General features: G+C 37.3%; 11 protein-coding genes and 1 pseudogene across 13 annotated transcripts in view; 7 read left to right on the forward strand and 5 right to left on the reverse strand.

The window, feature by feature from the left end:
* Positions 1 to 1386: 1386 nt before the first annotated feature.
* Positions 1387 to 6569, forward strand: LOC140766522 (ent-kaur-16-ene synthase, chloroplastic). The gene is made up of 14 exons (XM_073105911.1): positions 1387 to 1599; positions 1824 to 1885; positions 1956 to 2241; positions 2764 to 2944; positions 3465 to 3682; positions 3786 to 3906; positions 3983 to 4080; positions 4185 to 4402; positions 4514 to 4626; positions 4711 to 4806; positions 4884 to 5099; positions 5211 to 5352; positions 5433 to 5678; positions 6071 to 6569. Exons 1-14 carry the CDS (start codon positions 1476 to 1478, stop codon positions 6368 to 6370), a joined length of 2421 nt encoding a protein of 806 aa, XP_072962012.1. The 5' UTR covers positions 1387 to 1475; the 3' UTR covers positions 6371 to 6569.
* Positions 6570 to 7178: 609 nt separating this feature from the next.
* LOC140766616 (putative ALA-interacting subunit 4) lies at positions 7179 to 11424 on the forward strand. The gene is made up of 8 exons (XM_073106087.1): positions 7179 to 7609; positions 7958 to 8016; positions 8101 to 8175; positions 8275 to 8391; positions 8592 to 8662; positions 8976 to 9276; positions 9629 to 9918; positions 11093 to 11424. Exons 1-8 carry the CDS (start codon positions 7519 to 7521, stop codon positions 11187 to 11189), a joined length of 1101 nt encoding a protein of 366 aa, XP_072962188.1. The 5' UTR covers positions 7179 to 7518; the 3' UTR covers positions 11190 to 11424.
* Positions 11425 to 12803: 1379 nt separating this feature from the next.
* Positions 12804 to 14649, reverse strand: LOC140766615 (uncharacterized; annotated as a pseudogene).
* Positions 14650 to 14976: 327 nt separating this feature from the next.
* Positions 14977 to 16854, reverse strand: LOC140766617 (uncharacterized). Its single transcript, XM_073106089.1, has 3 exons — positions 16537 to 16854; positions 15546 to 16370; positions 14977 to 15338 (listed from the first exon to the last, which is right to left on the reverse strand). Exons 1-3 carry the CDS (start codon positions 16616 to 16618, stop codon positions 15307 to 15309), a joined length of 939 nt encoding a protein of 312 aa, XP_072962190.1. The 5' UTR covers positions 16619 to 16854; the 3' UTR covers positions 14977 to 15306.
* Positions 16855 to 26016: 9162 nt separating this feature from the next.
* LOC140767625 (protein ABERRANT PANICLE ORGANIZATION 1) lies at positions 26017 to 27602 on the forward strand. Its single transcript, XM_073107615.1, has one exon. It carries the CDS (start codon positions 26097 to 26099, stop codon positions 27306 to 27308), a length of 1212 nt encoding a protein of 403 aa, XP_072963716.1. The 5' UTR covers positions 26017 to 26096; the 3' UTR covers positions 27309 to 27602.
* A 135-nt stretch (positions 27603 to 27737) lies between these two features.
* LOC140767624 (probable allantoate deiminase) lies at positions 27738 to 32134 on the reverse strand. 2 transcript variants are annotated; one of them, XM_073107613.1, is made up of 12 exons: positions 31985 to 32134; positions 31783 to 31880; positions 31070 to 31173; positions 30908 to 30992; positions 30697 to 30813; positions 29441 to 29550; positions 29252 to 29357; positions 29053 to 29139; positions 28558 to 28797; positions 28346 to 28471; positions 28094 to 28264; positions 27738 to 28008 (listed from the first exon to the last, which is right to left on the reverse strand). In XM_073107613.1, the coding sequence occupies exons 1-12, from the start codon at positions 32085 to 32087 to the stop codon at positions 27850 to 27852; spliced, it is 1506 nt and encodes a 501-aa protein (XP_072963714.1). In that variant the 5' UTR covers positions 32088 to 32134; the 3' UTR covers positions 27738 to 27849. The 2 variants fall into 2 exon arrangements, with proteins under 2 accessions (XP_072963714.1, XP_072963715.1); XM_073107614.1 differs by having other exon boundaries at positions 27738 to 28004; positions 28090 to 28264.
* Positions 32135 to 38638: 6504 nt separating this feature from the next.
* LOC140767264 (polygalacturonase QRT3-like) lies at positions 38639 to 40746 on the forward strand. The gene is made up of 3 exons (XM_073107114.1): positions 38639 to 39077; positions 39154 to 39399; positions 39517 to 40746. Exons 1-3 carry the CDS (start codon positions 38895 to 38897, stop codon positions 40513 to 40515), a joined length of 1428 nt encoding a protein of 475 aa, XP_072963215.1. The 5' UTR covers positions 38639 to 38894; the 3' UTR covers positions 40516 to 40746.
* A 1337-nt stretch (positions 40747 to 42083) lies between these two features.
* On the forward strand, positions 42084 to 44164 carry LOC140767668 (polygalacturonase QRT3). Its single transcript, XM_073107661.1, has 3 exons — positions 42084 to 42155; positions 42257 to 42514; positions 43082 to 44164. Exons 1-3 carry the CDS (start codon positions 42084 to 42086, stop codon positions 44162 to 44164), a joined length of 1413 nt encoding a protein of 470 aa, XP_072963762.1.
* Positions 44165 to 44806: 642 nt separating this feature from the next.
* Positions 44807 to 48117, forward strand: LOC140767629 (small ribosomal subunit protein uS17-like). The gene is made up of 6 exons (XM_073107623.1): positions 44807 to 44921; positions 45470 to 45510; positions 45595 to 45695; positions 46672 to 46816; positions 46906 to 46995; positions 47170 to 48117. The coding sequence occupies exons 1-6, from the start codon at positions 44910 to 44912 to the stop codon at positions 47261 to 47263; spliced, it is 483 nt and encodes a 160-aa protein (XP_072963724.1). The 5' UTR covers positions 44807 to 44909; the 3' UTR covers positions 47264 to 48117.
* A 4768-nt stretch (positions 48118 to 52885) lies between these two features.
* On the reverse strand, positions 52886 to 60561 carry LOC140766833 (cytochrome P450 97B2, chloroplastic). Of its 2 annotated transcripts, XM_073106493.1 has the most exons (15): positions 60294 to 60561; positions 60066 to 60191; positions 59759 to 59939; positions 58692 to 58799; positions 58487 to 58571; positions 57337 to 57572; positions 56364 to 56537; positions 56000 to 56047; positions 55845 to 55904; positions 55624 to 55710; positions 55423 to 55511; positions 54460 to 54551; positions 53816 to 53877; positions 53330 to 53479; positions 52886 to 53243 (listed from the first exon to the last, which is right to left on the reverse strand). In XM_073106493.1, exons 1-15 carry the CDS (start codon positions 60422 to 60424, stop codon positions 53028 to 53030), a joined length of 1845 nt encoding a protein of 614 aa, XP_072962594.1. In that variant the 5' UTR covers positions 60425 to 60561; the 3' UTR covers positions 52886 to 53027. The 2 variants fall into 2 exon arrangements, with proteins under 2 accessions (XP_072962594.1, XP_072962595.1); XM_073106494.1 differs by lacking the exon at positions 60066 to 60191 and having other exon boundaries at positions 60294 to 60559.
* A 708-nt stretch (positions 60562 to 61269) lies between these two features.
* LOC140766834 (urease accessory protein D) lies at positions 61270 to 64571 on the forward strand. The gene is made up of 8 exons (XM_073106495.1): positions 61270 to 61435; positions 61537 to 61602; positions 61685 to 61759; positions 62163 to 62207; positions 62816 to 63049; positions 63537 to 63619; positions 63807 to 63972; positions 64080 to 64571. The coding sequence occupies exons 1-8, from the start codon at positions 61328 to 61330 to the stop codon at positions 64203 to 64205; spliced, it is 903 nt and encodes a 300-aa protein (XP_072962596.1). The 5' UTR covers positions 61270 to 61327; the 3' UTR covers positions 64206 to 64571.
* Positions 64572 to 64988: 417 nt separating this feature from the next.
* LOC140767318 (UDP-N-acetylglucosamine diphosphorylase 2) overlaps positions 64989 to 67610 on the reverse strand; it is a 7191-nt gene continuing 4569 nt past the window's right edge. The window contains exons 12-15 of the mRNA XM_073107178.1: positions 67398 to 67465; positions 65842 to 65956; positions 65578 to 65734; positions 64989 to 65400 (exon numbers count right to left, since the gene is read on the reverse strand). Of these exons, the coding sequence (XP_072963279.1) occupies positions 65303 to 65400; positions 65578 to 65734; positions 65842 to 65956; positions 67398 to 67465 (438 nt within the window). The 3' untranslated portion in view covers positions 64989 to 65302. The remainder of the gene's footprint in view (positions 65401 to 65577; positions 65735 to 65841; positions 65957 to 67397; positions 67466 to 67610) is intronic.

Raw genomic sequence — 67610 nt, forward strand, 5'->3', positions numbered from 1 at the left:
AAGTTAACCTAAGGTGTTAATTAAAAATTATAGAGAAAAAAGAGGAGTCGAATTATAAAATGCTTAAAAAAGGATGTAAACTATAAAATAGAAAACATATAGATTATGATTTGTAAAAAGCCCTAAAAATAAATTTGATGCCTCTATGATCTTTATAACTTATATTTTATTTGCTATATATGCAAAAATGATTGTTCTTGCTAGTCATTTTTAATTGGTCACAAGGACATTAGTTTTATAGAAGAGTATGTTGGACATGTTTGGCTAATAGAAATTAGGATAGAGCTTTTGCATACTAGTGGAAGAAAGGGAAAGATAGAAAATAAAAGGTGTTAGGTACGTAAGAGAGATTTTACTCTCTTCGGAAAAATTACATAAAATAAATCCACTTGTGATAAGATTTTTTGTGTGCATCACTAATACACGTGGCATATTTTATATAATGTTCCACTAAAATATACATAAATATATATTTGGTTGTAAAATTAATTTATAAAATATTTAATTTATTAATAAATATCTCTTATCCACCGTCATACAATCGATAAATTTCTTTTAAAAAATATATATATATATCTAGGCAGTAATATGCATAAAATCCCAAAAGAACAAAGAGAGAGAGAGAGAGAGAAGCCCACCTTTAGTTTGGGCCGTGGAACACTCCAAAGTGGCCCATATGTAGTATAAACAGCATAATTTCACTAAATCTTTTACTATTTTTGGTAAATTATCTTGATGGTAAGAGTTGTTAAAGATGGTTGCATGAATAATGTTCTGTGATCAATGTAGGGGCTGGGCTTAGCTAAATGTGTTCCTAAATTTTCAGAAAATGACCCCTTTTTTGGACTAATTACGTGTTTTACATATACTTAGTGAGCTCAGGGTGTTTTCAGAGATTTAATAAAAACTAGATTATAAAAAAATATATATGCAGGGGTTGGATTGAAAAATAATTCGAAGCAGTGAGAAAAATCCTGAATCTTATGTTGAATTTGGATACTTGCGGCTTTAAGTCTTTAACTGTTACATTGTTAGACTGGGAGTCTTAATCTTTTTTTTTAAAAATAAACTTAATTAGATATAAAAAAATAAAAAATATTTAATTAAAGTATTACAAGAGAGTAAAAAGGGATTTATAGGTGTTATATAATTTGAATAATTTATATAAATTTAAATAATGTATATTATTTATGACCTAAACCGTGTTTATATTATTTTAATTTGCACGAAATTAAAATTAAATCATATAATTATTATATTATATTTCTTAATGAAAAATTGGACGACAACTATCCGGAGGGGCATTTTTAAGATTTTATAAAGTTATAGGGGTTGATGTGCAATAAACATATTAATTAAGGGGCTTCGGGAGTCGGGAGCCGGGAGTCGACGGTCGACACTCTCAGTCTCTCCCTCGGAAGTCGTCTCGATTCCTCTTTCTCCTTGCATTTTATTTTCTCAGAGCTAAAGCGAGTATGATCTCCGTTTCACTACTACCATCATCTGGTTCCGATTGTGGCACGCGATTTTTAAATCCAGGAATTTATAGAACCCAGACCAGGAATCCCATTGAATCGCGCCCTCCTCGAGTTTCGGCAGGTAATGATGTTTCTTTCTTTCTTTCTTTCTATTTTTTGTGGCTTCTTGAATCGTTTGGCATCTACTTTTAGATGTTGAGAAGTGGATTATTGATTAAGAATCTGATTCGGTACAATTGATCCTGCTGAGTGAAAGTTTCTGGTATTTTCTTGTAAATTTATCTTATTTCTCTATTCAAGTAGACTATATGTGGATTGATTTCCAAATTTCATCCTCTTTTTTAGCAGCATATTCGGATGTCGGGTTGAGAGGAGGTAGAATTGAGAACCTATGTGTCATGGTACAGGTCTGGTCCTTGTTCTTGTTAAATTGCATAATGATGCATTTATCGAATTAAATGTCTTGCTACACTGTAGGATGCTAAGGAATCGAAAGAAAGAATAAGAGAGCAACTGCTGGAGGTTGAGCTTTCAGTTTCTGCATATGACACAGCATGGGTAGCCATGGTCCCCTCCCCAGGATCTCCTGGGCTTCCATGCTTCCCACAATGTGTAAATTGGATACTAGATAATCAACATTCTGATGGCTCATGGGGACTTGTTCATCTCCATCGCTCCCTCATTAAAGATGCTCTGTCTTCCACATTGGCGTGTGTGCTTGCGCTCAAGCGGTGGAATGTTGGTGAAGAGCATATCAGAAGGGGTATCAGATGAGCATTTCCTTATCACATTATGCTTTGCTTTTCGAGGTGATCATCGGGCAGGCCGGGCCGAGTTTGAACCGGGCTAGAATATTCTAGCCCGTTACCGCCAACTAGCCCATTAGATATTGGGCTAAAATATAGAAAATATTATATCCTATTTAGTTGAGTTTAATAGGCTTACATAAAGACATTTTAGTTATTTTTCATGAGAACATAGTTATATATATATATATATATATATATATATATATATATATATATATAGTTTACTAAGTATCCAATGTGGGATTAAAAAAATTATAGTAATATGCATACATTATGGGTCGAACCATAGATGGGAGTAATGAGTCGGGTTTTTGGGCCAGGCCGGACCGACCGGGCAAAGGCTTAGTCCATGTCGCCCACTATCATCTCGGGCTTAGACGAATTTAGACAGGATTTGGACGGGTCGGGTCTAATGATTATCTCTACTTCTTGGTTCAAAAACTTTTTTTTAATTTTAATTTTCTGGTTTTTGGCAGGCCTTCACTTTATCAGATCTAATTTCTCATGCATTATGGACGTGCAGTTGCATTCTCCAATTGGCTTTGATATCATATTCCCTGGTATGCTTGGATTTGCCATAGACATGGGTTTAGACCTTACTGTTAGCCACATAGCCATGGAAGGTGTTCTTTCTCTGAAAGATTTGGAATTGAAAAAGTGAGTTCACTGGACATTTGTAGTTGAAGATTATGTTCATGTTTGGATGCTGGCAGGTTTATATGATTTTGATGTACCATCCACTTTTGGATGTTCCATAGCTATCTATCTATATGACCACAGGTGTGCACAAGCATTGATGTATGTTGTACACACACACATTGTATGTGTTGTATTTGTTTTTATACATGTAGTCTTAACTGTGCTTCTCACTGGTAGTATCCTAGCTTTTAGTCCAGTAATCTCTTGTCAGAACAGAAGATCTGCTCCATTTTTAGGCAGCAAGATATCATTAAAGGGAAGGTGCCAGAGCAATTCAAAGTTCTCTTTAGTTTTATTAAAGAGACAAAGAAACTTACTTTTACATTGTATGTCTAGAAGTATTTCACACATGTCCATGCATGCGCATATCCATATTTTTGTTGAAGGAATACCATGTTTTCTTCTCCTATGGTTGTAGATTTCCTATTCTCATCCCATATAATTGCTAACATGGAATGATTTCTGTACTTCTGTTTAGAAGGTCCCTAAACACTTCTGAGGGAGGAAAAGCATATATTGCATATGTAGCAGAAGGATTAGGAAAATCACAGGATTGGAATGATGTTATGAGATATCAGAGGAAAAATGGTTCTTTATTCAATTCGCCATCTACAACAGCTGCTGCTTTTATCCATCTTCATGATGCTAAAGCTTTTGAATACTTGCGTGCTCTTCTACAGAAGTGTGGCAGTTCAGGTGGATCCCACTGCATTGTCTTTCAAAAATTTATAAATGCTATACAAATCCTAAAGAGAATAATGTAGAAATGCTATAAAAATCCTAAGCAGAAGTTTCACAGTTCCTACAGCATATCCTATAGAGATGCATTGCCATCTTTCCATGGTTGATACTCTTGAAAAGCTGGGGATTGCTCAACATTTTACTTATGAGATAAAGAGAATATTAGATGGGATCTACAGGTATTATGCTAGAAATAAGTTTTAAACTTACATTGTATATGCCGTATCAATAAAGTTGACTTCAACATACCTACAGATGCTGGTTGCAGGATGATGAGGAAATTAACTCTGACATGACAACATTTGCCATGGCTTTTCGACATTTACGTATGAATGAATATGATGTTTCATCAGGTACTTTATTACGTTAAGCTATGGTTTAGAGTTGTAGTTAGCATTTAGCAAGATATCTACTTACTTTAGTATTAACAGTATTAACAACGTGTTGCATGGTGCAGATGTGTTTTCTCATCTTGGTGAAGCAGAAAATTTCTTTAGTTCAGTTCAAGGACATCTGAAAGATATGAACAGTGTTGTAGAATTATATAAAGCTTCAGAAATCAAAATCTCGCCAAATGAACAGGTTCTAGACAAATTGCACTCTTGGTCAAGTAGCTTATTGAGAACAGAACTATCCAGCAGTTCAAAGCATGGGTCCCCAGTTACTTTCCAAAAGGTATTTACTACTCTGAGTCATGTAAGAGCCAATCTATTTGCAGAGGTCAAACTAAGGAGTTTAGGAAACCGATTGAATTTCTGTGGATAGGTGACTGATTTGTATTTTCAGGTGGATTATGCTCTTAGATTTCCCTTTTACGCCAATTTGGAACGTCTCGAGCACAAGAGAAACATTGAGAATTTTAATGTTGAGAAAATTCATACCCTCAAAACATCATATACGTAAGAATTATCTTTCTAGAGAACAATATACCATATTATTTTAGAACCTTCACTTGACACTGATTTCTGCAACACAAATGACAGATTTTGTTGCATCAATGATGATCTTCTGGAATTGGCTGTTGAAGATTTTAATCTTTCTCAGTCTATCTACAGAAAAGAGCTCAAGCTTCTTGAGAGGTATGTGTCTCCTATACCCTCGTATTATATTACCTCAGGTATAGTGCTTTCCTTGGCTGACTCTTTGATGGTAACAGTTGGGTCAAAGAAAACAAGCTGGATCAGCTAGAATTCGCTCGGCAGAAGCTAACATTCTGCTATCTCTCTGCTGCTGCTACTTTATTCTCTCCTGAAATATCTGATGCTCGTATTGCATGGGCCAAAAATGGTGTGCTGACAACTGTGGTTGATGACTTCTTTGACGTAGGAGGGTCCAGAGAAGAATTAGAGAACCTGATTGCATTAGTGGAGAAGTAGGTTCTTCTCTTTATGTTTATGTACAACCGTTTTCCAAAAAATGGACTATCTAATCTTGCCAGTTATTTTCCTGAATCTTGCTCTTCTTCTCCTCATATGTCTGACAGGTGGGATGGGAATCATGGGAAACAGTTCTACTCTGAGCAAGTAAAGATTATATTTTCTGCTCTGTACTGTACTGTCAATGAGCTTGGAGCTAGAGCATCTGAACTTCAGAACCGTTGTGTCACCAACCATTTAGTCGGAATAGTGAGGAACTACATTTTATTTTAAGTAAAACATGACAATCTATTAGATAAAAAATTGACTTGCAATAATTTAATTGACAGTGGCTTACTTTGCTGAGGTCCATGATGAATGAGGTGGAGTGGTTGAGAAACAAATCAGTGCCCTCACTGGAGCAATACATGACAAATGGATATATATCATTTGCATTGGGACCCATCATCCTTCCAGCACTCTACTTTGTCGGACCAAAGCTTTCAGAAGAAGTCATCAGAGACTCAGATTACAATAATATGTTCAAGCTAGTGAGCACTTGTGGCCGACTTCTGAATGATATTCAAGGTTTTGAGGTAAGAGGGTTTGTTTAATGCTCATCTTTACCTAATAACTGTGAACTAATCAACTAAAAATGCTGTGTGGGCACATCTCTCGTCACAAGTTTATAGATGTGGGGAGTTGGCTCTCTGCTGGCTGTAGCAATTATTTTTATCCCTTTGCAGACTAGTTTGTCTTAGTCACCTTGACTTGGGAATCCTTATCTTGTCAGTTTTATCTGAGGAAGTTATTTGGAAACATTGGTTAAGTTTGGAAGCCCTGCTAAGGTTTGAATTGAGTCTACTATGTAGATACTTTTTTACAGATGTACTCTAATAATTTAGCTAATACTGTGCTTAGAAAGATGATTCTTAATCCCACAAAATAGTTGTTTTCTTCAGTTGGAGACTAATTGCTATAATGACAGAGAGAAGGCAACCAGGGGAAACTGAACAGCGTCTCACTTTATGTACTAAATAGTGGCGGTTCGACTTCAGTAGAAGAGGCTAAGAAGGCAATACAGAGCACTATCAACTCCAGTAGGATAGACTTACTGAGGCTGGTCCTGAGAGAGGGAAGTGTGGTTCCTAGACCTTGCAAGGACTTGTTCTGGAAGATGTGCAGAATTCTTCATGTTTTTTACATGAAAACTGATGGATTCACATCGCCCAAGGAAATGATCGGTGCTGTAAACGCAGTTATCCATGAACAGCTTAAAGTTAACTAACCATCGATTCACTGATACTTCCTGAAAGAAGGTTTTCTTTTTCATGTAGTTTATGGTGCGACCTCTATACTACTCTACATCATGATGCCTGCATGTTCTAAGTCCAATTGATGACTAATAGTGGGTACACATGTTCATATCTGTTGATTGCATAATATTAAGCCTGATAATTTGATATGAAGCAGACATTTACACTGTACTAAAATCTCTTATTTGCCTGCTTACCTTTCTCCAAAGTTGATATTGGTGTATATATATATATATATATATATCCCGTAAAACCCCCTTTATTTTATATACATATTTTTTGAATATAACCAACTGTTAAGATTTTATCAGTTAACAATTAAAATATAGAAATACATTATTCTTAATTGCATGCATTCCTTCGAGTTTAGGATATCGATATCTTTTTGTCTGCTAAGTTATTAAACCTATATCTGTTTAAAAGTAATCTGAAGGGTATTCATGTAAAAGTAATATGCTTTTGAAAGGGATAATATATATATAATATATATATATATATATATATGCAAATTTGAAAATTTAAAGGTTATACACAAATAAAAAATATTTTGGGGGATATATTAAAAAAAATCAATGAAATATGTTTAGTTTGTGAACATAAGTTACACGATTGAAATTTGAATTCAACTATATATATAGAACGTCAAATTTATACGGTTCTAGTTAACGTGACAGGTTCGAACATTGCGGCTAAATTTAGTGTCGAAATCTCTAGTAATATAATTTCCTCAATATAATTCTATTTTTCTCCAACGGAAAAGAATTTAATAAGAGTCAAGATTCCCACCAACGCGGGTAAAGCGATGACGGCTCCGTTCGATCCTTTACTTGACACTACCCACTACCCTTCGTTGCCTCCTCTTGCGTTTCACGAAACAAGCGTTTTTTGTTTCGGTTTTATCGATCTCTTCGGTCGATTTGGTGGCTCTCCTCCTCCTATTATCTTCTCTTTCAATCGAATTATCCCCGCCGGCAAAGCGGAGGCGCTTTAGATTTTAGAAAGACGGAAGCTTTCCTTGTTTTTAGAATGATTAGGAGAAAACCCATCTCGATTTAGGTACTAACTTGCTTTAAGATTCCCCTTCTTTTGCTGTACCTGGAGCTGTTCTTGGTGTGGGGTGATGAATTGTATCGTGGATTCTGACATCGGATCGAGCTCCAGTTCCGGGGATGCGGCGGTTGCTCTGACGAGGAAACCGAGGAGACCCAAATGTAACCTCTCTTCAAAATCGCATTTTGTGGTAATTTCTGGGTTAATTTCGAGGGAACGGTTGGATTCTCTTTAAGTTTTACTATTTGTATGCCTCTTTATAGTTATGCCTTTTGTCTTTTTCCTTCTCTTGTTAGGGATTGTAGTTGTAAATTTTAATGTTATAACATTTCACTTACTTCGGTCTCAATTTTTCTTTTTAAGCTTCTCCGAACGATACTTGGTTTAGCCCATTAAAAATCTTCTTCCTTAGGATGGATAAAAGTCCTTGTGCAGCTAGTTTCTTTCTGTTTGGAAGATATTAGTTGTTTTTTTATAGACACTTAAAGTTGTTATCGTTGGGTGCACAGATTCGAAATTTACACAGCAGGAACTCCCAGCTTGTAAGCCGATACTTAATCCCCAATGGGTAAGTTTCAATTGCGATGATTGGCTTGTCGATTTGAGAACATTTTGATGGAATATGCGACAACCATCACACCATCTTTTGTAGGTCATCTCGGTATTCACACTCATCGGCATTGTCTTTGTCCCTATTGGCGTCGCTTCGTTACTAGCTTCTAACGGAGTATGACAAAACTAATTTTGTTGTTTAATCTCCTGATGGCTATATGCCTATATCTTCTTTTATTTCCTTTTCTGCTACTGAATAGTCTTCCTTTGATAGGTAGTTGAAATTGTTGATCAGTATGAGACTGCATGTGTGCCAAGGAACATGACTAATGATAAAGTTGCCTACATCCAAAATGCAGATATTGATAAAACCTGCACAAGACTAATAAAGGTAATGAGTTATATAATGAGAAAATTAGTTGTGGTAGTTTTGAAAACTTTGAACAAGAGTGAGAAGCAATAATCATGAGTTTTATAAGTTTGTGATTAAGTGTGTAAAAGTGTAGACTGTAAACTAGAAGGTTTTCTAATAAAGTAGGAAGTATTAATTAAATGATTGGATGACAACATGAAATACTTTTCTCCTTGCAGGTTCCAAGGGATATGCACCAGCCCATTTATGTGTATTACCAACTTGATAACTTCTACCAGAACCATAGGAGGTAATTTCGATCCACTTTTAAGCTAGCAAAACTAATATCCATTTTAAATATGTATAGCTGGTATTGTAAGTAAGTGTTACTTACATTTGTTTTCTTCTTTGACATGAACTTTTCCTCCACGTGTTCGGTGAATAACTACTATCATTTTTAGCAATTTAATACATTATACTGAATGATAAACAACCCATCAAGTTGATAGTCGTAATTTCTCTCTTTCTTAGCTACTTTTCTGCTTTGAACAATGAGAGGTGTTTATAACTTGCCTTACAGCATATAGTATTCCTGCTCAACTGGTGATGCTTTTGATATTCAGGTATGTCAAGAGCCGAAATGATGCACAGCTGAGAAATTCTAAGGAGGCAAATGAGACAAGATATTGTGATCCTGAAAGGACTACGGAAGATGGTTCTCCAATTGTTCCTTGTGGGCTGATAGCATGGAGTTTTTTCAATGATACATATAGATTTACTCGTGGTGATCAGAAGTTGACTGTGAACAAGAAAGGCATTTCTTGGAAGAGTGACAGGGACCACAAGTTTGGGAAGAATGTCTATCCTAAGAACTTCCAGAATGGAACACTGATCGGTGGTGGAAAACTTAATGCAGACATACCTGTAAGTAGTTTTTCTTTTACATTAACTTGATTGGACTACCATTATTTTATTGGTGGATCATTGGAAAATCAATACCATATGCGCTAAATGGGATGGTAGATGTTATGAGTGTGAAGTCAGTGGGCATCATCTATCAAAATTATTAAGAAATGTGGATCTCCCAGTTTTATCTGGTTTGAATTATTTCCTTTGGCCTGATGGAGACTGATTATTGACAATTTACCGAGTCAAGATTGACTCAGTCCTTTTGAACTCCCTTTTGGATTTGGATGGCATCTTATATAATTAACAGTAGCTTATGACTGAACTGGATGTTGAATTGTTGATCTAGTTCAGTTTTCTATATGAACAGTTGAACGAACAAGAGGACCTTATTGTTTGGATGCGCATTGCAGCTCTTCCAATATTTAGAAAGTTGTATGGGAAGATTGAATTAGATCTCAAAGAGAATGATACCATATTGGTGACCTTGAAGAACAATTATAACACATACATTTTCAATGGCAAGAAGAAGTTAGTGCTTTCCACCACAAGCTGGCTCGGTGGAAAGAATGACTTTCTTGGCTTGGCATACCTCACTGTTGGTGGATTATGCTTCTTTCTGGCTGTTGCATTTACATTGGTGTACATGATAAAATCAAGGTGAGTTATCAGGTGACCAAAATTTTCCTTTTGATATTCACTACGTTCTCGTCAGTTCTCTGATTTGTACGTGATCCCTTTTTTTAAAATCTTTCTAAAGGATATAATTGGTTTCTATACTTGCAAAATGTCAACAATTTTCATACCAAAGGCATTATATCATGTCACTGACACAAACTTCAAAACAAATGTTGCTTTTATATAGAGAGTGAATATTCACTCCCATATAGTGAGGCAATGCCAATTCTCATTTCACTATGAAACATGAAAGTGAAGTTTGAGCAACTTTGTGTCTGCTATACCGGTTTGTCAAGATGCTAGGTTATATATGATTTTACTATTTTTATGATAGAAATTATATAAATTCCGATAAATGATATCATCAACAAGCTAATTGATAATAGTATATTGAACAAGCCCCTGCAAACATTCAAGCATATTACCTTATATTTTAAATCTAGTAGATAGATGGAATCATGGAATTTATAGATAAATTTATTGCGTCAAGAAGTTTGCATACAAACTATTAGACCGGCATAATGTACTCAATTTCCTTTGAAGAAAGAATTGGCCTGGAAATAGGACACAGAAATCATGGTTTACTTAGTCAGACCCTAATGATGGCAACTCACTTTTTATTTTCTACAGGAAACACAGATGGCCTTCCAGTCTTGCAGATCTTTGTTCTCATAATTGCATACTAGGAGTAATATTTCGTCATTCTATGTTAGTTAGAAGCATGAATATGCCAGTCAAATGGGGTTTAGTGTGGATGTCTGCTGTGCCTATTGCTGCTGCATGCTTCAGTGTGCTGTAACATGGAAGACTCCTTAGAGGGTCTCTGCTGTGTGGCAGAGTTTTGGCACGCACAACAATATCCTGAAATACTAAATGATATGGAAGAGAACATCTGTGTTTCTCCTTATTGTGATCTCATCTTACTCCTAAATGATGCAGCACATAGCATCCACACCCATTAAAGATCTTATTTTGATCGTTACGTGTTCAATTGAACTAATTAATGGTATTCTAACTATATGAACTTAACCTGGTTAAATCACTTGAATATGCAACAATTGGTGCATATTAATCCAAGTTTAATACTTCTACAAGAAGATGCTGATTTTCTGCAGCATAATAAGTTAATAACTTTCTTATGTACCGATTTATGCAGGAAGCTAGGAGATCCTTCAGATTTATCCTGGAACAGAGATTCTTCAGGCGCTGATTATGAATTGTTTCGAGACTTCACATCATCAATTGATAGCTAACCTTTTATCCGTGATATGTATCTTAATACTTGAAAATTCAGAAATCTGCCAGATTGCGATGTAATATAATACTTCAAGAAGGGCTTTTATTGTAAATGGAAGCAAGCTTTATCTCTATGTATGTATGATTTAGCTATAGAATTTAACCAAGTCTTGTCATTCTTTGACTGCCTAATGTAATATACCATGTGCTAGTGTTTTACTGAAGTAATGAATCATCTTGTCAAAATTAAGATTTGCTGGATTATCTAGTGTATGTGAGAAATAAGATGAAGCTAGTATGTCCATTTGTATAGGCCTAAATTTTCAGAATGCCAGTAGGATTATCAATGACCTCAGGAAGCAGAGGATACTGACCAATTGGGTGCTGCTGAGAGTAAATTCCATGGTAAAAAATTGTATAAAAGTTGTCATATCAGCAGTTTATATAAAGTCAAGTATTTACATGGCTAAAGATTTTCCCCAAGTTTGATATCAATGTGTCAACCCTCAACAACTTAATTCAACTTTTTATGCATAGCCATCAAAAATATTTTCGCACTCCGTGTATGATTTGGTCTCGCCAAATACTAAAAGAGAATAGGGTAATTGTAGTAAATTCAGACAGATTTATATGGAAAAACCTTCTCAATGTGAGAAAATTATGGAGCTGTAGTAAAATCACTAAGCAAGATTGATAAACTAATCTAAAGAATATACTCATATATACATAAGTAGCTAGTACGAACTCACACGAGATACTCTCTTTTACTGCATTTTATTGTTGCATATATTGGCTCCCGATATGCATAAACATAATCATCAAGTCTGACTCGCTCAAATCCGGTCCGAACCTGTCCGATTTTAACTGGGCTAAGTTCGACTCAACCTGAGCCCGAGATAGTAATGGGTAACATGGGCTAAGCCTTTGCTTGCCTGGCTCAGCCAGAAAGTTAGATCCACTACTCTCATCCACTACTCTCATTTATGACTCAACTCATAATGCCTCATGCATGCATTTTCCTATAATTTTTTTAGTTTCACATTGAATATTTAGTAACCTATATATCAATATATAATTATATTCCTATGAAAGATAACCAAAATATCTTCATATAAGCCTATTAAACTCGATCCAATAAAATATATTATTTTTTATATTTGACTCATTATGTTAGAGTGATTATATCCAACCCAAGCCCAATATTTAATGGGCTAGTGGACGCTAATATTCAGTCTAAACTGAACCCGAGTGATTAATAGATTGAGCCATGAACAACAACTATTTAAGTACGAATGGCCCAAAAAGGCCAGCCCGGCACGCCCAGTTATCACCTAGAAATGCCTCTTATAGAGCAACTCACCAGCACTCTATGATGCCATATGCACTATTACGTATCCAACGCAGACTCCCAACATGCCCATCACAGGTCATCATCTCAATGTGCACACCAAGAGTCATCGTTTGTCAACTGAAAGACTAATTCTCTATCTTTATATTCGCCTTAGTTAAATTTAAGTACACTCCTAATCCCATTAAAAAATCTTTTATAATCTTCTAACTTAAACTTGTAGAAAAAAAACTCTCACCATCTCCAATGCCTCTACAGCAATAAGGACTTTGAAGTTGAGCACTAGACAAGCAATATTGGCAAGCATAATTAATGTATTTCCCACCTTGCATGATCAGATAAATATAGGACACACTGCCGTTGGACAACTCACTCCACCATGCCATCCTCTTGCTCCTCCTCATCATCACTTAGATCGAGATCAGCAAGCAACTCCTCCAAAGGCACGGATGGGAGATCATCCCCACCGGCCGTGGAAGCCATCTCAGACGGCTGGTAATCCTTGTCCCGATACAAGGATATGTTAAACCTCAACTCGGGATTCTCCTCCAGGTCCCTGAGGAACTCCTCGTACTCAACGCTCCTCTTCTCCTCATCTGCCCTTCCCTTGTTAGTCGTATTATCCACATCCATGTTCAAGCTCTTTAGCTTCCAAGGACGAGGTTTCGCAAGCGACCTGCGCCGCTTCTCCTCATAGCTCTTCTTGACAAGTATAGCGTCCGGCAAGATGAGACCTTTATACTTGTCCATCTCCAGATCATTGCTATTAGCCCCATAGAGATCATACCCGAGTGCATAGTCCCCAGGATTCAAGAGGTGGCCTAGGTGGGTCTTGACCGTAAATATGTTGTCGTTTTTCCCGAAGTCAGATACACGGGCGACCTGGGCATCGGCCAGCCGGTACCTGGACCCTGCCACGGTGACTTCAGCGGCCCCCGGCTCAATGTCGAGCACTATATACTCGATGAGCTGTCTGCTAGACAGCAAAGCCTGGAAAGATGTTCGCCAGTATTGGTTTGCATCTAGAAAGGCGGCGCGGAGGGTGAAGGGGTCAAGGAGGGCAACGGAGCTGGACACCTTGACGCAGAGAACAAGGGGGCCAAGGTTACCGAGGGAATTCGCAACCTTGGGCGGAAGACAGATGAGGTCCTCGCGGCAAATCGGGCAGATTTCGACGGAAAAGGTGTACTTGTAATTATAAAGACTGCTCTTTGGGTCATGAGAGACGAGCTGCTTATCTGATCGGGATCGAACGGGCGCGACGCCGGAGAGGAATTCCACAAGGTGGGCGGCGTGGGATCGGGAGGTGAAGAAGAAGTCGAGGCCGCGCTCCGAGGCGGCGATGCGGAGCGCTCGAGCGGCCACGCCATGGCGAAGGATGAGCTGCTCGAGGTAGAGGAAGGTCCGGCGGTGGGTCACGTGCTGCCTGAGCTGGACGGCGGCGGTCCACTGGTCGGGGTTGGTCTTTGTGCGCGAGCAGGAGTCGCAGAGGTGGTCATGGACGGTGAATTCGACGACGTGGGGCTGTTCGAGGATGGCGCCATTAAGGACTTCTTGCTGGATGCGAAGGCGGATGCGGATGCGCTTGGAGTGGGGCTCGGTGAAGGCGAACTCAGCGTGGACGAGGCGGACGAGGCGGGATAGTGGGCGGCGGAGGCGGCGGAGGAGGAAGGCGAGAAGGGTGGGCGACTCCAAGGAGGCGGATACCCACGTGCTTGGGGGGTTGAGGTAGGAGGAGCAGTCCGGGCAGTACACGACGGCAGCTTGCCGAGGTAGGCCGGCGGTGATGTCGACGCGTAATCGAAGGCAGCGGACGCACATATTCGCCGGGTTGGACGGCATCGAGACGCCGCATATGCAGCAGAGCACCGTCGCGGGAGTCTGCGTCTGCAGGAACATCCCCGAGGCGGCGAGATCCATCGACGACATCGCCGGCGCTAGGATTATTAAGTTGTATGCTAGAAGGGTTAGCGTTAGGTTTTAACTCTTAAGGGAAAGAAAGAAAGGAGACGTCATATAAACCCGCTAACCCGATCCGAAAGAGACTCAACCAGTTGACTTGACTAATTGGACTCGGACTTTGGACTTTGGACTATGGGTAGTTGCTCATGGGCTAGTCCAGGCCCAATAAAGAATAGCCCAAGCCCTGCCCATGTTCATCCATATACTATTCAGGCTTTATATGGTTTTCAGAACACAGTTATTGATGCTAAGGAATTAAAAGCTATTCTTCTCACTTATAGCAGCAGCAAAGTCTTCAGAGACAATTTATTTATGAAGCAACTTTTTATAAAGAGTTTCTCCAACATATATATATATATATATATATATATATATATATATATATATATGTAGGACTTCTTCTCATGACATAAAAGGAGGATTTTCTTTATTTGTTTGATGCCATCAATCTTTCACCTTTAACCCTGTTTTCAAGTACAATATATGGGGACTAGCAATCTCACAGCTTATTCAAAAGAATCAACAAGGTAAATATAAAAATAAAAAAAAGAAAACAAAGAAATGCTATGCTTACAGATCTTGCTATATATATATATATATATATCTTTAGTAAAGAAGAAATCATGAAGAGAGTTGTTGACTACACTGCTCTGTCACACCAAAAAGAACTTTAAATCACCTGAACAGCAGCTAGGTACAAAATTAAAAGTTGTAGCTCTATTCAGCACTGCAAACTGAAATGCTATGTTGCAAAATGGATACATCCACCAGTTTTATTTTGGTCACCAGAGTTCTCTTTGTCTGTAACTATGTCCATAATTTTCTTATAGAAGATTGAAACGGCAACCATCAAAGCCTGCAAAGAAACAGATTAGCAGGACAGAGGTCAAGAACAAAATAACTAGAGAAAGATGGAGCAGGAGGCATCATAAGCCTTGGAAGTGGAATTATGTTTTAGAATGTTTTATTGGTGTTAGTGGAGTGACCTAATTACTTTTAAAAATTATAAACACTTTTATGTGTCTCTGTGCATGAGATTGTTGCCAATGATCGCTATACTTACTTGGGTCCTTGGTGATGAGCATCGCCGTACCGCCGAAATCGCAGGTCCCTCCGGCCACCTTAGTCCTTTGCCAGTAGCTATTGAAGGCAAAAGATGCATGGGCAATCAACGTATCAGGTTGGTAGCATGAGCCATTGGGCAGGATTGAGTCACAGTCTGCACCTGACCCACATGCATAGTCCATAGCCTCTTGGATGATTGGGTCAGGAACTGTAGGCTTTGCCACACACCACAATGCTGGCAATGTGCCGGTCGACGGTGATGGAGGTGCCAATGGTGGCGGGTACACTATCGGGGGTAGGAAAATTGGTGGACCGGGAACATAAAACGGAGGGCTAGGAACGAAACTTGACGGGCTAGGTATGTAACTTGGCGGGCTAGGGTTGATGATCGGTGGATTAGGGATACTCGTCGAGGGTGGATTAGGTATATTCGTCGACGGTGGATTAGGGATACTCGTCGATGGTGGATTAGGGTTAACGATTGGCGTACTCGGGGTGGTTTCCGGCGGATTGGGAGTGAGAAATGGTGGTGAATTATATGTTGAAGTTGGTGGCGGTGGTGGTGGTGAAGATTGGCTTGGAATTATAGGAGTTGGTGTTATAGTGCTAGGAGGGTATGGTGTAATTGGGGGATAGTTACAGAAGGGGGGATTGTTTATAGGTGATGTAGAAGGGCCCGTTACATCTCCATATGGGGGTAGTAAGAAGGGTGATCCAACACTGTAGTCAGGATCAGACGGTGAGGATAATTCGTCGTGCTGTGCGGATTCCAAGGATGCGAATAATGTGAGTTTTTTGTGCTGATGTAAGCCTCTGCTAGCTTCTGCGAGGCGAACTCCGAACTTAATTTGTTAGTCTTGAAATTTTTAAGAATAAATTTGATTAGATATGAAAAAGATAAAAATATGTTTAGTTAGTGAATCCGATGAAAAGAAAACCAACCATTGGGATACCAGGCAAGAGGAAATAAAATGTAATGAAAGACTTACCACATTGAGTGAAGAAGTTGAGAGCAATGGAGATAGAGAGTAGGAGATGGAGTAGTCCCCAGTAGTTCTTCTTTAGCTCCATCTGGAGGAGGCTCCTTCTCTCGGCTATTGATGCCACTGAGGAGTATGAGGCACTGGGGAGAGGTTGTTATAGCCATGGAAAGATTAAACAAAGTGTGAACAACCATCTAAAGATCTAAAGATAGGCAACAAGAACTCAATAAGGGTGGCAATAAAGTGGGAGGAAAGAGCATTGGTGATGATTCTTGTCTAACACTTTTCTCAACTTTGAGAGAGATGGTAGGCAAGAAGACATACGTTGGCCCTTTACAAGTTGCTCAGAATTGGAAATGTTAATGAGGATGAGAGGTTTTTGGATCAGGTTAGGATTCACTTTCTCCTTGTTTAGTTTTGGAATATGTGCTTGCTTGGTGACAGAGAAATGGGAGTAAAAAAAAAGAGAGGGTATGCATAGTGTGGGCTTTTGATTGCTTGTGTTCTACTCTAAAAGCCTTTGCATATCCTAGCATTGAGTTTTGATATGGTTAGTGAGGAGATAGTGCCCTAAAAGATTCATGGCTTGAGCCCTAGGAAATCTTTTATATATTCTTGCAAATATATACATATATTAACATTAACATTAATATATAGTTGTATTCTAACCCTTCCTTTTTCTATGATTTGCACATAGCACACTGATTTTGCTTAAGACTAATCGGCCTCTAATAAAATCCTTTAGGCATACTAAGTTTACTTTGAAAGTACCTAAAATGCTTTTGTCTTCTCTCTTCCTCTTTCCTTATTTTATAAATATATCATTGCCTAAAGTATACAAAATTCAAAGTTTTCAATCAAATATTTATCTTACAGTTAAATAAATCATAGTTTAAATTTAGAGTGCTTCTTCTGTACATTAGAGGTAATTTTTTTTATTAATCAGCTAGATGAAGATCTAACTGTTAAGATCATTGAGGGTATAATAGGAATTAAAAAAAATAATCAATTCAAAAGGTAATTATTTATTTTTAAAATATATTATCTTTCACATTATTTTTTTATAATTTTATTATCTTAATAATTTATTTAGTAAAAGACATATATATTCTTAATTGAAAATAATGTATATATATTAGAATAAGGGTATTGATGTCTTTTTATAATTAGCTTAATGAAAGTTTAATTAAATTTTATCTCTTCAACTATTTTTTAATTATTTACATATATCTCTTATTAGTTTAAGATTGATTTAAACTAAAATTTAATGAACCAAATTTAAATATATTAAATAATATCTCCTATAATTATGGTATAATTATATATATCATAATTATATCTAAGAGAGAGAAATATTAAGGAAAGAAAAGAACGTGAAATCTAGAAATTAGGCAAATGTAATCTAATCTTATCATTGATTTCTAGTGTGGAGGGAAAGATTGGGCAATTTACTTAGTGTGATTTTGGAGTCAGTACCGGATATAAAAGCTAGCTACTATGGCCGTTAAATTTATATTATAAATTTTAGTGGGGTATTAAAATATTTGCCTTAAAAGCAATTAGTGAAACTAAAAATATGGTACAATAAGTAAATTATAAGAAAAAAGAAGGGGTGAAATCAACAAACAGCATCACTAAAAATGATTAGCTTAATCTGATCATAACTTAAGGGGGGAGAGAGAGAGAGAGATTGTGCTTAAAGATGTGGACACTTGTCAACTAATCTCCCTCACCTTTTGTTCTCTGGGCTCCATTGAGGTCCACAAGGGAGACAGAGTTAGAACATTCACTACAAGAACACTGTCCATGAACTAGTGTCAACTGGGGCAGATACAGAGAGTGACCCCATTGTCAAATAAAGTCCAAATACAAGTGAATGCTATGAAGACTGCATCATGTTCTTATTGTGTAGAATTCTCTACATATTACCTAGGGAATGTGGTTGTCACAACATAATAGATATAATCATAATAATTATGTATGCATTTTTCTTCTTCTTCTTCTTTTTTCTTTTTTTTTTCTCTTGAAGTCTAATCTGCCGGCTGTCTGAGGATGTCGGCAAAGAAAACGTTAAACCCTAGCTAGCCATGATATGTGGTTATTTAGGAGAAATCAGGGAGATGTCAATCTCATCCAATATCCTTGTCTGTAGCTCAATGTAAGAAAAAGTCATTGACTTAATATTCCTTTCAGACTGGATCTATTTTTCTGAGATTTGTGTCAGATTTAATATATATCTGCATGAATCACCTTCATTCATTTGGCATTATGTTGAAATATAAAATAATAATAATTATCGGCCTATGTCGACCGAAGTGTTTAGAGTAATCGGTGAATTAGTATGGTATTAGAGCATAAGATCTATTATTTATTTAATTTAAATCCACTTACTTAGGTCTATTAAAATGCCTCCAGCTCAAAAGCCTATTAGTTTTGACCCTTGAAACATGGCTCTGGAATCTAAATATATAATAATCATAACTTAATTTATCACTCGTCTGTACTTAGATCAGGATGTATATGAACTACAGCTCATGGCTAGGATGCAAAGTAGATTGCTTGAGAAGGTTTAAGTCTTATTTGCACTCCACTAACCTAAAATATAAGAAATGGAGAAAAATATAATTTACCCGTGTGGTTTGCCTGATTTTAATCTAACATCCTGTATTTCAAACTTAAGTATTTAATGTGGTTCAAGAAGTTACAATTATTAATTAACTAATTATTTAAAAATTTTAATTATTCTCATAGAAATATAGTCAGAGTTGTAAGTAGTTTGATTATTTTGTTATTTATTCCTAGAGAGAAATATTGGTGCAGTTGAAACTCCATTAGTTTTGAACAAGGTTCCTAAACTTGAGATTAGGTGTCACCTAAAAAGATATTAAAATTTTTTAATTATATAAAATTTTAGATATTTTTTTAAAATATAAAAAAATATTCTTTGTGAAATGTAAAGGGGTAGGAGGAGAATATATGTGAGAAATAAAGAGTAAAAACTAACAATCTAAAAAGAATCCATTTTGATCAGTTTCAAGATTTCGATCGAGTTTCAACTGCTCGGTAATCACTGATGTACCCTAAATTCAATCTATTCAGATACGATCTAAATCTTTTTTTTTTTTTAAAAAAAAATCTATCTCAATCAATTTTGACTAATAGATGGATCGACTGAGACAATCGATACGACCAAAATTAGCCAATAAATCGATCACCTAACTGATTTCATATTAAGATTGGGATTAGCTATGGGCCCATCTATCTTCGGATCGGCCAAAACTGTGATCCATAATTTTGGATGAAAATTTTAAAAATTGTAATTTGGTCTAGAACATAGGGAAGTTGAATGCTCAAATTTGAAGTACAAAATATAATCTAAAATCAAGCTAGGCCAGAGGGGTAAATTATAATTTGCCCAGTGAAAAAAAAGAAGAAAAAATCTTACACCAAGCACAGACCTAGAAATTTGCCTTGCTTAATTTGTGTAGCCCTATCGAAATATAGACAGAATTAGTTCCAAAATCAGATTCAGCCTATTAAAATTATACTTTATAATCAAATCAAGACCCAGAATCTCGTCCACATATATGCACCTAGAAAATTTATTTGTAAAGCTTCATGTAGATGTTTTTGCCGTGCCATAAATGTTGCCTTCTAGTGATCTAGAGAAGACTACAGCTTGAGCAAGTTGTAATAGGATCCATAGATTAAGATGGAGAAATATATAAAAGAAAAACAAAACAAAATAGGTCATCTTGATGGCCAACTTGCAGGTTGAATGAAATGTATATATAATTAATTATTCTTGTCATTTACTATTATGTGAAAGATAAGCTTGAGCTACCTGAGGCCTTACGTTCACTAGACGCCAATTAGCAACCGCGTGAGATGTTGGACTTCCATTATCCATGCAATATTACTATAAAAATATTCTTCTTTTCCTTTCCTGCATGAATTAATTAAACCCTAGAACACTCCATACAAAGATCCAAACTTCTTTTGGTCCCCTTGCTAGACTGTTAGGTGCTACTGGAATTCGAACTTGATAATATTCAAACAAAATAAGCTCTTTTCAATCATCTGAGTACAATCTTGTTAGAGATATTTCAACGATAAGAACAATTAATTAATTGACGAAAGGCTTAGAATTGACTATTTTATCATGGCTAGATTTCTAGATATAATAATTTTACCACTTCTCAAATTAATGTCATGACTCATATACGAACACTTAAAACAAAGCCACAAAAGGAGTGAGGACAAACCTCAAAGACTTAGTGGGGGTCTAAATACCTAATTTCAAAGTCATGGAATTAGAAAAAAGAAGCAATATCACATGCATTTTGCCTATAAAGCCAAACCACATCTTGGCTCATCTTACACAACACAACATAACACATCAGTCTCCTACTTCTACATTGCAAGCATGGGCAAGTTTACGGTGGCTACTCTCCTTTTGCTTGTTAACATAGCCTCATTTGTTCCTTCTTCCCTTGCATGTCCCACCTGTACTCCTACCAAACCACCACCTTCACCACCACCACCAAAGCCTTGCCCACCTCCACCTCCACCACCACCTAAGTCAGTGCCGTGCCCCCCGCCGCCTGCGCCGTCTGGTACTTGCCCGATCGACACCCTGAAGCTCGACGCATGCGTTGACGTGCTCGGGGGGCTTGTGCACGTCGTGATAGGCAGCCAGCCGAAGTCGGCGTGCTGCCCGGTGCTCGAGGGACTCGCCGACTTGGATGCAGCTCTGTGCCTTTGCACTACCATCAGGGCAAAGCTACTGAACATTAATGTGATACTTCCTATTGCTCTTGAGGTTCTCGTGGACTGTGGCAAGCATGTACCTTCAGATTACAAGTGCCCTGCCTACTAAAGTTAAGCTCATGCATCATCCTTAGAACAAGTGTTTTGAAAACCTTAATTTTGAAGCTCAATCTATAGTAGTCAGTCAGTCTTATATGGTGTTGTGAAAGTGAAAACTTGTAATAAAATGCCTGCCATGCAGGGAGGGTAAAGTTTGCATGTAGCTCATTAGCTTTTTCCTACTCTTTTCCTTGATATGGATAACTCGATCCAGAGTAAATTGTACGAGTGGGGGTGTTACTATCATTGTTGCATATGTTTGTGTTCAACTTCATACTAGCCTATGTCTTAATAAAAGTGGTTCTGATCATGTCTTTCTTTATTCTTCCTCTCTCGTCACGATATCCATGTGTTTTTTCTCCATCTCTCAGTTGTACTATCGTTCTGTCTGATGTTAAACTACCCTCCTTAGCGATACACTATGATCCATCTTCATTGATTCTGACGTTGTATAAGCTTAGCAATATAGTTTGGAACGCAGCTTGCTTAGCATCATAAATGTTCTTAATTAGAAAATGGTTTCGCATATTTACTATTTCTTTGTGAATTAGTATATACAGCCGTCTTGAAGAAAAATCTACAAATATTCCTACTTTGCAAGGAAAAGAGAAACTCTGCATGTTAATTATGTCTCACTTGTTAGAGCACACAATTTGTCCTCACTTAAGGAAATTCTTCTCACCTCCACATGAGGTAGGACCGACCACTTGTGCTAGCTAGTGGATGGACTTAGCTAAAAGGATCCATGTATAGTTAATCCAGCTAGACACATTTATTGATCCAGGTTTTCGTTCACCAAACAGTGGATACCAATTAATCAAACAGCCTAAGATGCACGGCATGCATCAGACGAAAGGCATGCATATAAACAATTCTGTGAAGGGGAGCAATTAGTATAAAGCAAATGGCATATTAACTATAACGCAAGAACAAATAGACCTTGGACTTCACATTAAGAATGAAAAGAACCTTGCATGCTGTGGTGAACCAAATCGAAAAAAAGGCTTCCAGGTCGATCGGTTTATGGCACTCCTGCATGCTTTAATTCTCTATCAAAGAGTTGTGGACTTCGAATTGGCTATTATAATTTAACTGCAGTGATACTCATTCAGTTATATATTATTAGTTCCAATTTCAAGTGTAAATAAAAAAAGAGAAGCCTCAAAATTGTACTGCAATTGCAGGTAAAGTGAAAATATCTAGCATCACGTACGATAGGTGTGTCTCAAGAGAATATCGTGATGTAATATAGATTTATTAAGATAGTTTTGTCTTGCAGCTTTTCTGTTCGACTTCTTAGCAACGCCATATAACTGTGATTAACATATTACTCAGAGAATCAAGTGCAGATAAACGCTAAACAAAAATTATAAGCATAATTAAAGATAAATAAGCAGACTCAGTGTGCACATAAATCACACAGAATATATAGTCAAAATTTGAAGATAATAGACACCATTAAAGTAAAGGGAGAAGCTTGATGCAGTCAGAAATCACATCAAATCAGATCTTCTCTGAGATTAGCGCCTGATAAAGCTGTGCCATGCTGAGACCTAAAAATCTCTATTTCTGCAAATATGTCACGTGTACTGGTACTCTCAAATGAGTGGACTATCATATTTGATACTTAATTACATGCTTAATATATTTTAAAAGAAATTTAAGACTTAAAATAAATTGTTTTAATTGTTTAAGTACGGCTAGATACACTTTGGATACGTTTGGGGCAATCGATCTCCCTTCTGTTTCGTTCTCTCTCGATTAGCTAGCTTTCTCGACGGCTACAACGTCCCAGCTCTCTCGACCTCTCGCATCAGTCTTGTGCTCTCAAGATTAGTCTTCCTCTCTCAAGGTCGTCTTCTTCTTCTTCTCCTTTTCTTCTCTCCTCGCATGGAATATATTTCCCTTTTCTTTTATCTGATTTTGTTTTGCTTTCTTCTCTATACGGTTGAATTGCACCAGCTCCTCTCCCTCCATGGATTTTTCTTCTCTAAATTGCAGCAGTCCCTTCTCTGTTTAATTTTCTTCTATTGAATTGGTCTAGTTTATGTTAAATTGTTGTTAGAATGCTTATATATATAGTAGAATGTTATTAAATGCCTATCTTAAATAGAACCATTCTATTGATCAATTAGAATGCTTAACTAGTAGAATCCTTAGTAGTATTGCATCGGTTCATGTTTATGTTAAAGCAGCTTATAACCATGCGCATACAAATATATCTCAAATGCACTTAGTCTCATATACACATAGGGACAGAAATCAACTATATTACTTGATTCTTTTGTGGCAATAACAGTTGAATGGCATAATTTTTTTAAAAGTAAAATGCTATCATGGGTATATATATATATATATATATATATATATAGCTACTGAATTAATGAGTTCTAATACTTAGTAGTACGGTGGCAAATGACAATGCCCAACTTTAAAAATATATAAGCGAATTAGAAAATATAAGAGAATGAGGGAAATACTAGGTTTGAGTGCGATTATTACCATAGATGCATAAGTAATCTTATTATAGAGTGAAAAGGAGAATATGCCTAGGTCAGTACTTTTGCCAAAGCTCAACATACTTCTTCTAGTATGTTTTTTGACACCATTTCTTCTAGCATACGCTTTGGATAAAAAATGAGGACATATACACAAGGAAACAACTATTGAGAAATCATTTAATATATTTTTTATAATCAAATCTATATTATATTAATCTTATACTTTTGCAATTAGCAATTAAATATCAAGTTATTTTCCTCATTAGTATAATATATTGAAAATCATGCTCCAACAAAAATGACAAACATTGAAAGATTATTATTAGAAGTCCATGTAGAAAAAATAAGATTAGTATTGTGTTCGATAGGTAGACGAATGTACAAAAAAGACTTCTTATTAACTTTTTTACAGTGATGTATTTCATCGTATTTTTTTAAGATTCGTCGTATCTCTGTATCCGTATTGAATTTTATTTTTATCCCATAATTGTATATATGCTTCATTTGTGGTATGCAAGTAGGGATATTGAATCAAAAGTTACCTCCAAGACTAACAACGAGTAGATGATAGTATTTTTCTACTTGTACAATAAAATTACAAATAACTACTTCTTAATTCTTATCTCTTATCCTAATATCACAACCAAGCATTGTATTCTTATCTAGCATAATTACCACATTCAACTAATAAAAGAATTACAATAGCATCATTCATCTTGTGATAAATCTTTACTTTATTCAGCTAGATTTTTAGTTTTCCAAATCCCGCGACCAAACAGGAGCATTTTGTTTTAAGGAAAAAAAGAAGAAGATAAAGTAATAATTATATGAATAATTAACAGTTATCCCTTATCCCAGCTTAAGAGTGGGTACTAAGGCCAATCACTGTAGTCCAGTGGTTAAGTATACTAGATGATAAATTTTTTTACTTACTGTGATCCATTTGTTGAATAGGCTAACACGCAGCATAACTTATAATTAGTCATAAAAGATGGAATTATGAACAGTAGGTTGGCCAATGGGCCACGGTTGAGAGCTATATATATAGAGAGAGAGAGAGAGAGAGAGGGGAATGATAGAAGCATTGAGAGTTGGGGTGTGTGTGGGGTTTGGGTTTAATTAATTAATTGGCATCACCTGACACAAATGAAACGCATCGTATCATGAGCCTAAACATAGACCAACCGTAAAAGAAAGCGGCAGACGAGAGCTTTCAACTTTGAAGCAGAGGGAGTCTCCAAACTTGGCAAATATAGCAACAAAGAGGTGGAGGAGGCAGAGAGGGGATTAAAAAGTGACTCCCAGATAGGATAGGATATATAGTAGGGATATATAGTAGGGATATAGCAAAGCAAAGCAAGCAAGCAAACAAACTGGAAGATCTAAGAACAACAAACCCTCTTCTTTCTCTCTCCATATCTATCTCTCTCTCTTTTATCTCTCTCGTCTCTCGTGCCATCTCTCTCTCTCTCTCCCCTTTGTTCACGCCAAAGTAGCAGTGCCACATCAAACAAGTACCTTCCACAGGATTGGACGTATGAAACCAGTCACTGTCCTCAGTCCTGAACTATACATATATATATTTTTATATTGGAATTAATTAATTGAAACACTTATTCTCTATATCTAGCTATAGATATGTTATTATATATCGTCTGCTCAGTGCCTGACAGCAAACTTTGGTAGTGTGGCATATATCACTTTGCATGCCTCTCTCTCTCTCTCTCTATCTCTCTCTCTTAGTTTAGGCTTTTAGCTACAATCTCTTGCTTGGTTGTCAGAAATTTCCTACACCTTTAATTTGCATGTGAGATTTTGTTGAGGCTTTTGAGTTACGGCTACCTACCTTACGTCGTGTTATAGTATACTACTTTCTACCGACTATACTGCATTTAATAATATATATATATATATATATATATATTAAGAATATACAGAGAGAGAGTGAGGGGAGAATTTTGTAACGACACTACAGTCTACAGAGGACCTTATTAAGTATTAACTTTTAGGTAGGGTAGTAATGAAATTTGAACGAAAAGTAGGGTGTAAACTATTAAATTCCCACATATATATATATATATATAATATCTTCTCTCTCTATATATATATATGGGCCATTAGTTCCACTCACAGTCCTACTTCCATCTGAAGCTCTTCAATGTAACAACCACAAGAAGTTAGAAACTAGGAGATGAAATGATGAACCAAAACCAAAACCTAGTATCCACCACTACCACTACCAATACCACTATGGACAGCCGCATATGGCGCCACCTCCCTCAGCCTCTCGTCGACCGCGTCCTCGCCTTCCTCCCTCCCCCCGCTTTCTTCCGCTTCCGCTCCGTCTGCCGCCGTTGGTACTCCCTCCTCTTTTCCGACAGCTTTCTTGAATCCCACCTCCGCCTCTCCCCTCCCTTCTCCTGGTTCGCCTTCTTCCTCCTCCCTTCCTCCTCCTCCTCTCCTACTTCGCCGCTCTTCGCCTTCCTCTTAGACCCTGCCACTCTCTCATGGTACCGCCTCCCTCTCTCCTCCCTCATCCCACCATCCTTCTCCCCCGCCGCCTCATCCTCCGGCCTCCTCTGCTTCCTCTCCACCCCCGCCGGCCCCAAGACCCTCCTTGTCACCAACCCCATCTCAAACCTCACCGCAGTCCTCCCCCCGACCCAGACCCCGCGCCTCTACCCCACCGTTGGCTTCGCCGCCACCGACTCCTCCATCTCCGCTGTCGTCGCCGGGGACAACATGATCTCCCCCTTCGCCGTCAAGAACCTCACCTCCGAGACCTTCCACGCCGACGCCGCGGCCGGGTACTACTCCCCCTACACCACCCAAACCCCGCTCCCTCGCCTCTGCAACCTCGACCCGAGCCGCATGGTCTTCTCCCACGGCAGCTTCTACTGCATGAGCTCCTCCCCGTTCGCCGTCTTGGTGTACGACGCGGCGGGGAACTATTGGTCCAAGGTCCAGCCTCCGATGCGGCGGTTCCTGCGGTCGCCGAGCCTTGTGGCGTTGGGGACGCGGGTCGCGCTGGTGGCGGCGGTGGAGAAGAGCCGGCTGAGCGTGCCGCGCAGCGTGCGGGTGTGGAGCCTGCAGCAGCCGCCTCGCGGCGCCGGCGAGGGGGGCCGCACGTGGGCGGAGGTGGACCGCATGCCGCCCGACGTCCACGAGGCGTTCTGCCTAGTGGAGGCCGGAGGGGGCTTCGAGTGCGTCGCCCACGGCGCCGTCGTCGCGTTCACGACCAGAGCGGCGGCGCAGCACGTGCTCCTATTCGATTCGGAGAAAAAGGAGTGGAAGTGGGCTCCATCGTGCCCGTTTCTGTCCGACGTGGCGAGCGGGGGAATTATGCGTGGCTTCGCATACTCGCCTCGGCTGGCGACGCCGGCCATTGGATTGCTGTCGTCTTCGTAAGGACTAATAGTAATAGTAATAATAATAGTAGTTGTAATAGTAATAGTTAACAAGGAGGGGGAAGTGGGGTGGGGTGATCCGAGTCGGGTAGTTGGTGGTGTTGGGCTTTTAGAGAGCATGAGTCACTCGCTGGTGGTGTATGTATGTGGATGGACGGATGGATGGATGGATGGATGGACGGATGGATGGATGGATGGATGGACGGATGGATGTAGTGTTTGGTTTCTGCATGTCTTTATATATGTTATGATATGGAAGGGGAGGTCGGGGTTTGGGTACTCTTTTTATGGATAGGGAATAGGAAGAATCTTACAGTCACATGCAAAGGAGTAGAAAAAGTTTCTGCCAGCTTAGTACTCCTTGACTAAACTCTGACAGTGGCTGAGCCAGAACCTTCTGACTATGAGACTCCAATCCAATCCAATCCAATCCAATCCAATCCCAACCAAACCACCTTAGCTTTATTAACAATCATTTATCATATATAGAAGATGAGTTTTCTTAACCAAATTTACATCCATCCAAGTGAAACCATCTCTGTCTAAGATTCTACAGGGGAATCAACAAGCTGTTGCTGATCTACATGTTGATCAAGAAAGTGCAGAAGAGCAAGACCAGCAGCCCAGACATCATCATCTAACACAAATTCCTCCGGGGAATGGCTAATGCCGCCGCGACAACGAACAAACAACATACCTACCTGCTAAGATATATCGCCAAAAATTAAGGTCTTAGTAAAAGATTAATTCAACCATCTGTTACAGATGAGGGATGATATAACTCGCCTTCGTTAACTGTGCCATTGCCATTGCATCATGTCCTGCGCCGCTCATTAAGATCGGCATGTCACCTGCGTCGTAGTAGTCATCCGCCTGTAGCTTCCTCAGAGCTGAATGTGCCGCGTCTTTCAACTGCGACGTTAACTCTGAGTCACAATGTCTCCCCTCTGCATTATGCTGAAATTATAATCGGACTTTAGTTAAGCCATGCCAGCATCAAGCAGATCTTTGGATACTAGAGTCAAGGTAGCTGCAAACCTTAAGTTCAATGGTGCAATTAACCATACGGTTATCACATTTTTCGTATATTTGCTTAGAAAGCTCAGACACTATTACTCCTCTTGCTGCATCATCGACTGCTCGTATATCGACGGTGAAGTTTACCTGTAAATGAACTCCAAATGTCGATTTATTGTCTTTTGTGCAAAATCTAATAACTATAGAAGAGAAGAGTAGGATGGTGTTCTTGCCTGGCCTGGTATTACATTGCTTGCGCTTGGCCAGCAAGATAATTCTCCAACCGTGCAGACTAATCCTGCAAAAGATTCCTTAGTGAAGCGTCCGCACTGCTGATCATATGCCAGGAACTTATCAGGATGTTTGCAAAGACTCTCCAGAGTTACAATAAGTTCGGCAGAAGCAGCCATTGGATCCTGACGCAATAACATCGGAACAGTGCCTGCATGCCCTTGCGAACCACTTACAGTAACCTAGAGAACAATCGCAGACAACGTTCGAGATTAGCTAACTCTAATAAGGAAGATTGCATTCACAATTGATGTTATAATTGTACACAGATAGATGTTGTCAACTGTATTCATACCAACACATGCATATTTGACTTTGTTTACTGAATATCAGCAGATCTCACATCATCTGCTGAATAGAGAAATTTTCTATGCCTAGTTATTTCTTAAATGTTCCACGCCGCATGCTGTTAAAATATGAAAAATACTACTGCACACCTTCAATCGCGTCTGTCCAGCAATTCCTTTCACAACACCAAGAGGATAATCAAGTGTCTCCAGTACAGGACCTTGTTCAATATGCACCTAAGGCATTCAAATTAGACGGTATAATAAATGTTGCAGCCATTTAAAGTCCCCTACAATTAGCTGATATACATGATAAAAAAATCAAATCCTTTTATAAAGACTATAATACCTCAGTGTAACCCCAGACAGATTCTGGATCATACTTCACTTTTGCAAGACTGTCAACAGTACCTTCGATGGAATTCTTCTTAAGGACATCTTGCACTGTAAGACCACTGAATAAGTTGCATGCAATAACAAACACATCAATAAGATAGTGATCCAAAATAAGGTCGCCAATTTTATGTGTTGAATTGACCTCTTATCAGATACTTGCAACGCCGATGGAGGTAGGATACCAGCTATTGCTGCACTTCCTAGAAATGTAGTCTGAAACCTAACACCTTCCTCGTCGCTGAATGCAATAACCTGAACTTGCAGAAAAGTTTCGGACAAAGAGTTAATGCATATAACTGTAATCTAATAACAATATACAAGTAAACAGGGTTATTGAGGTTCAGGGTTTCAACATATGATCTGCAAAAGATACCAATATACTGAAAAATAAGGCTACAAAATATTCAGCGTAAACTTAGTCCCTTTTAAGAAACTTGGAAAGCAGCCAGCTGAATTTATCCTATTAACACCCTTCTGGAGGAGGGTCTCGAGACATTCTCTTATACCAAGCAACAAAACTATCAGGGCGAACAGTCAGACCTGAAACCAAATCACTTCACCTACACTCTCACATGGACATGGTATTCATCTTTGTACAAAGAAGAAATAGCTCAAAAAGGAATAGTCGGAAATCTACGACATGGAAATCAAGAAGACAGAAACAGAAAGAACAAGTTCATGCAAGGCATCACTTAATTCTTAAGATCAACACAGCCAGCAAATAAAAGAAGCTAGTCTTGACTACTGAAGGAAATTGAAACAAGCTAGAAAGGCTTGAACACCCAACAGAACACAGCAGAAAAGACAAGGCTTCTTCCTGAACCTAACGAATCGTTAAGGACATTATAATTATTTTAAAATCATACCCACAAGAGTACTTGGAGAAGATTTGATGCAACTGTCCAATGGGAGCAGACTCTGTCACACATATATCTATCATAATGACAGCCACCTTCATAAACTTGAGAGTAATACAAATTTCCTTACCTACAATATCTTCTGTAGAATCTCAGATTTTAACATACAATTCTAGAGAGAAGATAGCAGCTGTAAAGATTTTTGTTTCTCACCGCATCAAAAAAATAAATTTGTAAATTTATTGGTGAGTAACATATAAATATACCCCAAGAGCTGGGATAATAAACTTTTTAACAGAAAGAGTATTACAAGCTTACCAGAAAATAAAAGAAAACAGTTGTTTGACAATCAGAAAGTTCAAACAACTGAAGTTTAAGAAACAGTTAAAAATTCATTAAACTCAAAAAGTTTTCCAGTGAAGTTGACTAAGAAACACCGACATAGAATCATTAGAATTACAGTACAGTATCTAGCTATCCACAGGCCAGGCTCACATAATCTAGTTATGAAGACAAGAAGGAAACCAAGAAGATCTCTAACCTCTACTGGCCTATATAATTTCCCCAGTTTCCCATTGGTCTTCAAAACCTTCAAGGCAGAGATTGCACATATTATACCCAGAGATCCATCATACATTCCAGCATCAACAACAGTATCCTGCTTGAACCACAGAATTCGTTCATTAATCACCACTGCTTTCATAACGTCTATTAGAATAACCTTATAGACAAGATGAAGGTTGAGTCATCACCATATGAGATCCAATCAATAAGGCCGGCGCAGATGCATTAACTCCTTCAGCCCTACCATGTATGTTGCCCATTTGGTCCACCCATCTGTGTCACAGACAAGCATATAAATAAGAAAAACTTCAAAGATGCAAAACAATAACATAATTGGAAGCGGAAAGTACGTTCTCAATCCAGCATCCCGCATCCAGCTAATGATCAGATGTGTGGCTCTAATGGCCGCCCGACTTAAGAATGTCCTTTCCAGATAGCCATCTCGATCGGATACCTAATCAGAAATTTGTTTTCGGTTACTCGAGGCATTTGTAAAACCAGTTTTTCAACTCCAAATTAATTAGCCATGTTAATTGCAATGAAAATGGTACTTCCAATAAATATAAATGTAAACAGTCTCCATGAGTCCTACAAGAAGTGAATCTTAACAGAAGTACATCTAAATATTTATTTTCGAATAAAATAGTACACAGCAATCAGCATACTGAATAACCTAGTAGTGGTCAACGAGCAAGCATTAAAAAATTCGGGCCCATTGACATCTTCAACATCTCATTACTCCCCTACTCTTAACATTTCAAGCAAGCTTTTCATGCAAACCAACGAGAAGTTCAAAAGGGAGAACCATCATTCCAGTCTCCCTAAACAGAACTAAAGTTATCCGACGTCTGCAAATTCTTCCCAATACCAACATCAAATCCACGACCAAATCATCCAATAATTTAATCGGCAAACCCAAAAACAACAAAATCTATCATGAAAACCTAACTTTTCAAACTATGATCCATATTTACAAACCAGTAGTTTGTACTTACAAAAGAAAAGGACAAAAAAAAAAGAGAGGCAAAAACAAATGAACCAAAAAGCAAATGGATATGCTCACCTTCCCCAGTTCGTTGATTCTGAACACTGCCTCGTCCTTTAGAATCTCCCTGAACAGTTCATTTCCTCCATCATCCACGCTTCCCACCTCCAATCCTTCTGTTCGTCCAAATTTACGGTAAAATCAATATAAAAATTCGAGGGAAAAAAAAACACCCAAAATATTAGAAGAAAAGAATCTGAACAACAAAGAACCACAGTACCCAAGCTTCCAATCGGCGAAAGGAGGACGAGAGCTAACAGCACGAAGACCTCATGGCCATGGAGAAGGCAAAATGGCGACGCCTTTGCGGAACGGAAAGCCATGGCCTCTGCTTTCCTCTGGCTCTGTCACGAGGCAGCCGCTTATATAAAGGCCCACACAAGTCCATCTCCTCCGTACTCCGCCGGACTACGTTAAACAACCATCAGCGATCCATCATCACGACGCATCAGCCGTTGCATTTATCTTCACCGTTCCTTTTTCTCTCTCCTTATCCTGCGCCCGGGTTGCAACTTACGGTCTCCCGTATTAAACTTGTCTTCCTCCATAACCATTCTAGGCGCTTCCACTATAAACCAACAGTTCAAATTCCGATCATTCCACGCGTACGGCTAGTTTTCTCTACGCAGAGTAGTATATATGCGGACGTTTGCTGCTATAGTGGATCACATAGATATGGAATCTTACAAGGATTCTATAATCAAAATGTTTGGTATAAGATCAAAGATAAGTGGTGGCATCGTACATCATAATCTGTGGTTGATATGCATGGAATCATGCACAAAAGAATATATATATATATTCACATGGAATCTAGGTGGGCATGCATAATTATTCACACCCAAATGGTTCCCCACCGGGGAAAATGCCAACCTCTTGTCTTATTAGATTTTGGTGATTTGGGTGAGTGTGGGGTGAAAGTTTGGGTGTAGTTTTTGGTGGGTTTGGTTTCTCTGATGTGGAAGTGGGTGTTTGAGTGGATACCATATGAATGAATAATTTATGCACTTCCAAGTTGGTGGAATAGCTTCTGGTGGCCATGTTGTTAATTGTTCTGGAAAGTGGGAAGGAAAGAGAATTTAGAATGATTTCAATGGATTTTGGATTTTTTTTTTAAAAAAAAAAATTAGATGATTTGAATGGATTTTGAAATTTTATTTGAAATTAAAATGTTTGGAATGTTCCCATGAGAAGGGTTCAATTGATTTGTTCTATGTGATTTTGATTTAAGTGGATTTAGCATTCAATTGATCATTTATTTTACACGTTTTTTTTAAAGCACCCTAGATTTCTTCAATATTATTTTAATAAAAAATTCATATAAAATATAGGATGTTAAATGAAAACTTAGATATAGCATAAATGTGCTTATGCAATATTATTGGAATTGACATAAATATAGGGTGTTAAATGAAAACATAACCAAATCTAAAAGACATTTACATTTAGAACCCTGTATTTCTGCAATACTATTTAATATCATAAAAAGAACAAAAGCAGAACGTAGAGAGTGATGCTGTTTCATAAACAACTCACATAAGCTGCTTGCTTGTTAGTAATGTGTGCCCTAGAACTTAGAGACTATATCTTTCATTGCATTGCTATCTAGAATATTGGATAGGAAATAGTGAGGGTTGTAAGGGTTAGTTGATCCTCCAACTAAAATGCTTAATAATAATATGTTGGGATAATTTTCTTTTCACCTTCTAAACTATCATACTTTTTTATAATATTTTTTAAATATTTTTTTGGTACATAATAACCTCCTGAATTATTAATAAGTACCTTACTTAACCCCTTCTTCAGGGGTCCTTATGTACCAAAAATAAAAATTTAAGAGTCATTACCTAGGAAAAAAAACTTTAGGTAGTCATTAGTAGAAAATGGCCATAATTTAAGGGGGTAAAAGAAAAATTATCCCTAACATCTATAGGTAATGTATCTTGATGAAAACATCCCATGTGGAGAGTTGGTAATGTGACACATCAACTGTAGAACCTGAGAGCGATAGACTTTTTGGCCTGTTGGAAAATTTCAAATAGCACCCTGCATTTCCAGCGGTTTTATAATTAAAGCCTCGTCTTTGAGTGATTTATTAATAATATTCCCTAATTTTTTCTATAATTTTCATTTGCTACGAAGTAACAAATAAATTTCACCAGAATCAAAGATATATACACATTGATACCCTAGATTTCTTTATAGCATATTAATCAAAAATTCATATAAATATAGGATGTTAAATGAAAACTTGCAAGGAACTAATAAAGGAGAAGAAGAAGAATGAACGAATGAACGAATCAAGAAGAAGAAGAAGAAGAAGATGAATGAATGAATGAATCAAGAATGAGTCACAATTCACAAGGGAGGAAGAGCAGAGAGGTTTTCTTTATAACTTATAGTTCGTATTGGAGTGGAATGTGAATTTGCGGTCTAACTGTAATTGTTTCTAGATTTGGTGAAGTTTTCTTTTAACACCCTATATTATGTGAATATTCTGTTCAAATAATATTGCATAAAATAGGGTGATAAATGTAAGTGTCTTTAGTTTTGGTGAAGCTCTTTTTATTTAATACTCTGTATTTATATAAATTTGTAGTTCGAATAATATTGCAGAAATACAGGGTTCTAAATGTAAATATCTTTAGTTTTGGTGAAATTTTTATTTACACCCTCTGTTAGTGCCAATTTGCTGATCAAATAATATTGCATAAATACAGGGTGATAAATGTAAATGTCTTTAGTTTTGGTGAAGTTTTTATTTAACACCCTGTATTTATGTGAATTTATACAAATAATATTACAGAAATATACGGTTCTGAATGTAAATGTCTTTAGATTTGGTGAAATTTTCGTTTAACAACCTCTAATTATATGAATTTGAGGTCCAAATATTCGCGTAAACATAGGGTGATAAAAGTAAATGTCTTTAGATTTGGTAAAATTTTCATTTAACATCCTGTATTTATGTGAATTTAAAGTTTAAATAATATTGCAGAAATTTAGGGTTCTAAATGTAAATGTCTTTAGATTTGGTGAAATTTTCGTTTAATACCCTCTATTAGTGCAAATTTGCTGATCAAATAATATTGCATAAATACAGGGTAATAAATGTAAATATCTTTAGTTTTGATGAAGTTTTTATTGAACACCCTGTATTATGTGAATTTATAGTCTAAATAATATTACAGAAAGATAGGGTTCTGAATGTAAATGTCTTTAGATTTGGTGAAATTTTCATTTAACACCCTGTCTTATGTGAATTTATAGTTTATATAATATTGCAGAAATATAGGGTTCTAAATGTAAATATCTTTAGTTTTTGGTGAAATTTTTATTGAACCCCCCTCTGTTAGTGCCAATTTGCTGATCAAATAATACTTCATAAATACAGGGTGATAAATGTAAATGCATCCTGTATTTATGTGAATTTATAGTCCAAATAATATTACAGAATATAGGGTTCTGAATGTAAATGTCTTTAGATTTGGTGAAATTTTCGTTTAACACCCTCTAATTGTGTGAATTTGCTGATCAAATAATAGTGCATAAATACAGGGTGATAAATGTAAATATCTTTAGTTTTGGTGAAGTTTTTATTTAACACCCTGTATTTATGTGAATTTATAGTCTAAATTATATTACAGAAATACAGGATGATAAATGTAAATGCCTTTAGATTTAGTGAAATTTTTAGTTTAACACCCTGTATTTATGTGAATTTATAGTCCAAATAATATTACAGAATACAGGGGTCTAAATGTAAATGTCTTTAGATTTGTTGAAATTTTTATTTTATACCCTCTATTTATATGAATTTCGGAACAAATAATATCGCATAAATACAGAGTGATAAATGTAAATGTCCTTAGTTTTTCGTGAAGTTTTTATTTAACACCCTGTATTTATGTGAATTTATAATTTAAACAATACTGCAGTAATACAGGATTCTAAATGTAAATATCTTTAGATTTGGTTATGTTTTCATTTAACACCCTATATTTATGTAAATTTGTGGTCCAAATTATATTGCATAAGCACATTTATGCTATATGTAAGTGTGCCTTTATTCATTTATTCGTTCATTCTTCTTCTTCTTCTTCTTCTTCTTCTTCTTCTTCTTCTTGATTCATTCATTCGTTCATTCTTCTTCTTCTTCTTGATTCATTTATTCGTTCATTCTTCTTCTTCTTCTTCTTCTTCTTCTTCTTCTTCTTCTTATATCTCTCTTTCTGGAAATTCTCTAATATATGGATGATTAGTGGTAGCTCGTATAATTCAACTTGCAAGAAATGCATTTGGTTTGCCATTCCAGTTGAATAGATGGAACCCATGTCAGAAATGATACTCAAATGCATTAATGTTGTTATAGATGGTTCAAAAACTTATTGTCAATAGAAGAGTTGATTGTGTTTTTCTTTTTTTCTGCCTTTCATGTGGGTTTGGGTAAAGTTTGATGAATTTTTGAAGAGGAAATATATAAGTAAGTTTTCACTCTTATAAGCAGGTCTAGATGGAGTCACTTGAATGGCATAAGGCAGCTTTAGTTTTCCATTTTCATATGACACTGCTAGAAAAATAGTACAGGAGGATTTGGGTCGAAATTCTTTTCTTTTTTCTTTTGATTGATTGGATTGAAAGTTTTCTGAGAGTAGCTGATGTGGGCTATTAGATTGTCCATTAGAAGAATCAGTTTTGATTATATAATTTCCTGGTTTATTACTTTCTTTTGATCTCTCTTGTGTTCTCTTGTTTATTCTCACAGTTTTACACTCTGATGTCTATGGATTGTATCAATCTGCTACTTGTGGAACTACTCGGTCTTTTATATTGTTGTACTTGGACATAACTTTCACTTCATTTATTTTTGTTCCTCTTGACTAATTTTAAATAAAAACTTCACGAAATCTATAGACATATATTTAACACCCTATGATTTTCATTGAAATTTAAGAAATTTGCGGTTAATATCTTGTATTTATCTAATATTATTTGAACGACAAATTCACATGCATATATAGAAAGCGTTAAATAAAATTTCTATTAAAAAAGTAAAAATTATTTTGGGTCAAACTGGGCTCGAGCTTACTCGAATAAGTTGGGCTTAGGGTTGAGGCCGACCCAAACACAACGGACCCAAGCAATACTTGGCTTGGGCTAAGATTAGTGGTCCACTTAGGAACAAAACTTCTTGCTTCACATTGTAGGTAGTATCATTAGTGTGTATAATTATACATTTCATGCTTCTTAATTTGCTCAATTCACTTGTTCTTAGCTGCGGTTAGCGCAAAGTTAATGAAAAGTGTTAGAATTAAAGTTAGTATATTTTTATTGCATAAGATCCATCTTGTTGATGTCAACCAATTCAAATGGAACAAAGGTAACTAAAAAGTAGAAGGAAACATTTTGGGATGCCTTTCTTTTAGGATGAGAACAAAGCATAGACAACTCTAGATGTTGCCTTCCAAAGTTTCCTTATTCTCTCCCCTAAGAAAGATAATAGATTCTTTACATCCTTATCCTTCCCACCTTAATCTAACTATCTACTCATGCCCATTAATGTTGCCATTCCTTCACTTAAGCATCTCCATCATTAGTCTCTCTCTCTCTCTCTTACTAGCTAATTCTTTCCTTTCATGCATGCCTCTCATGAACTGCTTCTCAAGTAGCATCCCTTTCAGCTTGTAAAACATCATTACAGTTAGGTATAAAAGGGGACAACAAGGCAATTAAGCAAAATATTAAGACAAAGATTGGTGACTAGTTTGGATTAACTTTAGATTTATGAATGCAACACCCACCAAACTATTGTCAGAAAAAAGATATAACTCATTGAACATTCTTGCGTCTAAAGCCTTCCTTTATGACTACTTCTTGTCCTCCTTTCAGACATCTGACACGAGGTGGCCATAAAGAGATACATTCTTATATATGAATTTGTGGAAAATAGGGTAGGAATCTGATGCTTTTCTCTAAATGGCACAGGAAATTAAGGTAGAAATTATGTCATGGCTAAGAAAATTTAATACACACGTTCTACTCCTTCTAGTTGAATTGGGTCGGAGCAGTTGGAACTATACAAGTTAACCCAAGACCTCCTTCCACACACCTTCCCCTATCACCTTCACTGTCCACCAACTATCTAATAGTTTCAACCTTTCTTTTTTATTTACATTAATATTAATTAGGATTTCAATATATGAATAGAATAGTTCTACACGAGGGCATGCAGATCTAATTTGGTTAATGGAATGAACCTAAACATCTCTATAGTTTATTCTTTGTTCATTTGTCATCAACTTCAAGGCCTAATCTATCAGAGCAAAACCATTTGATGTTATATGTTAAGGTCCCCTATAGCTGTGTCCTAATCAAATTCTAACCGTTATAAAAAGGACTAAAAAGGTAGTTTGGAGTGGTTTGATTAGACAAAGTTGAGCAGCTCAAAAGAAGAAAAGAAAAGCCTCCAAGTAAAGTGAGGAGAAAAAAGGATGGCAAAGAACAAAAGAAAGGTGGGAGAAATTGCCACAAACCAAAGCAACTCTCTCTCTCTCTCTCTCTCTCTATATATACAATAACACCATTAATACTCCTCACATGCTTCGGCTCTTTGGAAATAGTAGAAAAACAGAAGAGAGAGAGAGAGAATAGTAAGAGTAATTAGTCAAGAAAAAAGAAAAAGAGAATAGTAAGAGTAACGGTGGAAAGATTAAGTAATTTTGTAATAGAAATATACAGTAAATATGAGAGGGTAAGTATGATAAGAAATAAGAGATATTACTCTAATATGCGAGGTCTAACACACTCAATCCCCTATGTCCTTGCTCTCTTATTAAATTCCACAACCCAAGCCATCATCCACTCCTCATGCAACGGTCAAGATATGAACTTGGTCAATAACAAAAGATAAAAACAAAGCAACTCCCATTACCCAATACCATCATAACTCCTACCCATGCACTCCACTTCAACATCACATACCGTACACAAATAAATACATCACCTCGTCCCTCTATTTGCTTTAAATCATCCTCCATGCGTCTTCTTTACTGTTTTCAATAGATACATCTGAAGAGAGAGAGAGAGAGAAGAGAGAGAGAGAGAGAGAGGGGTTGTCATAAGTCAGAAGAATGGTGGTGATCATGAGAAGCTTAGTGCTTGTTGGGGTTTTGGGCTTCTTGGGTCTTCTCAGTTTGGGACATGGAGTTGATGGGTCGACGGAGACGGGCGCCGCCGCCGGTGCCGCTCTCCGGCGGAGGTTGCATGATGTCAAGGCCTCTCTAGCCGCCGGGAAAGCTCCTTCTTTTAGCAAGGTGTGGAGTTATTTCTCTCTTATCTCCAGCTTTTGTTTTGTCTTGAACAATTTTGAGATCTGGATGGGCGGCGTAGGTTTCGGCGGCGAGTGCGACTTCACGCCTGTACAGCGTGATGGATTACGGCGCTGATCCGACGGGGAATGCCGACTCCACTGAGGCCATCATGAAAGCCATTGCCGACGCTTTCAGATCACCGTCGAATCGTACTCTAACGGCTGGGATTGCAGATCTCGGTGGTGCGGAAGTCCACCTTGATGGTGGGACCTACTTGGTCTCTTCTCCTATAACTTTGCCTGCCGATGGAGGTGGCAACTTTATGGTATTTGCCATGAAATTACTATTTACCCCCCTTTTTTTTATTAATTTTATCGTGTATATATATATATATTTTTTCTTCTTTTATGTTGATAAAAAATATATATAAATTTTGAACTAGATTCACGGTGGCTCACTACGAGCGTCGGATGACTTTCCGACGGACCGATATGTGATCGAATTGTGGGCCCCATCATCATCCAGCTCCTACGTCTACGAATACGTCACGCTAAGGGGGCTCATGGTGGATTCCAACTTCCGAGGCGGCGGCATCGCCGTCGTCGACTCGCTCCGGACGACGATCGACGATTGTTACGTCGTCCACTTCGCGTCGGACGGCATCTGGGTCCGCGGGGGGCACGAGACGTTCATCAGAAGTTCCTTCCTGGGACAGCACATGACCGCCGGGAACGACCCCGGAGAGAAGAATTTCTCCGGCACTGGGATCAGCTTGTCAGGAAACGATAACGCCGTCACCGACGTGGTCATCTTCTCGGCGGCGGTCGGGATCTTGGTCTCGGGTCAGGCCAACATCCTGACCGGGGTGCATTGCTACAACAAGGCTTCCGGGTGGGGCGGGACCGGGATCTACTTGAAATCGCCCGGTCTGACTCAGACCCGAATCGTTAATTCCTATTTGGACTACACCGGAATCGTCTCGGAGGACCCGGTCCAGCTCCACGTGTCGGGCTCGTTCTTCTTGGGCGATGCGAATATTGTGTTCAAATCGGTGAAGGGCGTGATCAACGGTGTGGATGTCGTGGATAACATGTTCAGCGGCCGCGGCAACGGCGTGGATATCGTCAGTTTGGACGAGTCCGGCGCGAAGTTTAAAGACATCGACCAGGTGATCGTTGAGAGGAACGTTGTGAAGGGGATGACGCTGAGATCGACGGCCGCGAAGGCGTCCGTGGAGGGGAACGCCAGCGTCTGGACCGTCGATTTCTCGCCCGTGCTGCTCTTCCCGGACCGGATCGGGCACGTGCAGTATACGCTGTGTGCTGACGCAGCGTTCCCCAACCACGCCCTGAGGAACACGTCAGGCAATAAGGTGGTGGTCGAGTCCGACGTGCCGGTGATGGCCAGCGTACACGTGGCCGTAGACCAGAGCATGAGCTAGATGGGCTTTTTCTTTTTATTCTTCCTTTTTTTTTTGTTTTAATTTCTAACGAAATACAAATAGAAAAAAAGAAAGAAACCATTTATAAAGACAAGATTGCTGAATCTAGTTAATCTAAACTTAATTATTTTTTTTCCTGTTATTTTCTCTCATGTATTGACTAACAATTGGATTAAATGCGTTGTTTTGCGCCTAATGTATTAACTCAGTAACATATTTTCTTAAATGAAACTTGAAAGATACCATGTAAATGAGTTAAATTAAAATATCTTTAATACTTTAAAAGTCTTTTCAGATAACTGAATAAAATCTCTGAGTTTGAGTACTTTTGGTACTCAAACTATTTTATTTTGAAAAGTAATAAAATATTACTTATTTGGTCAGTAATTCTAAGTATATAAGAGTCAAATAATAAACATTAATACAGTATCATAATAAGAATAAAAGCAGAATGTAGGGTGATGCTGTTCAACAAATAATGTTAGGATTAAAAAGGCAGGCCACCAATTAAGGTGAGTCCAAGTCTAAGACTTTAAATCAGCTTGTACTATTAGTAGGAATTATGGTTTCCAACAACTCACCTGTGAATTTTCTAAGCTGCTTGTTTGCTAGTAATTTGTGCCCTACAAGTTAGATATTATAATTTTCATTGCATTGTTATCTAGGGTATTGGATAGTATTATTGGATAGGAATTAGTGAGGGTGGTAGAGTTAGTTGATCCTCCAACTAAAATGCTTAACAATAACATCTATCATGGTAGGTAATCTATCTTCATGAAAACATCTCATGTGGAGAGTTGGTAATGTGACACATCAACTGTAGAACCTGAGATCTCCCAGATCTATTTAACAGCTTAAACAGTATCAGGCTTACTTACTTCCTACCAACCTCTCTTTGAGAGCAATAGAGTTTGATATCAACATAAAATCATAGCCTGGATTTCCAGCGATTTTATAATTAACGTCTCGTCTTTGAGTGATTTATAATATACCCTAATCGATACTATTACTTTGACTAACTATTTGAATTATAGACTATAACATATTCAACTCAACAAGTGAAAGTTCCAAATTTACTACAACACCTTTGACAAGATCATCGTCGAAGAAGATTTGATTTTGCAATAGTATTTTTAGGCAAAAGGTATTTGATCAGTAGGCCCGGCCCACGATATTAGCCATGATCACTTGGTACCTTGTCAACCTATTTGGGCCTCATATATGTATATATATATACATAGCTATCATTACCTTGTAAGTTGTAAGAATCACTCATCTCAAATATCCCATTTGAGGATGTAAACTTTGAAATTGTTTGATAAGATGGGAGCCATCTAATTAACCAGCCCAAGTCTTAATTAGAACCTCTCTCTCTCTCTCTTTCTCTCTCTCCAAAAATTAGCAACCTCTATATATATCTTACATCTACATATATAATATAAATCATGCACCCTACCATCCATTCCAACTTCTCCATTTCTTGCTCAAATTTATGGGTTCCATTAATCTCTTATCTCTTCTTCTTCTTCTTCTTCTTCTTCTAGCTTTGTGGTGTGTAGAAGATTCATATGGCTATCAGAAAGGATCAAGAGAGAGCCTCAATCGTTTCAGTGCAGAGCAACAATATGAAAGATTCACCCGTGGGCTAAAAGAAAAGGCTACCAAGGCAAGTAAATATTAACACCTTGGTGGATTTATGAAACTAAGCTGATATTATCATGTTGATTTCCTTCGTTTGCAGAATGATACCTTTCTCACGGAGGTGAAAAGGAGTGGTAGAGTGTTTTATCCAATAGGGTATGGTGCAGATCCAACTGGGGTTGCAGATAGCAGTGATGCAATCCTAAGTGCATTGCAGGATGCCTTCCAAGTGCAAAACACTCGGCATTTGTTGCCAGGGATCAATGATTTGGGTGGTGTGGTGATAGATTTGCAAGGTGGTGATTATAAAATCACCAAGCCAATCCGATTCCCTTCAAGTGGCGGTGGTAATCTTGTGGTAATTTAGTCTATACTTCTCAATTTATTAATGACTTTTAGAGTTAGTCTCTTATGTCTAACAAATTGAAATAATTATATAATATTGGTAGAAGAAGAAGAAGAAGAAGAAGAAGAAGAAGAGGGAGAGAGATGTACATACACGCACCTAATTAGTTATTAATACCTACAATTAATCTCTCTCTTAAACTTTGTGCATACTGGAAAGAGGAAACGAAATGAGGTCTCTTTGACCTGTTCAACCACCTTTCTCTCTCTCTCTCTCTCTCTAAATCTGAGAGGTATAAATTAATGGTGCCAGTAATCTCTTTCTCTCTCTCTTTCTTCACATGCCGAGAGAGAGAGAGAGAGAGAGAGAGAGAGAGAGAGAGAGAGAGAGAGAGAGAGAGAGATTAATGATGTCATTAGTTAACCAAATATAAGCTAAAATGAGAAGGATATATGCTCTACATTTGTTAATTAACTTAGCTTAATTACAACGGCATAGTTTAATTTATACGCGCATGCATGGAAATTGACGTACGTACTAGCAATTCCACGTAAAATAATAAAATAATTGTTGTTTTAGATCGAAGGAGGAACCCTAAGAGCTTCAGATACCTTCCCAAAGGACGGCTACCTCATCGAGCTTCACCATTCCTCCTCCGCCCGCCTCGATCCCGCCGCCACGCTCGCCGGAAGGCGCCTCGCCGCCACCCTCGGTGTCTACTACGAAGACATCACCTTCCGCGACATCCTCTTCGACGCCAGCTTCCGCGGCGGCGGCCTCCTCGTCGTCGCCTCCGTCCGCACCCGCGTCGACCACTGCTTCTTTAACCACTTCGTCACCGACGGCATCCTCGTCGAGGGCGGCCATGAGACCTTCATCTCTAGCTCCTTCCTAGGCCAGCACATGACCATCGGAGGCGATCCCAGGGAGCGCTATTTCTCCGGCACCGCGATAAATTTAGCGAGCAACGACAACGCGGTTACAGATGTCGCCGTCTTCTCCGCCGCTGTCGGCTTGCTCCTACGTGGCCAGGCTAACATTTTAACCGGAGTGCACTGCTATAATAAGGCTACGTTTTGGGGTGGAGTCGGAATCCTAGTCAAGTTACCTGGCTTAAGCCAGACTAGATTAGACAATTGCTACATGGACTTCACTGCTATTGTATTAGAAGATCCGGTGCAAGTTACCATCACAAATGGCTTCTTCTTAGGCGACGCCAACGTCGTCTTGCGATCGGTAAAAGGCGAGATCTCCGGCTTGACCATCGTCGATAACATGTTCAGCGGCGGCTCCGGCGGGACGCCGATCGTCAAGCTGGACGAGTCGAAGGCGAAGTTCGGAAGGTTCGACCAAGTGGTGATCGACCGCAACGTGGTGACCAACATGGCGTTGAAGTCAACGGTCGGAAGGTTGACAGTAGTCGGCAATGGGACGAGGTGGTCGGCCGACTTCGGGCCGCTGTTGGTGTTCCCTGATCTGATTAGCCACGTGGAGTACTCGTTGCTGGTGAGGAATAGGACAGGCGTCGGGCTTCCGGCGCACGCCGTCACCGGAGTGGGGAACAACACGGTGGTGGTGGAGGCGAATGAGGCGGTGGATGGGGTGGTGTCAGTGGTGGTGGACCAATATTTCGCGCCAGGAGAGAAGAAGATTTATGGCTAGAGATGCATGTGGTCACCTTTTTGGTGTTGTTTGTTTGTTAGATAAGAGTTGCAATTTGCAAGCAATACTAGCAATACTTAGATGAAGGGTTTTTTTTTTTTTTTCTTAATGTTGTTTTAATTTAAGAGTGCAAGCAATAATTGGACCAGCATTAATCCTGTCTTTTAATCCATCAGAAACACTGTATATTGATTTAAATTAATTATAGATATAAAATAATTTTAATACTCTAGTCTAAATTTTTTATAGTCCAAATGAGAAGTAATAGAATATTTCTATTCTTCAATGTTAAGTTAAAACAATCTAATAAAAGTAAAATGCAGTAAAAAGTTAAATGTTTTTTTAATAAATTTTATTAGTTATTATTATGTTATTTATATGCCATTTTGTTTTAATACAAGAAGACTTATTTAAGAAAGTATTTTTTCTGATATTTCTCTAAACAAAACATAATTCCATCAAAAATAAAATAATACATTTTAATTTCATTAAAAAACTATGGATGCAGTAGTTTATTAATTTGCTTTACTTGAACTCAAATATTAAATATTTAAAAGCTGAAACCTTTGGAACACTTTATTTGGGCCTAAATATATTTGTTGGGCCACATCCTTAGCCCAGCTTAGTAAAAGCCCAAGGTCTAAGACCCTCCAATCTAGTATGGAACTAGGGTTTCACTGGTTGCTATCATTTTAGCCAGCCGTCTCTCGTCTTCCTCTGGTCCTCTCCCACCTTTCGGTCGATCATGGCGGAACAGGTAATCCCTACTCTTTCCTTCTATTATCGATCAGAAAGTTGGTATCAATCCGCATTTGACTACAATGGCAGTAGCTTTTGAATACAACTATGCTTGATAGAGGACGTGGATATTTTGGCTTTGCTAAGTAGTAGATGAGCTCTATAATGTCAAAGCTCAAATGGGTTTTTCTGGTATTTGTTGATCGGTGGTAAAGTTTAGATCTTTGGGGTAATTTGTAACTCTGTAAGCAGTGCTGAAAGATTTTATTGCGGTCTAGATTATATTATCAGAAAGTTTTTTACCTGGGAATAAAAGAGAATACATTGGCTGTCTTATCTCTCTAATAGGATATTTATATGTCATAACCAAACGTTCTCCTTTATGTCCTTGTGGTGTGAGCTTTTTGACTATCTATGTAATGTGAAACCATTAGATAGATAGATTTGTTTAACGGTGGTATGAAAAGAATTGTTGTTTTCTTTTCTGGTCAGTATTTGATAAGCATATAGCTTGTTGATATAGTTTAGAAGGAAGATAAAGTCTTTGATCCTTGTATTTTTCTGCAGACAGAGAAGGCGTTCCTCAAGCAGCCAAAGGTTTTCCTTTGGTAAGAATTTTTTTACCATTGGTTGTACTTTCTATATGTCAATTTATGTAAATATTGTTTGCATAATAGATGTGTTTGTTTTAGTTCAAAGAAATCTGGTAAGGGAAAGCGACCTGGGAAGGGTGGGAACCGCTTTTGGAAGAGCGTTGGTCTGGGGTTCAAGACTCCCAGGGAAGCTATTGAAGGTACAAACCCCTTATTTTTACTGTTTGGAATCTTAACTTGAGCCTTGTTTCTTTCTATGGAACTCACATCAAATTCAAAACTCGAAACTCGAAATTATGTTTATTAAGCATCTGATTTTTGTTGGTGTATAGCGGATTTTTATGTTCCATGGTTGTCTTTTACAAGCAATAACACCATGCAGGCACTGTTTCTTAATAATTACTTGTTGGGCTGTGTTTTGGGGGTGTTCATGTGGAAGTTAAATTATTGCTGATGGATGGTCTGATTGACAGCACAATTATATAGGAGATGTGAGCCAAACAATAGTGATTTATGAAGTTTAACAGTTGCCTATTGTGGTTGTTTCTTCATGCCCTTTTGTAGTCCTCAATTCTTTGTAATATTTAGATAGTAGAACTGAATTTTTTTTTTATCAAGTAGCTATCCTTAGTAGCGATAGGTATTGGTCGCAACTAGTTGTGTGCTGCACATCTGTCTTGCTAGTAAGAAGCATGTGCTTTACTACTTTTCTTCCTATTTATTTTGTGTATCTCTTTTACTTGATGTGTCTAATGTTGTTGTCACAGAAATTGTTGAATTTGTTGTACATAATCGAATGACCAGTTAGGAGTGTGAGAGAAAAGTAAATAGGCTTTGAACAATCTAACCAAGCCTCTAGTCATCATGACCCTGTTATAGTTATTTGATCAGATATTAAAAGGAAGAATCAGCTTATGATTTTCGAAATCTACTTGTCGAATTTGTAAGGAAAATTCTGAAAGTAATTCACAAGCACTGATATGTGATTATTTCTTTTTAACAAATACTCCTTGCTCATTTTTTTTTTTATTTTCCATATTCCTATGGGTTGGATCATTATGACTAATCAACTTATTATTTTCATGATTGATTATGATGTATGAATCAATTCCTCCTGCAATCCCACTAAACTTACATGCATACAAATTTCTGCTCAAATATTTATCTTGTTTGCAGGAACATACATTGACAAAAAATGCCCATTCACCGGAAATGTTTCCATTAGAGGCCGCATTCTAGCTGGAACATGCCACAGTGCCAAGATGAACAGAACTATCATTGTCCGCAGAAACTATCTCCACTATGTGAAGAAATATCAAAGGCAAGTCCAGTTTCAAGAGTTTGATTATGTTAACTTGCCATTAAATTGTTGGTATAAAAATAAAGACTTAGTAGCTCTTGCCCTCGCAGGTACGAAAAAAGACACTCAAACATCCCAGCGCATATATCTCCATGCTTCCGTGTCAAGGAAGGAGATCATGTTATTATTGGCCAGTGCCGGTAAGACTTCTAAATACACTCACGCTACTACTACTACTACTACAGTAGCCGGCGGCTTTAAGGAGATTCCTATTTTTAGCTGCTGCCATGGGCAAAGATGTTGGGAAAGTTGAGTTGGAAATATTGATTTTATGCTACTCATAGGTGACCTTCTTTTTGTACTTTTTCTAACAGGCCATTGTCAAAGACAGTGAGGTTCAATGTCCTGAAAGTCATTCCTGCTGGATCAACAGGTGGGGGTGGGAAGAAGGCTTTTGCTGCAGTATGAGGTTGCGAATGCCCTATCCATTACAAAGCTGAGAGCTGATTCACAAGTCAACACTAGCAAAGATTTGCTCTTATAGAAGTGCAACAATTGACATTTGATCAGGATTTTCCACTTGCTTTCAAGAAATTTCTCTTTTCCCACTTCTCCAATTCTCCTCCTCTCTATGGCTATCAGTTGGGATGCATTATTTTAGTATTTGGTGGTTAAATAGTACTATTTCGCTGTCACTCTCTTTAATGACATCTTATGATGTCAGCAAGCAAATGAAAAAATAGAAGGCATTCAAAGGTACACGTGTTTGGACATGCAAGACCCCAACTTCAACAAGCTACAAACAAAATAACTCAACTATCCGGTCGATGGAACACTTGGTTAGCTAACATCACAAACAAACAATTATACGAAATCATCTAAATACTAAACGGAATCTACTCATAGTTGAAAAATATAATATAAAAAGACTACTGGCCTGATCAAGTGGCAAAGTCCTATTCAACCCAAAACATGATAAAATTACGTGATCTTGACTTTGAAATAGGGACTCCACTCCACTCCACTCACATGAATCCTTCAATCACGTTTAAAAATTGTATATATATATATATATATATATATATATATATATATAAGAAGGTTTGGCCACTTGGCAGCGTATCTTGATGTAAGGTTTTTTTATAAAAATATTAAGACAAACACATTCTAGAAAGATTCGATGCTACTAAACTATATAAAAGTAATATAAGTGTGACAGTGACAACAGATATTTACATGTGGTGAAAGGAAGGAAGGGGGAAGATAATAATTTCTCACTTTCAACAAACCAAAAGATTCCTAACCTTTTTTTTTTTTTTTAATCTCAAGTAAAATACCCGTCGACTCTGTTGTTAGTGGATGACATTTTTGGCATCATTCGGCTGGACACGCCATCCAAGATAAGCCCGTTGCTCATCTCCAAGTTAGTGCCGGAGTTGTTAAATCCGTGGACAAAGACATTATTGCTGTTATTATTGTTGCTGGTGGTGGTGGTGGTGGTGGTATGATTACCTCCTTCCGCTCCGGAGGCGGCGGCGGCGGCGAACATCGATTCGTCGTAGTGATATTGATGATGTTGTTGGTGGTGGTGCTGCGGTTGATACGATTGCCTATGATACTGGTGCTGCTGGAGATGATCGACTGGCATGATCATCCCTCCTCCTTGATTGAATTGTTCGCCGTAACCGAGCCCGAAATTGATGACCGGGCCGTTGGAGAGGCTCCTGGAGGAGTAGGAACCGGAGGAGATCCCGGTGAATTGCTGGACCATGGCACGGAAATTGGTCGTGTCGGTGTTTAGCAGCGTTACGGGGGCTCTCCTGGACGCCCTAGACCGCCTCCGGGCCGACTTCCCCACCCGGCCCTCGATGCTAGGGCTTGAGCTTGTGGTGGCGGCGGCGGTAGCGGAGGTGACTAGGGTTGAGTCGGCCACGGCCGACGCAGTCGGCTGGCTGGGCCCGAGCCCGTGGTGGTAGAGCTGAGCCCAATCGGCTAGGGCTGAGCTAGTGTCGCTCATGGCGATTTGTGCGAGGGCTCAGGTGAGGATGAGGGTGGGGGGAGGATGGATATGGGGAGGGAGGAAGGAAGCAAAGTTTGGTAGAGTATATATAGAAGACTTGGGTGAGGGGGGAAGGGGGGGTCAAAAGGATGACCGAGACGAGGCTTGGGCCGTTGGATCGTGGAGTGGATGGAACGGACGGACGGATGAGGTGGCGCGTGGGATTGATGGGCCTTCTGGAAGCAGGCTGAGGTTCGAGGAAGCGTCGTTGATCAATTCATGATGACGTGGCAATTCCCTAGTGGCGACGTCACTTTGGGTTAGGGAGTTTTTGACTTGTGTGAGCTCTCCCTTTCTCGGAGTTAGCTGGCTCGGCTTACCTCGCTATATTTCCAGTTGTACCCTTCATAATTAAATCATGAACCTTTAATGATGCTGGATTACTAGTAAAAAAAAAAAAATACTTCCTTTATAATTGATTAGCATTTATTTACTTTGATAATTGAACAGCCCATAAGATAAATGGGCCAGCTAACTCTTTTATAGAAATGCATCTTAACTTGTCTTTGTAAATATTTGACCCTTCGACCTCTTATACTAGTAGTTGGACCTTAATTAATTAATTTTTATATTCAAATTATAATATTATATTTTAAATTAGGTGAAAAAAAATTCTCCTATTACAGCCTAGAAAGATGGATTAAGTTTTCCTTTACACAATTCGAATAAGAGAGATCTATATGGATAGAAGCCATAAGAGCTATTACAGTGCTTTGGGCAGTTGAGCAACATCAATGTAAATAATATGATTTTGGAGCTCGACTTAATGCACATACATGCAAGACAATACGGCTTTCAATCTAAATCAACTTAAGAGGGATTGCTTTTGGAATAGTGGTTCACGGGATATGCCCTAGTCGCTTAGAGACTTTGCTCTCTTTGATCAATTGGAGCAGGATGAGTCTGAATCTTCTAAGTAGCTTGCTGCTACTTTTCATTAAATAAAAAAAAATTTCTTTTAATTAACCATATTTATCATAGATGGACTTTTATTATCGTTAACAATCGTTAATTGAAGATGCAAAAAAGTAGGGAATCATGTAAAATGTTCTCATCTTTACATCATATGCATCTATTCCTTTGTTCATTTTTGTTGACTTGCCTATGGTGGTCTCAGTGAATGTGGGAGGCAAGATTCCATTCTCTCAAGGAAGCATCCAAGAAAGCCCTTTCTCATTTGATTCATAGCAACCAATTCACACTTCACTTCTCTTTCTGTAATTATTAGATCTAAGTTATCCTTGACCTTCCAAAATTTACTAAAATTACTTCCGAATAGAGAATATTTCGTTACTTTTTAAAATATAAAACTAAAATACCTCTCGTATGATCTTGACTTCTGTTTCTCCTTTTATTTTAGTCTTAAAATATCTCAAATTAAATTTAACTTATTTATGTGGTGACCATTCTTACTCAGTATGAAAGGTTTATATCATCTTTGGAGACAAATGAGATAGGTGGTCCTAGGGTTTGAGGCATATCTTCCCATAATATTGGGTTGTCACCTAAAAGCTAGTTTTTGAGAAAGTGTGCAAATGGTTGGAAAATTAATATGTGAGAATAGTCTTCTATTAGGTGAAAAAGGAATAAATCAAAGATGAGGAAGAGAAGCTAATATTTTCATCTACAGGGTCTAGTCAAAGTCATACAACCTCATCGATCACCATAGATTGAGACATGGTGATGGTAACCCTAAGAACACATGCTTTAATTATCAAAGTCTTTTAGCGTGAAAGATTGGACTTCTACCATACATTTAATGTGGTTTCATAATTCATGGCCAATTGTCACACCAACAAAAGATGTTGTGCACTATCTTCAATACTTAGAAGCTAATATTCATCCAAAGTGGTCGTATCTTTCCTTTCATTTTCGTTGAAATTTATATTTCACGAGATTTGATCTCTCGCTGTATATATATATATATATATATATATATATATATCGGTGTAAACTAAAAGATAATTGATGGGTAGTATTCTTCGGCTGATCTTTAAAGATTATGACGATATGACATTTTATCTTGGTCAAAATTTATATTTGGATGGATCGGAAGGTCGACCTTAAATTAAGAGATTTTTAAATTGATTATTCTCCTCTTACGATCGACAGTAATTAGAGTTATATGTGCTTATAAAAATTAATTTAATTAATAACAGTCTCTTATATAAATCCAATTGAATTCCTACCATGATTCATTATTTATTTATTTTGACAAGTCCACTCTTAAAAGGAAGAAAGAGGTTTAACTTTGAGCTCACTTTAGGCGTGTTGTCTTATTTAGGGGGAACACCTAAATTATTAATTGATGGCAAGAGACGCCAAGACAGCGATCAAGCGGCTCTCGAAGCCCGGCTCGGCTTAGTCTTCTCTGGCTCCGGCGCGCCGACAAGTGGGGCCCGCTCTAATGGGAACCGGACGAAGCGGTGACGAGGGGGGTGACGTAAGTGAAGGAGTCTAAGGTTGACCGGATATTTTTAGCTTTCACCTGTTTCAAATCGCATGGATTAATTAGAGCTTAGAAGGTAAGATAAGATAAGCGTTATCATCATTACGATCCTTCTCTTCTTCTTTTTTATTTCTCTTTTGCAAATATACGCCTAGGTTTTAAACTTATTGAGAAAAGACTCCTTCCTTTTGGATATTTGCAAGTTGACTCTTTTTTTTTTTAATGCAGAAAAAATATTTTCATCAAGAAAATAATATATGCTTAAAACATTCTTCGAGATAATCCTAGGTAGTCTTTGGCATTATTTTTAAGACTGTTTTACAAATCAAACCTTATAATTTTATCTATTTTATGATTTCTAAATACTATATATTAGAAAAAGAATATTCTATTATAAATTATAATTTATATAATAATTTATAAATATTTAAATACTATATTATTTTTCATCTTTTTTTTTCAAAGAAGAAGAGGATGAGGAGGAGAGAAAGGGGAAAATAAGGAAAGACAGCGGCGGTGACAATGGAGACGGTGAAAAAGGTAGATGAGGAAGATGGTGGAGTAGTCTAAAAAATAAGAGGGAATAGTGAGAGTATTTTAGTAACTTGGTTGACGTTAATTAGTTAAAATAATGTCAGAATATTAAATGAGAATTATAAGAAAAAATAATGGATCAGATTATAAAATACTCAAAGATGGATTGTGAATTACAAAATAAATAAAATATAAAATGTGATTTATAACACAATCTCATCTTCCATAGAATATAACTAAGCTCAGAGTAAATTTTACCTAAGCAACCAACTTAGCCTCTTGTATAATACTTTAGTACGTAGATTGACTTTAAAATTTAAATTATAATACTCTAACATGATCTCTCATTTCTCCGATCCATTTAAATTTTGTTGCAAATATATATATATATATATATGGGAAATTTATTAAATAAAATCTTATATTTTGACTTTATTATGATTCACGCCTTCCAGGAGGATGTTAACCCTTCCATCCCTATATTTGGCTTATAATGTCGTAAAATTCTCTAAGTTAACTTCTGAAATTTAATTACTTTGAAAAGAAAAACTAAAATACCCAGAATATTCCTCATTTAACCTTAAAGTTGGGATCCCCATTTTTTACTTTAATTCTAAAAAACTTACTCAAAGTTATTAAAGTCGTTTTACATCTATATTTAATTTAAGAAATCTAACGCTCAGGATTTTTTTTGAGGACCAAACCGGGTCCGAATGATAATAAAGACAAAATATAGGGTGTTTTAGAGTTGACTTTTATAATAAAGTTAAAGTGCAGGCTGTTATTTGAAATTAAAAAAAACAAAGAGGGATTGGCTTTAGTTACGGTTAGGTCTGCGATGGGCCCCACCCTTGTGCTTGATTACCGGGCGGCACGCTATGACCGGAGGAGTTCCAATGCGTAACTACCAACCACCGACGTGCACGGCTCCCGACTCCCGACTCCCGACTACTCCCGAATTCGGGTCGGATCCAAGCCCTGAACCCAAATCCAGTATCAAACCTAAAGAGAAACAGAGAGAAAGCTAAAACCATTTGCTCAAGCTATCTCTCAAACCATAGAAATTTATTGAGTTGATATGGTAAAATGTAAGAAGATATGCATAAGAATACAAAGGTTTTCTAAAACTACAACAATTTTATTTTTTTTCGTATTACTAGGATTGCGGAAAGTTGTATGGATCTTAATTCTTAGCTCCTTTTCTTCAGCCTGCACCACAAACCATTCTTCGTATGAATAGTTGCGCCGGTGACCAGCTCTACCTCATCAGCTGATCCTCTCAACTCAACATCAAACTTCTGAAGCAGCATTGCTAAGGCTACTGTTGATTCCAAGAGGGCGAATTGGTCGCCGACGCACTTGCGAGGGCCTCCGCCAAACGGTAGGAAGGCAAAATCCGCAATTATCTGGTGAGACATTTTATTGGTTATGCGTTTGAAATATCGAGCGAGGAATAAGAGGTAAATGCACTGGAGAGAAGTTTGCAGTAGACCTCGTTCGGATATATTGCTCCCGGACTTCGGCTTGGATCGTAACCTGCCCATCCTTCAACCTCTTCGTTCATCTTTGGAACTAAGAACCTCTCCGGCTCAAATTCATTTGGTCGATCCCAGAAGTACGGTGATCTATGGAGGTTGTACACCTGCAGTACAGTTCTCGCTAATAAGAAATCGATATAAACTAATGACCCGAGTTAGCAAGAACTATTTAGATCAATATTTCTGCAGACTGCAAAGTATTCTAAATGAATGATGTTTAGCATGCTATGAAAATTGAGCAAGTAAGATATCTCTATCTCACTGGGATCAAACGAGAATGATCAATTAAAAGAAATAATAGTCAAATTTTTTACAAAGTAGAGAAGAAACTGAGAAATATAGACATAATTGGATATAGTAAGTCTGCTCGATGATTAGCGAAACAAAACTTTCACAGCAAGGAAAAAGCTAAATTTTCCACCAGAAGATTATCTACTCACAGATATAAATATATCAGTCCCAGCTGGAATTTCATATCCATCTTCATGACCCTTGTATCCTCCTAGACAATGAAACTATAACGCACCGTTAGAGTGAATGTGACCAAGATCAATGTTTACCAACCACAGAAATGAAAAATTACAAAGAACGAAGATCAACTAAATAAGACCTAACGATTCCAGCATTAGAATCCAATACCATAAATATGGAGAAAAGACATCAAAATCAACTTCAAATAGGTGACAGTCTAAATACTACAGCTTAATGACTAGAAAGTTAAGTTTGTGGAAGTTCCAGAAAGACTACAGAGTTATCCCACTACTAATCACAGTATCAAACTAAAAAAGAACAGAAATCTTCTAGAAGAGAACTAGTTACAGAATCTATTATAATTACATATATAAAATTATTGTACTTTATTCAATAGCATACTTGTAACAGCAACATATACATACAGTACCCATGAAAAGCATTTCAATATCAGGAATTTTGAAGTGCACAAACTATAAAGATGTCTACCAATATAGATCGAGTCAACAATTCATACAATGTTCAACGAGGCAACTGAACCTCTACAAACATCCCACAGCATGTAACAAGTAGCCAAATGTCTTTATACAAAATGGAACACAGAAGAAAATACCAGGCAGTTTGTCTGGCTTGAGAGCACGTCTAATCAATAATGGTGGTTGAGGGTATAAACGAAGAGCTTCAACTATGATCAACCGGATGTAGCTGAAAGAGAAAGTTTTCAAACAGTCAATGAAACAAGAAAACAAAAAATCTATGGTACAGGTGGCTTTCAAATAACCTCAGAGAACCATTAACTTTAACAATAATAATAATGGGCTGCTTATCAAGCCCATAGTAGTAGCAGACTTATTTCTATAATACTGACCTGCTTAATGAGCCATTTCTATAAACTAAGTCAATTATGACTCCATGAAAGTAGTTTCTTGTAGTTGGCCATTGTAATGGATTAGGCTCTGATACCATGATTTATCTGTAACAATGAAGTTACTCTATGCATCAACAAGAGAGGAACATGGTAAAGTCCTTAAGAGACTTGTTGTTACCACTACATAAGTTTTAGAATATGGTATAAAGCCAAACACCAAGACCTGATATCTTCTTCCACTGTTCCACATCAATTCAAAATCTGGAACTATCCTAAAATTACAGTTATTGGATATCATAATGCTGCATTGTTTTGTAATGCGACAGGGACAGCTAATTGGGTGATTGATCCTGTTGCCTTGGTTCTTCTTCTTGCTCTTCAAGCTGATAAAACTTTATAGACAAGTGGCCTTCTTATAGGTCCATATTCGCATGCACAGTTGTTTTCTTTCGAGATAAGATAACCATGTAATTGATCCTAAACATAAGATATTCCAAGAAACAACAGCATTAAGTAGATTGAGCATGATCCCGTTTTAAACTATGAACATTTAAAATTAGAAGGAAGTTCCACACATATAAGTTTGAGCATGAAGTACCTTTTAGCTATGTCAATAAGTTACAAATGCAGCTAGATTTTCTATCATGGAAAATAGTAGTACTGAAAGTCCTTCTAGCAGTTCAATAATGGAGGAATTCAATAACTTACTCCAAATTTTTAAGGCATTCCATAGTTATCCCCCTTCCATTGAGAACAGAATCAATTTCTGCCTGGGCTTTTCTCATCTTGGATGGATTCTGCATTACACCATTAAGAAAAAAAAATCAGACTGTAAATAAGGCGTTTACATAACCCAACCAATTCATCTATCATGAATCAAAATAAAGGATGGCATTAACACACATATACCTTGGCAAGAAGGAAAATAGCCCAGGTAAGAACAGCAGCTGTTGTTTCATGTCCCGCAATTAGCATTGTCATCAGGTCATCCCTAAGCTGTCAAAAGTATGATTTATAGACAACTTTTATGCATAATTTTTTGCAAGAAGATATTCTGTGGAGCTTCTGAAACATCATAGAATTAAATAATTCAGGAATGGTAGTTACAACAAAGCATGAAGTGGATTTACCTGGCGATCATCAACATCAGCTCCCCGCATATCAACAAGGAACTGCAGTAAACTGACATCCTGCAAAGGTAGACAAAGGAAGCAAGGTAATACCCTTCACCCTAACGATTTAGTGAACTGAGAAATAGGAGAACTACAGAGTGAGAAAAATCAACCTTCAGGGATGAGTAGTCTCTTTGTTGAAGGTTCTCAACATCTGCTTCCTGCAACGAGCAAGATCAGAACCAGTGAAAACAATAAACAGACAAAAATTAATTCAATGTTATCCATAAAACCAATACTAGCAAGCTACATTAATATTTTTCCAACTTTCTTTAGAAGTCCCAAACTTATATAGAAGGAACTCAGTCAAGAAGCAGGACAAAGAGATGAACTCGGACACTATAATTGGTCACCTAGACACCTCTTTCTATCAGATAAATTCAGCCTTGGCAGACTGGATACTGCAATAAACTACATAAATTATAGATGAACGAGTCAATATCTAACTAAATAATGGCTTATCGAATTGTTCCTAACCTGCCTTGTCTCTTTTGCGTTTTTGATAAGCTCATCAAGGCAGTCATTGATAACTTTCAGATCACTGCGGAACTTGCGCTGCCTTGGGACTATCCATCTTGCTAAAGGGAGATTCCAGTAAGGAATATAAAAAGTTGATCTATGCTCAGCTTCAAAAAGAGTTCCATACACTGCCTGCTCATAGAAAGAGTCAAAATAAAAAAAAAACACTCCATTTAAATCCAATAGCATGTTACAGCATAAAAATTTATGATAATATACGACTAAGAAATACAAATATATGTTGGTCAGGTCAACAAATGTGTCCCATACCCCCATAGACAAGGATAATGGACTGGAATTTACACAGCCAATTTTTTTTCTACACATTATTCTAAACTACGCAATCCACACATCCAATAAGAAATACACATATGTAGTTATCTATGATGATGAATGGTCGTGATCCATACACTAATTGTGCTTTTATTCAGAAAGATGAACTTCAGCAACTAGTTCTCTTCTAAAAGATGGTAACTTCTATTCTTACTTCCAGATAAGATTAGCATATCAAATAAACTATATGTCATTCATCCATTAAGTGAAAATTCAACATTTACATTTTAAGTAGCTAAACAAGATTCTAGATAAAATAGAACAACTTACAATCTATAGAAAATAGTTTCACCTTACCAGTTGCTCACTTCCGTCAATTTTTTTGGGTTCTTTTCGGGTGGATCGAGTGATTTTGTTATGATAAGTGTCAATTTTTCAAAGTCGCTAGTGAAAAAGTTTGGAATATTATGAAGAATGAAGCATTAATGATTTACCAGCAGAAAAATAATATTGATCATGAATATTTCTAAAATTCAGCGAACCAACTTCACAGAACCAATTTCAGTAGTATATGACAAACACCTCATTAAAGAGAAAGCTATCACGCTATTATCATCACATCTATAATATGAGAATATAGAATTTAAGTTTCAACAACCTTAATAACAGGAGATTCCTTAGTAACAGAGCCAAAGTCATAGTTGAACACACCCAAGCCAATAATGTCAAGTGCCAAACTTGAAAATTCGGCTTCAAGATCCAACTCAATTGCTTTTTCTTTAGGGTTCCCACTTTCAATGAGCTTTTCAAACTTTGATATGGTTCTCTCTGAGCAGTTAGTGAAAATACTAACCATAGCTTCCAGGAACAGAGAATGAAAACCTGGCGTAATAACTGCAAAGCCAAAGCATAGCAAAATAGGTCAAGACAGAGAAAGATTTGGATATTCAGGTCCACGATGACTATGGCATTAGGGTGACTAACATCAATAAAATCATAAGTTTCTTCAACTTCTTGCATACAGAATGGGTATCATATAGAAAAGGAGAAGTAGAAAGAAAGAAGAAAAGTGATATAATTAGACACAATTGATAGGGACTTCATATAATATGTTAAGTGACCAACTTGTAATCCAAAACTGTAAATTCCCTGGACAGATCTGCATGGTTGTTGGATTATGAGGACACCATGTCAAGTTCTAAAATGAATGATTAACTAAAAGTCCTAATGCCAACTATTACTTTGGCTCCTAAAATTTTCAGCTGGACAGACTTCAAAAGAAATTGATTATATCCAGTCGCACAAAACAATTGATTTAAGTTTCATCTGTGTAATTTGGCTGACCTATTAAAAGGATTGGACATCATAAATCCACATTAGAAGAATCAGAATCATATCACTTATTGCCTCAAGAAAAAGTGAGGAGATGCTTGTCCACAATAAATGGTGGTTTTCCAAACTTGACAAAGTAATAGAAATAAGCATTAAAAGTCTTCTTCAACTTCTGAACTGACTATAATTTAAAACTTTTACCTTCTAGCTAATGATATTGGTCTTTTGTACAACATAAATAAGTATGTGCTAAGTTACTTTGGGCAAAGATGCACAAATAGATTCCATTCCCTTGCATAGACTAGATATAAAAGTGATGTATAAAACATAGTTGAAACCAAAGGTATCATTAAAAAAGAGAAAATGGAGAAAACTACTGAGCTCAGATATTTACCGAAACCAATGGAAATGGTTCAGTATCATAGACCACAAGAAGGCTACTTAAATTCTAAATACAAAATCTGTAACTTTCTAACCTTTTCTTCTCTGTCTCCAAGTATCAAGGTCAGCAGGTATAAGTCCTTTTCCCATTATTGGCTCTAGAATTTCAGCAAGAACTCCCTAAACTAAGAGTAGGAATATCAGTGATGAACGATCAGACCGTATATCTGTCATAGAATAAATATTAAAGAAGCTAAAGAACCGCTATGCAGCAAACAAATATCAGGCAACTAACCAAACCTTATCATAAGAAAATGCACTTTCTCGCAGGATATGTCTTGCTACAATGGGATCAGACACAACAACAAATGATTTTGGTCCAAAAGCAAGTTTATAAACTGAACCATGCTGCAAGAATAAAATAAGAATGTATTAGAAAAGTAGAAATGTCTTCTCTAACGATATCACAATATCAGAGTATGAAATTTAAAAAATAAACTCAGTAATAGAAGTTCCCACTTTTAGTTATAAACCCAATCTTATCAGAAGAGCATTATTTGGGTTGATATCTGAGATCCAAAATATATTCTGGAAAGTAGAAATTCCCACTTTTAGCTATAACCCCTATCTTATCAGAAGAACATTATTTGGGATGACAAGTAAGATGCAAAATACATTCTGAAAAGTAGGAGAAGGATTCGAAGAAACAAAAGAGAACTCATAGAAGAAAAGTTATGAAGGCCAAATATTAAATTCTTAACTGAACTATAACCAGTTCAGTATCGGTTAACAAGGTGCAAGCTAGATATGACTGTAATTTTCTGTTTAAATATTAATCACAGATTCAATTTTCAGTTAGAAGTGGAATAACTAGTGAACCAGATGAAGACATCAATAATGTTTCTTACCGCAGATATTGTACTTAAAATAAAATATTGGAATTTCATATAGCCAACATGCCAAAGCTTTTGAAATTATTACTGGTCTAACTTAAAACTGAGAAATTCTGAAAGATATGTTATTGGAAACTCAATTTACAATCTTGGACTTCATAGATGGCTAGATTGACCCTTACACTGGGTAACTGTAAGAAGTCAACAATAGGAAAAGTAATTGCCTTATATATGATGAGAAACAGTGGAAAGTCAACTAACATTAGATTCTTCAATATGAGATGATGTATCCAAAGTCCCAGAACAACAAAAGAAAGTCAAGTACTGTCTATTATATTTTCTTATAGTATCCCCTTTCTCATCTTCTGTTATTCCATTTTCATAATTTGTCTTTGTCCTTCAATTTCATATTTTCATGTTGCGTAGAACTATAGTAAAAGAAACAATATATGAGTAGATGGACAGAGCAATTACCTCGAGAAACCAATCATAGAGTGAAAAGAAAAGAGGCCGATCGAATAGATCAGTCACAGCACCTTCTGCAGTTGGCATTGATCCAAGGCTACCCCCACTTAGTAAATTGGTTAGAAGGTTGCTGGCATTGTCAAATAGATTCCTCTTCGTTTTTGGTTTATCAACACTAGTTGATTGGCATCTACATGAACATCAAAATCATAAGCAAAGCTTAAAGGGCCTCAACTCCACCCTACTTGAGAAATGAGATTAGGCCCATTGACCACCAAGTAACGCCTAAGAAAGCAAATTTCATCAAGATAATTACTCTATTATATCCTGCTCAAGTGCCCTACACATAATTGGCAGAACAACCAACGAGTATCCCAAGAAAATAGCCATCCAAATGGATATGCATCGAAATCCAATCTTTTTTGTTCTCCACAAACTTTTCCTAAGGAGAGAAGCAGGAGCAAGAACACGACTCCAAATTCATGAGATGGGTACGAAAGAAACCAAGAAAACAACCGAGAGGAAGGGTTCAAGAAGGACCCACCTGGCCCGCAACCGCTTTTTTGGGAAGACAAAGAGAGGAGATGCAGGTGGGGAAGAGTAATGGAGTCCTGAGGTGCCCAACTGTGAGAATTGGGTTCTCTGGTGATGGCATCCACTGACCGCAGTGTTCATAGCTTGCCTCTAAGATTCCAGAGTTCGAAGACGGAGGAGGAAAGGAGGAGAGCTGGAGAGGTGATAAGGCCTTGGTAGTGCTCCTCACTCAGACACACACACACACACACACTTAATTGTGTTGGTCGGAAAGTGGTCGCGTTAATGCTCTCTTTGGACTCTTGCTCTAATTTGCTCTACTAAATTAGAGGATAAAAGAATATTGCACCGAAAGATCTTGTAATAATAAAATTGAATTATTGTCCATTTTCACATGCATTTTCTCAAAAATTTGTCTTGTTCTTTCTACACACGTGGAATCACTATACATCTAACAGTGATGATAAAAGAAGTTCAATAATTATCTTACTGTCAACTTTACTATATTTATTTCCTCTAAAATGAAGGTAGAGTGGTCTCTCCACAATTTAAAATTAATCCAAAAAAAGAAAAGAAAAGATCTAAACAAGTTTCAAAGGAATTTCACGATGAAAGATATCAATTTGAAATTTAAAAGATAGATAAAGTGGAGATGGACGTCTGGGTGTAGTTATATTATTTAAATATTCATATATTTTTTTTTTATCTTTTTCTATTTTTATTAAGTAAAAATAAAATTGGAAAATTGGAAACAAAAAAATAAAAAAAAGAATTGACTGTGATTCACGGGGATTTGCAAGTGGGTATGCAAAAATAACAATAAAAGAATAAGAAAGAAGTGGATATGATAAGCCTTAAAAAATAAATTAAAATTAAAATTAAAAATCTCTTTTCAAGTGGCATTGTAGATAAACCAAAATATTCTACTTGTATGAAACTCGGCGGAGGAAGTCTGCGCCGAGTTCTGAAGGTTTCGTAGAAGTCTGCAAACGGAAGAAATTTAAAAGGAACGTTCTGAACTCAGAGAGAGAGAGAGAGAGAGAGATGGAAGAGGAGGTAACGGGTCTGGTGACCGTGGAGAAGGTGAACGGTAAGTCTACCGCCACTCGCTGCTTCTCCAAATACCCCCTCAAGCTAATCCTGCCCAATAAGGTACCCAAACTACTTCCCCCCACCCCACCCGCGGCCCATCGTAACCTGATGACCGCCGTCGATCTCGTCTTTCTCTCTAACCGCTGGCTTCTATCCCTCAGGTCGGCTCCTCCCACGCCGATGTGGTCTGGATCTACACCCTCTCCTACGGCGGCGGCATCGTCTCGGTCAAACCCTTCTTCCATCTGTCTATCTCTTGATTCATTCGTTACAAGATTTTATAAAGTTGACTCCTTTTTTAATCCTTAGGGAGATCGGATTGTGTGCCGGATAAATGTGGGCGATGGTTGCACGGTGGCCTTAACAACTCAGGCTTCGACGAAGGTTGAAACTTTTTTTTTTTTTTTCTGAATAGAATTGAACATTCTAATTATATCTTAGCGAGCACTATTTGTTGGAAAGGTGCAATCTTTTAGTTGGATCTTGTATGTTGCTGAAGGTGCTTTGTTTAAAGGAGTGTTAATGGATTCCATTCTCAAACTTCAGTAACTTTAGAGCTAAATTACTGCGAAAGCTTCAAGAAATTTTATTTGTTTCTTTAACCATTTACTATTTTTATCATTTCATGTTTGATATTTCCACCGGGAGAGTTTGAGATCTTTGTTTTCTTTATATTTTATAATCGTGGAGGGTTGTTCAAATTTTTTTCTTGATTCTTTGAATTGCCTTTTTCCTAATGTGTAGGATTGGATAGCCATCCTGATCTACAATTATTCTTCATTTACAGGTATACAAGTCGGTTGGTTCAAAGTGCTCTGAGCAAGTTCTAGAGGTAATTTTGTTCCCAGACATGAATTTGTAATACTAACCTCATGATGGATTACATTAGCTCCATACTTTGTCAATGTTTGCATATGATAGATGAACAAACCAAAGTAAAAAAAGAAGAAGCAGGTCAATGGTTTTCTTTTGAAGTACTTGTAAAAATTGCAAGCAGTAATGCTTGATGCCTTTGATGATTCTCCTCAATTATTTGTCTCTCTATTATTTGAAGGACTTCCCAAAAATAAGCCTTCTGCCAGAAGCTTCCATAATATTTTAACAATAGGCATACATTGTTTTGCAGAAAATAGACAAGTACTTAGTGCACACCTACATGGATACATATAAGGGCGTAATTTTGTTGAATATTATGTTCTTGTTTTCGCTGGACAAATCTTTTACCATATTGCAGAAGTTAGTGTAAGTACTGCTTGAAGGTATACTGTGGTGTAATTTTGCCTCATGTCAAATGAGTAAATAGATTGACTGATTTATACCACAAATAAGTATTTCTTTGCAGTATTTCACTTGTATTCCAGCAATTTATTTCTTTGTGTAATTCTACCCAGAATCAACAGCGACTCTAAAATAAATAAATGCTCTTCTTCTGCTCAGTAGGCTAGAATCGGAAGGGATGCACTTCTTGCAGTTATTCCAGACCCTGTCACATGCTTCTCAACTGCTCGGTACTCTCAGAAGCAAGTATTCAGACTCTTCCCTGATTCAAATTTGGTAATCGTAGATTGGGTTACTAGTGGACGTTATGAAAGTGGAGAAAAATGGGAGTTTGAGCTCTACAAGAGTACCAATCACATTCTTTTGGCAGAAGATCAACCTCTTTTTCTGGATGCAGTCAGGCTCCTTTCTATGATGCTTTTCTATTGTTGACTTTCTTCTTTTCTTATTTTATTCCATAGGATGGTCTGTTTCTTTATCTATTGCAATGCAGCTTAAATTTCTCAAGGGTAAAGTTGATGCGGATGAAGTGTCAAAAATACTATACTTATCCCGTTACATTCACTAATGCATATTTATCCTCTTCTACCTGGAGATATAGTCGTCTCTAGTTGTACTTCACGTCTTTGAAAGAGGACATATCTTTATGATATATTCGAGCAAACTTCTAATTTTAGCATATTCAAGATTATCAACATTTTCTTTTCTGAATAGCAGCAATAAGTTAGCTCCAAAAGCTTGCAAAACTCAAACATGTTATACACACAGCACTTTAATGATAGTTAATCGTGGGTGGGAAAAAGAAGTCAATAGAACTGTTTTACTTTTTGACATTTTCTATTTAGTTTCAGAAGATGCAAATACTATTTTTATATATAAACAGGTTCTACTAGAGCAAGGATCAAGCACCACCATTGCTGAACGCATGCAGGAATACAATGTAATTGCTATGATCATAATATTGGGGTGAGTTTTCATCTGTTGCTATTCATTTGAGTTCTACCTTTTTAGAATTTCTGCAACTTGTTCTGTTTACATCCATGTGTGGTTTGATCTTCATAGACTAGTTAAGTTAGTATTAGGGAAACTATTCAATGAATTAAGCAAATTGAGAAGATGTGGTTATATGATGGTTTTGCACTCCCTTTTGCAGGCCAAAGTTGAAGCATGTACAAAATCAAATACAGGATGAAGTGAAGAAAGTGATGTCTGGACATTTCCATCATCCTATCTCCACTGGGGGGCGGTATACGAGATCAGAATCTCAACAAGGCCACAAGCCACCTGTTATCGCTTCTTGCAGTTCGTTTGGCCCTCAGGTATGTTCTTCTTGCTTGCATTGGTATTGATGGACAAGAGCATCTGCTGTGGTCTCGACATCCAACTTGAGAACATATGAATGCCTTTTTCTTTAATCATGTTACAGGCAATTGGTGTGGTTGTCCGTGTAGCAGCAATGACCACTGAATCAGTGTACATGTTTTTAAGACAACATATTTCTGCATTGGAGCCATTTTTGGGGGCTTCACCTTATTGCCAATATGGAAGATGAGGCCGAGGTGTCTTGAAAACATACAAATTGTTGGTTGCAATCACTTTTATGGGTCTAACACGTTTGTATACTAGGTGTCAGAAGCAAGAGAAGTATGTACGTTCTTCAACAAATGCCGGTTTAGGGTTTAGGGTTTTCTTACCAAGTTCATTTGATAGCTGCTTAGTTGGATGAGCCGTTGATTATTGGCCTGTTCAGTTCCTAAATAGTTTGTTGCATTTGTTCCTATTGTATTGAAAAGTGTTTACTTCGTGGATAAAGCATATGTTCAAATAAAAAATAAAAGTTTGGAACATTAGAGTGTTGTGCTGTAGATAGAGCTAAGAAGTATATAAGCCTGAGCATGTCAATTCACAAGCTTGTTGAATGAAGCCAAGTCTAACTTTCCTTCTCTTTTTCTTCTATTTTGTTTCTTTTGTGAAGCCTACAGTTCTAACTCTGGCTTCAGTTAGTGTGGATACTCAGGTCTTCAATTTCTGATGCTCATGGAATTACTTTCAATAGTTAGCATCCCATTGATGAATCAGATATGCATCAAAATAAGTTTCGCTTATTAACTAGTTTTTCAAACTGTAGTTGTATTTCAATTAGTGGCTTCTTCAAGCAGTTGTTTGGGCATTCAAGCAGTTGTATGTAACAACCAATTACTGGACTAAAAACATAGCATCTAACAATCAAGTCTTCACAAACATTCGTATGGAACTCCAAATTCCATCATCTCTATAGTTTGCACTTCGCAGCTTAACCTTGTTCGCGGAACAATGAAAATTGAATATGTGAATCTATGGGTGGAAAGGAAACAAAGTTTTGAATTATGTATCTGATTGGCGTGTTTGTTACATACTGCACACTGAAGCTGAAAATTTGTCCCATATAAGTTAAATCCTCACTCTAACAAGCACAAGCTGTAAGAAATACACGCATCCTACCTCCCCAAAGTGGCAGGAGAAACCGAACTGCACCTGATGGATCTATTCGATGTGAACCACTTCTTATATTATCTTATAAGATAATATAGAACGATTTGGAGGATAAAAACTCTTGCTCTCATCAAACTGTGAAGGCTGAATACTTTAGGTATTCCCCAAGTAATCCACCTAGAATGTAATCTCGCATGGCGCATGAAATGTTCTTGCACGGCATATGGCTTCTAGATTTTCTCCAGCATATGAGCAAAGTGGAGAAATTTCTACCCCTGCAAGTGAAATATTGATCAAACAGTGTAATCTTGTTTAATCTCTTACAAAAACTGAGAAATGTGCATTACTTTTGTCTTATGCTTCTCTCAAAGTGAATAATTCATTGTAGGATGATAACTTACTAAAACAATCTAAATAGTACAAATCTATAAGTTGTGGCAGCAAGAGAATACCTGTTAAATACAATGGCACTGAATGGGTTAAGAAGCCACCTGCAGCAACCACCCAACGACTGTGGAGGCGTAGAAGCATTAGTCGAGCACTATCAGGGGTGTCATAACTTGCCCCGTTAGCATTCTTAACTGGTGCAAATTCCTCCTCCCTCAAAACCTGGTTCAATATCAACTTACATGATTGATGACAAAATTCCAACTTCATACAACATGATTAAATGGGAAAGAGAGAATCATTTTGGGAACAGTTGAAAAAAATATAACCTCAAAAAGTGCTGTTGATGGAGCATAAGCAAAAGCATCAAATATGAACTGCTCAAGCTTTAAGCCCACAGTCATTCCATGGATTGAAGGAATCTTCTTTTCAGCTAGGTGGTAACTGGCAATGACATGCACCATATATCAGTTTCATACTACAGAAAGAAGAACAATATGCTGCTGGAACAAATATTTGTCATTTGAATATTAGAATCAAGCCTATAAAGAAAATTTGAGTAAATATTCATGAATGTTAAACGTGAATTCACACAGCAATCTGTTGGATTTCTTGAGATATGCGGAAGTAGAAAAGCTAGAATCAAAATGCAAGCACATCTCAAAGCTTGTTAATGACGATTATCAGTTCAAACATGTAACTCATCTAGTATGACTAAATCAGGTTTTCGGTTGCTCTATTTAGAGGATAGTAGTTTGCCAACAACAGCATGACAAGTGACTAGCATTACAGTTAATAGATGAAGACCCTTTGCTAAATCTGATCCCAGAAAATAGTTCACTCTCTAACATTGGACATCCTAGAGTCCACCAATCTAACCCCTGTAAGATCACAAGCCATAGTACTCAACTTTTCAGTAGGAATCTTTGTAAAAAACCTACAAATTGATTATAGTGTGATAGAGATGATTTTGATGATCCTATCAGCGGCCCCATAACTTCTGAGGGTTCAAAAAAACTTCTCCAATTAAGGGTCCTGTTCTAAACACAATTTCTTACCATCATAGAAACTTGTTTTGAACATGTTTAATTATTGGTAATTTTTCTCGTTTAATTTTCTTCTTGAATTTATGTTCATTGTTTTCTTGATACAGTACTAGTATATTAAAACTGACCAGTTATTGCATCATCGTGTTTAATCATTTTTATTAGTAGTAAAACTTGCATTCATTACATATACTTGGTAAACAATATATTATCCTGCATCAGTAGATTAGCTATCATAATTGATTATACTAGACTACTTTAACTTTCCCTGATCCTTATTATAGCATTACTGAAATGCAAAAAAAGTAGTAGATTAGTCATTCATAAATATGAACCTACTCTTTCCATACTCAAAATTGGGTCAAGTTTTAGTCTTTCCTACTTCCACCTTGCAACATATGGAGAAGGTAATAATTGGCAATTTCATACATAATCCATTATTGATCTTAACAAAATTTTAGAACTCAATGGCTCAGTCCCAACTAGATCTTATAATGTATACTAAACTAATTGACTTATGCTTATCAAGAAAAACCTAGGTAGCACGTCAGTGAATTAGAATTTCTCTAAACAATCAATCCATATAATGTAGATCTGCAGTGCAGCAAGACCTACAAATAGAATGCATTCGAGTAAATGTTCCCTACACAAACACAAGATCACCAGATTCCCTGTACCCGAACAATCTCTACTGAGTAGGTTAAGCATGCAAAATATTAGCATGTGACATAAACACACTCCAAAAAAATCAATAATCTTGATACGGGTACTTGAAGGAATCAGATGAAAAGGCTAATACTATAAGAGGTTTTCTATGGAGAAAATGGATAAAGACTAACATGCTATCCTTTTCGAGGCCATTTGCTACATGATTCAGAAAATCCACAGTGAACATATGTAAGCATACCTGCAAAAAGTGTTCAAAAGATAATAAGTAATGCTACACTGTGATGAGCAGGGAAAGAGCTAATAGTACAACTAAACGCTATACAATATAATTTCTTTGGAAACATTAATTATAAAGAAAGCAAGTGGATCCAGTGAATCCCCAA

This window comes from Typha angustifolia, chromosome 9, assembly GCF_048772165.1.
Source record: "Typha angustifolia cultivar Huaian chromosome 9, ASM4877216v1, whole genome shotgun sequence".
Classification (NCBI taxonomy): domain Eukaryota; kingdom Viridiplantae; phylum Streptophyta; class Magnoliopsida; order Poales; family Typhaceae; genus Typha; species Typha angustifolia.

What these genes read in the sequence shown, in the direction of transcription:
- LOC140766617 (XM_073106089.1), bottom strand. Translation starts at nt 16,618, where the DNA reads ATGGAGCTAAAGAAGAACTACTGGGGACTACTCCATCTCCTACTCTCT. An exon ending in CAACTTCTTCACTCAATGTG is followed by an intron (nt 16,371 to 16,536) that starts GTAAGTCTTTCA and finishes TTCGCCTCGCAG; the next exon opens with AAGCTAGCAGAGGCTTACAT. An exon ending in GCTCATCACCAAGGACCCAA is followed by an intron (nt 15,339 to 15,545) that starts GTAAGTATAGCG and finishes GTTTCTTTGCAG; the next exon opens with GCTTTGATGGTTGCCGTTTC.
- LOC140767624 (XM_073107613.1), bottom strand. Translation starts at nt 32,087, where the DNA reads ATGGCTTTCCGTTCCGCAAAGGCGTCGCCATTTTGCCTTCTCCATGGC. An exon ending in TTCGCCGATTGGAAGCTTGG is followed by an intron (nt 31,881 to 31,984) that starts GTACTGTGGTTC and finishes TTGGACGAACAG; the next exon opens with AAGGATTGGAGGTGGGAAGC. An exon ending in GCAATGTAATACCAGGCCAG is followed by an intron (nt 28,472 to 28,557) that starts GCAAGAACACCA and finishes GTTCATTTACAG; the next exon opens with GTAAACTTCACCGTCGATAT.
- LOC140767625 (XM_073107615.1), top strand. Translation starts at nt 26,097, where the DNA reads ATGATGAACCAAAACCAAAACCTAGTATCCACCACTACCACTACCAAT.
- LOC140767668 (XM_073107661.1), top strand. Translation starts at nt 42,084, where the DNA reads ATGGCTATCAGAAAGGATCAAGAGAGAGCCTCAATCGTTTCAGTGCAG. An exon ending in ACAATATGAAAGATTCACCC is followed by an intron (nt 42,156 to 42,256) that starts GTGGGCTAAAAG and finishes CTTCGTTTGCAG; the next exon opens with AATGATACCTTTCTCACGGA. An exon ending in GTGGCGGTGGTAATCTTGTG is followed by an intron (nt 42,515 to 43,081) that starts GTAATTTAGTCT and finishes TTGTTGTTTTAG; the next exon opens with ATCGAAGGAGGAACCCTAAG.
- LOC140766833 (XM_073106493.1), bottom strand. Translation starts at nt 60,424, where the DNA reads ATGAACACTGCGGTCAGTGGATGCCATCACCAGAGAACCCAATTCTCA. An exon ending in TTGGAGACAGAGAAGAAAAG is followed by an intron (nt 57,573 to 58,486) that starts GTTAGAAAGTTA and finishes TTGGCTTTGCAG; the next exon opens with TTATTACGCCAGGTTTTCAT. An exon ending in GGACTGATATATTTATATCT is followed by an intron (nt 53,480 to 53,815) that starts GTGAGTAGATAA and finishes ACTGTACTGCAG; the next exon opens with GTGTACAACCTCCATAGATC.
- LOC140767264 (XM_073107114.1), top strand. Translation starts at nt 38,895, where the DNA reads ATGGTGGTGATCATGAGAAGCTTAGTGCTTGTTGGGGTTTTGGGCTTC. An exon ending in AAGCTCCTTCTTTTAGCAAG is followed by an intron (nt 39,078 to 39,153) that starts GTGTGGAGTTAT and finishes TGGGCGGCGTAG; the next exon opens with GTTTCGGCGGCGAGTGCGAC. An exon ending in ATGGAGGTGGCAACTTTATG is followed by an intron (nt 39,400 to 39,516) that starts GTATTTGCCATG and finishes ATTTTGAACTAG; the next exon opens with ATTCACGGTGGCTCACTACG.
- LOC140767629 (XM_073107623.1), top strand. An exon ending in CAGCCAAAGGTTTTCCTTTG is followed by an intron (nt 45,511 to 45,594) that starts GTAAGAATTTTT and finishes TGTTTGTTTTAG; the next exon opens with TTCAAAGAAATCTGGTAAGG. An exon ending in TCCCAGGGAAGCTATTGAAG is followed by an intron (nt 45,696 to 46,671) that starts GTACAAACCCCT and finishes TCTTGTTTGCAG; the next exon opens with GAACATACATTGACAAAAAA.
- LOC140766522 (XM_073105911.1), top strand. Translation starts at nt 1,476, where the DNA reads ATGATCTCCGTTTCACTACTACCATCATCTGGTTCCGATTGTGGCACG. An exon ending in ACCTATGTGTCATGGTACAG is followed by an intron (nt 1,886 to 1,955) that starts GTCTGGTCCTTG and finishes GCTACACTGTAG; the next exon opens with GATGCTAAGGAATCGAAAGA. An exon ending in TGAAGAGCATATCAGAAGGG is followed by an intron (nt 2,242 to 2,763) that starts GTATCAGATGAG and finishes GGTTTTTGGCAG; the next exon opens with GCCTTCACTTTATCAGATCT.
- LOC140766616 (XM_073106087.1), top strand. Translation starts at nt 7,519, where the DNA reads ATGAATTGTATCGTGGATTCTGACATCGGATCGAGCTCCAGTTCCGGG. An exon ending in CGATACTTAATCCCCAATGG is followed by an intron (nt 8,017 to 8,100) that starts GTAAGTTTCAAT and finishes CATCTTTTGTAG; the next exon opens with GTCATCTCGGTATTCACACT. An exon ending in AACTTAATGCAGACATACCT is followed by an intron (nt 9,277 to 9,628) that starts GTAAGTAGTTTT and finishes CTATATGAACAG; the next exon opens with TTGAACGAACAAGAGGACCT.
- LOC140766834 (XM_073106495.1), top strand. Translation starts at nt 61,328, where the DNA reads ATGGAAGAGGAGGTAACGGGTCTGGTGACCGTGGAGAAGGTGAACGGT. An exon ending in AACCTCTTTTTCTGGATGCA is followed by an intron (nt 63,050 to 63,536) that starts GTCAGGCTCCTT and finishes ATATATAAACAG; the next exon opens with GTTCTACTAGAGCAAGGATC. An exon ending in GCAGTTCGTTTGGCCCTCAG is followed by an intron (nt 63,973 to 64,079) that starts GTATGTTCTTCT and finishes ATCATGTTACAG; the next exon opens with GCAATTGGTGTGGTTGTCCG.